The following is a 71,279-nucleotide window of genomic DNA, read 5'->3' on the forward strand; positions in this document are numbered from 1 at the left end:
GGTGCCACACCTGGTGGTTCGAACGCCGGCGGCCACAGAGCGCAACGGAGGAACGCTGGCGACGTCTCCGGTGACTAACTTGACGGCCGTGAGGCTCCACACGATGCGGACGGCGCGGTGCATCTATCTACGGTGTCGATGTGGTCGGGGATGGCCAGGAACTATGGCAACGTCGACGGCCGAGCGGCGACGGGGTCGCGCGCGGGCGAGCGAGCGCGCGTGGGCGCGCGCTTGGTCGAGACTAGGCGAGCAGGGGTGACGGGCAGGGCTCGCTCGTGCGTTGGGCGCGGTCGGCATGAGCACGGGGAAGGCGTGCGCGGCACTACGGCGTCTGAGAAGAGGGGAAATCAGGGGGAAGGGGAATCATAGTGGTTGCTCACATGGAGCGCAGGGGCGAGCTCAGGGCATGTCCGGGAAGCGCTCGGGGAGGCCGGCGGGACCCTGCTGGTGAGGTCCGGTGGCCGGACGGGCCGGCAGACGCGAGGGCGAAGCAGAGGTGCGGAGGAAGTGGATCCGTGATGAGGAGGCCGTGGGGTTAGGCGGCCTTCGGTGTCGATGGTTGGCGGCCTCGACGGAGCGGGGAAGACGGCGACGTTGGTGGGCCGCGCGGGCGCGGCACTCCTTTCCTAGGGGCGGTGCTCGAGGAAGGAAGACGGCGGACGGGGCGGAGGAGACATGACGGTGGAGGGGGGCTCGCGGTGGCGGCGGTGCTCTGCAGCAGGAGAAGCAGAGGGAGACACGGTGGAGGCGTTGTGGTTGGCGAGGGGATCGGGCGCGGGGAGATCCTCTCCCAGGCACGATGTGTGCTTGTGCGTGCGTGCGGCGCGAGGTGGAGGGGAACGAGGGGAGAGATGTGGATCGGGGGAAAGTGGGGGGGTCGTGCGGGAGGAGGCGAGCCACGAGCTAGGGTTAGGGCACGGGTGGGGGCGGCTGGGCCGAGGCCCAGTTGGGCCAAGGGGGGTTCTCTGCCCTGTGTGTGTTGTTTTATTTATTTATTTATTTTTCTTTTCTATTTTCTTTTAGTTTTCTTTTATTTTTGTTTTAGCGAAATACCAAAATGGCACCTAATTTAATGTTACCAAATATGCCACAGCCACACTAACTTGCTACCCAAACTAAATTAGTTTTGTAATTTTTTGAATTTAAAAGTATTTAGATAATAGTTTTCGCTACTGTTTATTCATCTAATAGTATTTAAATATTTTATAAAGGTGTCGTTTCTCCACCATTATTAGCTAGGGATTATTTGTCACAAATAGAACATTTTAGTTTTAATGTTTCAAAACTTTTGCCGTTTGACTTGATTTTGAATTTTGAGTTCGAACGGGATTGAATCATCGGGAGATTAACGACAGTAACCGAGATGACGTGACATCATTAACAGAGGTTCACTGTAGTTTAATTATTCAGGCGTCACAGGGGCCATTGCCCCCACCCCCGGCCGTCTCATCCACACACAAATAACAACTTTGCAAAAGAATTGAGAAAGAAAACAATCTTGGATGGGGATTTTTATTGTATTTGCCTCCCCCCACCCCTCGGATCTCCAGATTTTGTCTCCAGCCCCTGAAAAGTACGCATCACATGCAACTCTATCACGATGTTGGATCGGAGGTACAATTGACTTCATATTTGGTGATGCGACCACAGTGTTCCAGAAGTGCACCATCGTGGCACGTCTGCTGCTCAAAGGATAAGACAATACCACCATGAGTTAGGGAAGACTAATGGTCAACGGTTTTGGTGTCTTCTCGTTCCAATTTAGTAATTTCTTTTTGAAAATTCTCTAACTCACTAAAGCATGAATGGTCGGTTAAAAACATGAGTACTCAGGTACTCACTCCTAGCGAGATACATTTTCAGACTGGACTAATGTAGTGGACCATTTTTACTTTGACCACTCCATTTTCTTTCTTCCATCAGGCCTCGCCGAAATCTAGGCCGGCAACACAGTGAATGACAACTCTCAAGTCATTGGAAAAAGACTAAAGTGCCTCTTTCCCGATCGAGTCCTCTTGCCCAACCTTGTGCTAGTCCAGACGCCTTGCATTGCTCGTTCTTCAACGACATCGCCTTCTTTAACTGGCATGTGGCTTGTGCCTCCTCCCTCCTACAACCTTCCTCCACACCACCCTCTTTGTGGGTCGAACCCGCAACCCCTCTTCATCAATGGTTGACCACAATAATGGCGGTCCACTATCCTGGGTGTGTGGCACATACTACCTCCCTATCGACCAGTGAGGGGGATGTCAAGGGTGCCAACCTCTCCTTCAATCGATGGCGATGAGGTGTCGTGAACGTACGGGAGAGGAGAGCTCCATGAGCAACATGTTGTCTTCATAATATGTCTCTTCTGTCCAATATGCCGCCTTTCCCAACCCCATTCTCCCGACCTCACTCCAGCGGGCGATGGCCTCTGCCGGAGTGTGTACTCAGGACACCAGGGATCAAAGATACCACGTATTTACGAGTTCAACCAGGGGTTAAAACACTTTGTCAATCCACGATCAAAAGATCACAAAAGGACACATGGATTTTATATAGGTTCAAGCCGCCATGCTAGCGTAAAACCCTACTTCCTGTTGGTATTGATATGGAATGGAGGAGTACACGTGATTGAGGTGTTACAATACGGTGGTCGGGTTGAGACCAGTGGTGGTCGGGGGCAAATCTAGAGTGCCCGAGCACTCCTAAATCTATTCTTCTCCCCTTCTCTAGATGATGCTACTACTTGATGCTTGTCTTGGGATTGGTGGGTGTATGCTAGTGAGCTCAATGCGGGTTGTGCTATGTGTTTCTCGTTGTCCTCTAAGTGACCTCGGTCCTCCCCTTATATAGGCCTGGGGGTACCACAGTGGTCGTCTAATCTCATGTGAACGGGTATACATAGTTGTAGGCGTTGCGTGGAACTTTTCCTCGGCGTTGTAAAGTAGATGACCTGGCACTGCAAAGTGTCAAGTGCTCTAGTGCTTCTTCATGATGTGACGCATCGCACCGTCCTCCTTTGGTTCAAAGAACGAGCCAGGGTTGGGTCAAATCAATCTGACCGACGAGATCCAACCCTGACCGGCTCGAGACGATGGCCTTGGTCTTTGTCATGATGGCCTACTTTTGTAGGCCTGCGACAGGCTACGATACATAGCCTGGGTGGGCATTAAATGCCCGGTCGGTGGAGTGTTCTGCAAGGTCATCCGACCTTCGCATCAAGTACGGGGGATGCTCGAGGCTCTGCTGGCTTGGTATCGTCAGGGATGACTTCTCCCTCCTCTCGGATGATATTTTGCGCCCAGCGGTTAAATCCTCGGCAGGTGATCGAATCCAAGAACTTTTATTAGCGATATTGTTCTCAATTATCAGGTAAGGAAGATGGGAGCCAGATATCTCCAAAGAGCATAGTACCCCGGTTTCCATTACCCCGACAGCCTCACTAGTTTCTACGCCGTTGTACCGAGCACACCAGTCTCTTCAAATGCAGCACATGGCACCCCCGCAGAACAAACGACATATTTGGTTTGAGCCTCTTTGATTCAAAAGATTTCTAAAGGAATTTTGCAGGATTCTAATCCTTAAGATCTTTTTCTCTACGTGAGCTGTTTGATTCATAGGAGTATTATAGAACCTATAGGCATTTTCTTCTTATGATAGTTTTCACAAATTTCGTCCACTTCAACCTCATGTGAAGAATTCTATGTTTTTCCCACGCACAATCAAACACTCATTTTAATTTTGTAATATGGCATGTAACTCCATACCCTATGTTTTTTCTATTCATGCGTTTACAAATTCCGTGAATTCAAAAGGATACCAGAAGTTTTCTCGCAAAAAAAAGGATACTAGAGTTGGTAAAAAGCCATTTGTATAGCTGGAAAAAAAAGGACAACCACTCAAACCAAGACCAAAGTTTTGGTTATGACTAAAAAATTGGTAAGGTGCACATTGGCTACAAATCGAACATACCCGAAATGTTGGTCATCCAGTTTTCCAAATTGAGATGTTTTTTGAGCTAGCTGGATTGAGTTTGGGTGTGTTCGGTTGATGACTAGACCAGCCCTACCTAATGTCGGCCAGAGTTGGCTTGCCAATTTGTTGCGAGCGAATCACTCGCCCTGATTTGATCAATTTTTTTAGAAAAATATCTGCGAGTTGAAAGGATGGCCAAAATTTGGTAGGGCAGCCAAACTTTTGGCCGGTGTGGGCACAGCACATCCAAGACCAAGTTACCGGGCCTGCGTCTCTTGTATGACTGACTGCGGGTCCCACCAAGCGCCGGGTCCCGACGAAGCTGCGCCGTACTCACTCCCCTCCCTCCCGTCGGCCTCCAAGGTCCACCGCGCACGCCGACCCCGCCGCCCGCGTCCGGACACCGCCAGCGCTCCCGTGTGTCGGCCGCTTTCTCCCGCGCGCTCTGCTCCACCCAAACCTCCGCCACCTCGGCGCTTCCACCAAACCGGTGACGGGGACGCGTCTCTCCCTCCCTCTCACACACATCCCGCTTCTTGAACCTTCAGCTTGGCCGACCTGGGCAGGGTAGAGCAGAGCAGAGCACAGCTTCCGCCGGCCCCGTTTCTCACCAGATCCGGGTGAATAACCGCTGCTCTCCTTGGATCTGCGAGGAGGGGGAGAGGGGTGGACACGGCCGAGGCGGCGGTTCGCGCGCTGAGCGGGCGCGTGAGCTGCAGGAGGCAGCGTCGGCCGTCGGCTCCCCTGGGAGGAGCTCGACCCCAGCGGCGGTGCAAGGCCACCGCCCACACGGAGGTAAATACGCCACCTCGCTGCCCCTGTTGCCATTCGCCAACAAGTAGTTTTATGCCCATGCCTGCAAACTCGGTTAGCTTCCATGGTTGGTCTGCAGGATGTATACAGATTTTATTTCGTTTCTCTTACCGATGTCATTAGAGGGGAAGGAATTGTGTCGTCTTTTTCATCTGCTTACATATCTGGACTGGATGATAACTGCTAATTAGACAACCTGGTAATATCACCTACATAATCTGCTTGCTAGTTGCAAAAGCATGGTGACTGGCTGACTGCTAAGGAACAATCAGGTAATAACACCTAGACAACCTGGTAGTTATCTTCTACAGTCTGATAGCAACAATATGGTAAATCCTGACAGACGGCCTCGTAATGCCACTCAGCTAATCTGGTAGTTACATGAGCAACATATGGTGGTCATTGTTTGCTAAAAAAACTTGTAAGTGGGCACAAGACCTTTTAGTATTGGCACCTGATAGCGCTTTGATAATAATCTGATGGCTGACATAGTAGAACAGGATAACCATAATTCCATATTTTTCATGCCGAAAGAGGTCATGTTGAAGGTCGAATGGATCACGAATAACCTTTTATCTAAAATGATAGTTTCAGATCAGCTCTATCATTTTAATTATTTGTGGCACACCAAAAAATATTCCACACATTGTAGTACTCATGTGTTATTGTTGTGAAAAGTCCAGAAAATTGCATCTCTAAACAATATCTCAGCGCAACTATTTTCCGCACAGGAAAATTATCTGTTCTGCTTAGTTGAACAAGTACGCGCCGGCCGGACAAGTAAATGGGAGTTCAAGCAGATCGAAGACCTCCTGGGGGTCTGGATGGCCTCTATGGGGTACAACTTGCGGGCCGGTCACCGTACAGTGATGATGAAGCTATCAAAACAAGCATTATGGATTCGTCAGCTATGGAGCAGCAGGGGGGTGTCGGCATGACTCGAAGTTTGAAGATCAAGTAAGCTTTCGGGTTTTCGGTCCCATCATTATGGACACCATCCAGACAATTGTTAGAATGGTGTCTAGTATGAAATAGTTGCGCATCACCTAATGCTTTGTCTTGTAATTGCAGGCAACTCTGGCGACAGAGACCCCCATGCCTGAAGCCTATTCACTGTAGTCTCTCATGTATGGTCAAGTAATCACACAATTCAGACAATCAACATAGTATCTCGTTTGGTAACTTAATTCCTAAAAATAAAATTTTGTTTCAGGTGATAAAAATGTAGCTGAAACTGTTGCTAATGTCGTCACATCACTTCCTTTCATCTTTCTTGGACTGCAGACACCAAGGCAAGTGCATCTACGAACAACTAGATTGCTTCTTCAAAGGTTGCCTCCTTATTGCATTTTCGATGCATAGCCATTTTTCAACTAACGGTCATGTGCCAGTTCTGCAGAAAGACCTTGAATACTACACTTTATGCTAACTCACTAATTGGAGTTGGAGTTGCATCTAGCTTGTATCATACTTCACGAGGAGAAATCAGAAAATACATGCGGTGGGCAGACTACACAATGATCGCCACTACAACACTGGTAAGTAAGATATGTTTATAGGGTAATGGGTACATCGTAATATATGTTACCTTCATAGATGCATATTAAGCAAGAAGAGCCGCTATTCAATGTAACCAAACTTGATGTGTTCATTCTGCTTAATAAGCTATCAGGCTATCAGCAGCATCCCAGTGTCTTGTAAAATTGTAATCAAATGAACTACTACTTGAATATTACGAGATCTGCATGTGATAACCTTCTTTATGTTTGTATGTTTGCTACATCAGCACTTGTGGCAGCCTGATTTATAGCTTGTACCTTGCTTTTTTTTAGCATTATATTATGACTGCAACTTCTGTCTGAAGTATTCGATCTTCTTCACACAGTGCCTAACAAGAGCGCTTCGGGATGAACATCCAAGATTACTAATGGCAGCATCAACGTTGCTCCTACCATTCCAGCCCTTGATGGTCACAGCCCTCCACACTGGGATGATGGAGGCAAGTATTTTTTCCAAGCTCTCCAGCCATGTTACTTTCAGAATAATAGACCATCCTAGGGAGGATTTATTTCTTTGGTTCTTAACATATTCATCTATGAGTCTTTCCCTCGAAATGACACACAAGAGTTCTCTTCTGCCCCAGGTTTCATTTGCGAAACGAGCATCCACAGAGCCAGAGCTCAAGACGGCACATAACCTGCACAGGATGTCGTCTCTGCTGGGTGGTGCGCTGTTCATCGCCGATGATGTTTTCCCGCAGACCCCTTACATCCACGCTGCATGGCATCTAGCTGCAGCGTTAGGCGTCTGCACATGCAACAAGCTTCTTGAATGACGGGATACTAAGGCAGCCATGTTCATGCCTCCCAGCTGTTCTGTTATCAACAAACTGTTGATAGTGATTCATCGACCTGTCAGACATTGATCACTGCACATTGCATAGGTGGTCGGTTTACATTGAGCCGAAAAGCATTGGAGGGTTAGTACACAGGGTATATTGCTCTCTCAGAATGAGACGATCTAGGAACCGGTTTGTGCCTGTATTTGTTGTATATGATATATTGTATATTGTAATTCTTTTCCCACAAATACTGTGATTAGATTTAAAGGTATTCTGTACTTATGTTTTTTGTTGTTGTGTATTTTAGTAGAATGGAGAGAATTTGGTTATTGACAATTTCCTTTCTGCTCATTACCTTAAGTTGATATTTCTCTTCTGTTGCTAACAAGAAAAGAACATATTAGACTAGTAAAAAAACATCTCGTTGAAGACCACCCTGTCTGTCAGTTAGCAACTATACTGCTTCCAAGACCAAATTAAGGTTTGCTTCATTCTGTGTTCTTTTCTTGACAATCTGTAATTTCCCTGGCATAAAAATGAAGCAAATGTGATAATATTCGCAGACAATGCACCCGATGTCCATAACCTGCTTTAGAACCAGTCATGAAGGCTTTCCTTAACAAGGAGAACGGCTAAAGAAACATACCAAAAAGAAAGCTAGTTTCTCAAGAAAATAAACTGTAACTAATGGTAATGCAACTAGGAATGTTATGACGAGTTCGACCATGCAACTAGGAACGTACGTGATGTTTTCATTCGTGTTGTCCCAGCGCAACGAACATGGCATGCTGGAACTTTCGTCTTTCTTCCTCGCCGTCCCAAGACGGCGGCGGCGCGGCCAAGGTAAGAGGCGAGAGCAGGCTGGGGCGATAACCCCCGATAATGTTCCACTTGCAGTTCCATGGCGTTGGCGGCAGCCGGAGTCGAAGGGCACATCGAGGACAATCAGCCTCTGGAGACCGCTCCGGCGAGCGCCCTCTCGTGCCGTGCCTGAACAAGGCGTCCCCGTGCTTGAACCAGGTACAGACTCCCATCAACAAGCACCGGCGGCAAGGTGCGCATCAGGTTGGATTGGGAGTAGAAAGATCGACGACGCCACCGGCCGCCATCGCCGCCGCCTAAGGTGCACACGCTCTGGTCGATCTTGTTCCCGAGGGGGGAATTGGATGGCGGGAAGGAGAACCGGAACAACTTGTGCTCCTTGGTGGAAGGGCTGAACCCCAAGGCGTAGTGATGGTACACAGTGCCTTCCGGGAGCCTCCTCCCCACGGGCGTGGGAACCGTTGCCGTCTCGCCGGTGACGGGGCTGCAGATGAACGCCGGCGCCTCGGCGCTGTCGAACGCGAAGCAGAGGAGGCCGTTGCAGACGTTGGAGAGGCTGTAGCCGCCGGGGATTGTGATGCAGTGCGGCATGGGCTTGGGCGTCGACGAGGAGACGATGGAGAAGCTGGCCTCTTCGGGCCTGCCGTGCTCCCGGGTCTCCGTGACGAGCAGGGCCTCTGTCGCGGCGGAGACGTGGTTGCCATTTGTCTCGGCCTCGGCGTGGAGGCTGCTGAAAGTGGGCTCGGCGACGACGCCGCGCCATAGCCTGCAGACGCAGCGGCACCGGGCCACGTCCGTGGTCGGCAGCTTGAGCAGGATCTCCCGGACCATCTCTGCTGATTCCGGCGGCGGAGCAGGTCCCCTCATCGTCGCAAGATCGAAACCCAGATCGACCGGCTGCTACCTGCTAATGGTTTACGTAACCAAGATCGATCGAAACCAAGATTTCCTCACGGTGTGATTTACGGAGCGACTTGGGCTCTACGTCGGCGCGAGTGAATTGCAAAAAACATCGACATTGAAGGCTAGGGTTGCAGAAACCACGGTTCTACAATTTTGTGCCAAAAATCACTAATTCTGAGGCTAATTTTTTGCAAAAAACACTAGTCATCGGTTTAGGACATTTTGAGCACTATTATGATAGGTGGGTCCCACGGGATAGAGTGACGTGGCAAAGGAAAAGGCAAATTACACCCTGATACATTTATGATTTGCAAAAAGACCCCTGAAAAGAAAGCAATCGGGTCCTCCGTGACGTTCGCCTCGCACCGGTCCGGTGGTGGACGCCGGCGGCCACTCCCTCTCCGGGCAGCTACAGTTGAGAGCCGGGGGGAAGGTGGCGTAAGGCCGCCCCTGTCGAAAGAGCAAGAAGGGGCGGATCCTACCGGATCTAGTGCCTGGCGGGGACGAGGCGGCTGTCGGGTTCGCTGGCGGCCAGCCCCCAACATTGAAGGTCAACGGGCAGCGGCGGCTCGATTCCCGGCAGAATCCCGCCGGTTCCGGTGCAGCACCGACGTCGTGGGTATTCGCGACCGTGCAGAGCAGCACCCGGCGTGTGGGGAGGAGGTTGAGGCCGGCCCTTAATTCGAACTACAGGCCTTGGGGAACTCGCGAGCGAGGTGGCCGGCCGCGGTTTCTCGCGGCTGGGGGCGGAGCTCCGGAGGCGACCCGAGGAGTTGGCCGTGAGCGACACAGGCGGGGGCGAGCAGCTCGTGGAGAGAGAGAGAGAGGAGAAGGGATGTAGGGGAGGCGGGGTGGGGCGTCCGCCGGACGGCGGGCTCGCCGGCGGACTTGGGCATCCATGGCTAGGCGGTGGAGTGAGCTCGCCGGCTGGGCAGCGGGAGGTTGAGGCATGACCTTGTCCTCTTTTTTTCACAGCACCAACATTATCCTCTTAGTTCCTTTTTACAGTTTGGTCCATGCAATTTTGTCTATTTGTGATCTGTTATATCGTGTCAACGCCACCTTGTTAAGTGGGACCCATCTGTCATAATCGGACTTAAAACGAGCAAACCGGACGACTAGTGTTTTTTGCAAAAAAATAGCCTCGGAATTAGTGATTTTTGGCACAAAACTGTAGAAGTGTGGTTTCTGCAACCCTAGCCTTCAATGTCGATGTTTTCTGCAATTCACTCACGTCGGCGCTGTACCACGAGGAGAAATCAGGCCGGAGAGCGACCGGAAGAAAATAGCTGGGCTGTCTACTAAACTGGGCCGCGTAAGTGGATGCAGCCCGCACGAGGCTGGTGCTGGGGCACGGGGCGGGGAGCAACAGATCGGCTGATATTTAGTACCACATCGGCTAGCGAGAAGATTAGCATGGCCCCTGCGCAAGGATGACACGCACAAATCGAGAAATGGTCCAAATTTGTTTGAGATTTCGCGCGCAGGTCCTTTTTCTTCTCAATCGTGCCCCTGGAGACTTACTTGCGCACCCTTGTTTCTTTGCGGACGCTTGCAACTAGGTCCCTACTCTATTTATTTATAACCCTATGGTCGTTTTTCACGTACCAAAGCACCAAGTCATGTTGCAGCTTGACTTACGAACTGGCCCTCAAACTTCTCTTTAAATGCAATACAGTCTTCCTCTTGCAACTCCTTTGAATCATTATGTTCCCGTAAATTAGAACTAAAACTAAAGAAAAAAGCATGGATGTGACAATATTCTCTGGTGTAGTTTGTATGTAGGCCTAGAAAGCGTAGACCGTAGTTTATTTCAAAACTAACTTGCACCTCCATTATGCAACTCGTCGCAGGTGTTCTAAAACCGTTTCTAAACACCCTGAGTTTTTTTAAATACCCTAGCAACCTTTAATATGAAATTCACAAAAAAAAAACTTTTATAACATATATAACAAAGCATATGTATGGATCACTTTTATGCTGCTAACTTTGATTTTCTGATCATTGATGTTAGTTATTTTTTTAAAAAGTTATCATTCATGTTAGTTGATTGGATTAAGACCATATACAAAAAATGGGCATCAAACTAAAAAACAGTAATGATCAAGCCTAGTTTTCCCATGTTATTACGTGTGAGACGCATACACGACCCTTGCAATCTCCACTTATTCCTTCAAAATCATGATGCTCGCAAAAGAACACCTTTTACCAAAAAGTGTTTCCCCCGCTTTGTATTCCAAAGCAACCAACACCGATACAAGAATCGCTGGGTGAACAGCACATCAAACCCAAAAGAAAAAGAAGAAGAAATAAATGCCAACAACGGCAGCTCGACAAAGCGCGGATGACCCGCCACCGCTACGCCCACCAGAAACAAACCACCACAACCCGAGGCTCCGAACCACCGCGTACAAAGCAGCACCTCCAAGAAGGAAAGCGACGCCGACGACGCTGCTGCTCGGACATGTCCTAGGGTTTCCCCGGCACGCGGAATGAGGTGGGGGATGGATATCACCGACACCCTCCAGGAAGGAATGGTGGCACCCACAAGTCTCACCGCATCGTAGCCGAAGACCGGCAAGGATTACTCCCGCACTCCAACCCCACCGCCCAACGGATCGGAGCCGACCAGCCAGACCGCCGTCCACCACCATGCGCCATCGCGGTTGCGCCGCCACCCACGCCGCCTCACTGCGAACACCAACACGAGGCCAAGAGGACCGGGGAGAAGCGCCCCACGGAGGGAGAAGCAGCACCAAAGCCGAACGGGAGGGAACCACCTCCACCGCCGTCGTGCGGGAGGCCAGAGCCTCTGGCATCGTCGCGGTAGCCGTCCGGACGCGGCAGCAGGGCATGCCAGGCCACCCCTGGCCCGGCCAGGCCCGAAACGGGCCCGCTAAGCCCCGCCGCCACGCTGCAGCAAGCCGGCGATGGCGCCACCAGCACCCTGCCGCTCATCGCCTCTCCCCCGTCTCCTGGAAGCCACGAAGCAGACCCACCCCGCCGCCGGCCTGCCCAGGCCCAGATGGGGCCCGAAGGGCCCAGATCTGGGCCGAGCGGGCGCCGCCAGACCGTGCCGCCGCGTCGCCCCTCCGCCAACGGCGACGCCGCCGCCCAGAAGTCCGCCCCCGCTCGCGCCAGGAGCCCCCGCCGCCTAGAAACACCGCCCGGGGTCGCCCCGTCCCGTGCCGGTGGACACCCGAGAGGGGAAGGGCCTGGGGGCCGCCGCCACTAGCGTCCCCCGGGCCAGGCCCGCAGCGGGCGCCGACGACGGCGGCAGGGAGGGAGGGGGAGGGAGAGGTGCACGGGGGAGGAGGATGGTCGCGACCGGCCGCCCGCGGGGGCGACGTGGTCGCGGGAGGGGAGAGGGGGGGGGAGTTCCAAAAAATTCACAACCTGGAAATATCACCATACATATATCTGATACAGCGTGTATGTACTATATGTATCGATCGGGAAACAAAAAATATAAATCTCGTGAGATAGTATAGTGGGAGGAATTCGCGTTTCCAATTTAAGTTTGCACTTCTGACATTTCCATCGTATACCTAACAAACATCATTGTCTTAGATGGAACTAAAAACCATTCTCATTGTTCGTCCGACGATTCATCGAGCCATAAATTCACCACATAATTGTGCTAAGAGCACTTACTAGGATGCTCCAACTTGGCTAGGTTATAATGTATTTATCTTAAACGTTCGTTGCTGAACTTAGCTAGGTAAGAGAGTAAGCAGGTCGGCCGTTTGTTCCACAGACGCCGTTTGTTACAGGCGTAGTCAAGGTCAGACAACATCCGTACGGGGCTCTGGCGTCTTTGTCAATCAGATGAAATGTGTGACTCTTCCAAAAAAAGTGGGACATGGTGTCGTCCAGAGGTCTGGTTGCTCCTCCGATCTAGGTTGGAGTCTTCGAGGCATTTCCATAGCCCGGTGTCGCGCGAGAGAAGAAGGTGTCGATCAACATGAGAAGGAGACATGGGACAAACTGCTGCTTGAGCTGATCTAACGCCATCTCGTGTTGATTTTCGTAGGCCTCATAGTTTTCCCAAACTAAATAGGAGTTTTTTTTCTTCCGAAAAGATGCTAAATAGGAGGATGAAACAATGTTGTAACTACAAGAAACATTGAGAAAACTATGAGGCCGGGGAACAATTTGCCCCCGCCATTTGTCGGCATAGTAGAGCCTCTTGCTGGGGAACAATTTGCAGGAGTCTTTGCCCCCACCATGTGTGATTGGCTGGCCGGACAGAGTAGCTGCGTTACCTGCGTACGTATGTGGAACAACCGGCCGGCCTGCATAGCAAAATCATTAGCGTTCAGTCAATTATCCGGTATTCCTGGTCTTCATAGCACGACTACTTTGATTGAATTTACATGTCCATACTCTATTCAGCAAGTATCTTATCGAGATCTGTACTCACCTTTAAGCATATTGTATTGCACATGAAGAACCGGCTGACAAAGGCGTGGTTTAAGTTGGCCATCCGTTAGTCCTTGGATCGAACCTCACATGCATAATGTATGTCTCTATCCAACAGGTCAAGAGTCAATAGTCAAAACTACAAGTTCCTTTAAGATAATCATACTTCACGCGATCGTTCTGCTGGCAACAAATGTCAGGCTGCGGCAAGCACCGACGAGCAAAAGTGTTACAGCAACAGGACAGAAACCATACGTACTTCTACACCTACCAAACACGGCCCTCTAATTAAACTTCACTAAAACAGATCAAGAGAACAACCCTCCAAAATATATTACTGTTGCCCCGTTGAGCTAGCTCTAAGAAATCAGCTCATGAGGCCATATGGGTGTGAAGCATGTTTCTGAAGATTATAAAGCTCCACAAATTTCGTCTTGCGTTACTACGAGAATGGATTGGATACAAACATAAATTAAGTGCTTGATAATGTTTTTTAATACAATACAGATACAGACGCTCATACACTCACCCCCTACTCACGCACGCACACTGGGAACATTTTCGTAGTTGACGGGACATCTCCTCCCACCAAATGTATATCACCTGAAGTCCTGAAATAAATCCAGAAAAATGCGAGCACCAGTGTCCAATATAGGACTTGAACCCTGGGAATACCATTGTCCTCCTAATAATCATCTAATCATAGATTGGTTCGCAACATTTGATAATGTTTGTCATATTTTGTTGGATACCAAACTTTCACTTTCCAAGCAGTGTACAACAAAAGCAACTATACACGTTGTGGATATGATTTTCTATATTCCAATCGATGATGCTGGCCATTTGATCTGATATATATATTCTTTCATACATATGACTCATGACATAAACTTATACATAACAAATACTCAAGCTTCTTAAATTAAGCAAAATCACATCAACACTAAATGCAACAAGTGAATTTTCATTTTTACTGTATGCTCCTTAGCATTTCTTCATGGACCAGAGGCACCGCTTGTCGCGATGTAGACAGAGTGTTGGAGTTGAAATGACGCATGTCCTTTGGTGGCGCTTGTCATACTCTTGTCGAGGTCACTCACCATTGATGTACCCGCGCTATCATCATCCGAGGCCGTGGAATGTCCCTCTTCTCGTGGTGGACACACAAATCTAGGCTTTTGAGGAGGCACCTGCGGTGGCGGTGCCGACTTGGCGATGACGCGCACCACATCGGGCATGGTTGGTCTGTCCGACGGATTTGGGTTGCTGCAGGCCAGGCCCAGGAGGAGCAGGCGTTCCACATCACCAATAGTATCTAGATGATCCTCGTCGTCTGGAGTAGAACCATTGGTCAACATGGCATCCACACACTCCGGTAACCTCCCCTCACGGTGAAGACGCCACACCCTGTCGGTGATATGCATGTCGTCATCATCCACCACCTCGTGATCAGCCAATGCCCGCAATCCTGTGACAACCTCGAGGATGAGCACCCCAAGCGCGTAGATGTCGGTCTGCCGTGTCGCCTTGCGACAAACCGGGTACTCTGGCGCGATGTAGCCCCAGGTACCACCCACACCGGTGACAGAGTTCCTATCGACAGCGACAGTGCATGCCAAGCCAAAGTCGCCGAGGCGGGCCTGGAAGCTCGAGTCCAACATGATGTTGCTCGCCTTGATGTCGCGATGGAGCACCATGGGCTCGTACTCGTGGTGGACGTAGTGCAAGCCAGTGGCTATGCCCCTGATGATCTCGTAGCGGGTTGCCCATTGCCGGATGGCGCCATCGGTATTTCGCTGTCTGGTGCCGCTGCCAGCTTTGTGGAAGAGATGTTGGTCTACTACCGTTTGTCATGAACTCGAACACAAGCAGCGGTACTCCTTTGTTGTATGACCACCCTGAAATTAGTTTACGTGTGCAGAGTTATGAATATTAGTGGTTATGTATTTGTACAAATGTATTGCTAGAATTTAGAATGGATCTGAAGGATGGACCCCCGTTGATAATTAAGCCAGCAGCATTTGACGCGTCTAACCACAGTTAATTACCCTCAACCCCATAAAGGACCCCACAGCCAATATAGGACCATATATGTCCTTCAGTGCAATAATACATGACTTCTTCATATAGGACCCTACCATAGGAAATTATCTGAAAAAATTTAGGTGATGTACAACATGCATGTATCCACCAGTACAAATATTTAAATACAAATCAAAACAGAGCATAATAAACGAGCTAAATTCACAGCCCAACTTAGATTAAATGTACTACTTGGATGATGCTCACCGATGAGGGGGACGATGTTCTTGTGACGCAACCGGTTGATGATGCTGACCTCGGCGAGGAAGTCGTCGTAGCGGTGGTTCTGCACATCGCGCGTAAACCTCTTGATGGCCACGTCCATCGGTCGCTCCATCTTGGAAGCGGCGGCGGGGAGCGTGCACCTGTACACAGTACCAAAACCGCCTCGGCCGAGCTTCATGTCCTCATGGAATTTGCGGGTGGCCTTGTTGATGTCAGCGAAGTCGACCTTCAATGGGACCCCTGGGAGGCGCTCCATAGACTTGGCCAGCTGGTCCAGGTCCTTGTGCCACTGCCGGTACCTCGAGTTCAAGTAGCACGCAACGGCGGCGGCCATCGCGGCGGCGGCAGCTACGGACCCGAGGACGGATGACATGATGGTTACCTTCCTTGTGAGGAAGCTGCCTTTGTCCGGGTAGACAAAGAAGTCCTCGACCGTTGCGCTCCATTTGATCTGCCCGGCGCGAAGCAGCTGCTCGGTCGTGGAGAGGAGGCCAAAATAGAAGGATGTGGGATCGAGGCTGCTGATGTTTTGCATCTCAACTATGGTTTTGTCAGGCTTGGGCTTGCCTTCAAAGTCCACGTAGACCGACAGGCTACGCCCCACACGATCGTAGTCGATCCACACTGAATAGTTAGAGATGGAAGCTCCCACCTGATCGATATTCATATCGACAACCATGACACTATTACCGTACCTAGTCCTAACGTCTGTGAGGTTACCCAGCGCACCAATCCTGGCGGAGGCGGAGACAGAGCTGCCGGAGACGGGAGCACTTCCAGATGTAGGTTTCAAAAGGTCGAGCGAGCCAACATCACTAGCCACCAGTGCCACCGACAAGGGAGATATATTCGGAGAGTAAGGGAGGATAAGGAAGGCGAGGCCACTACGGCTCTGGTCCGGCGGCGGCTGATAGAGGATGGTGAGGCTGAACGACCCCAGCTGGTCCTGGCGAACTCGCGAGGGAGGTATCCTGAATTCGAAGGTGGACAGCAGTACGGTGTTGTTCACATCGGAGTCAGACAGGTTACCGAGGAAGCTGGTATCAACCGTGTAGTCGGAGAGGTTACGGCTGAAGGTGAAGACTCGGCCGGATGATTTGTTGATCAGATAAAATGCCAAATAGGCGTCCTCCATGGTGTAGTTGCTCATCCGATACTGGTCGGAATCGGGGCTTTTGCACTGCTGCGCCTTCGCCTGTGACAAGCAGGACGACATGGTTAATAGGAGGAGAAGACATGGGACAAGCTGCTTGGGCTGATCTAACGCCATTGCATGCTTCACCCAGTTTTGCGAGCTATCCCTCTGCCTCACCTTAGTCAGTAATAGCTTGCTTTATATACTAGTAATCCAGTGAGTGAGCTTACGTATGCAAATTCCACAATCAATCAATATCGATGCGCCCTATACATTCAAACGGATTGTATATAGATATATTTTAGAGTGCAGATGAACTAATTTTACTCCGTATGTAGTTTGTATTGAAATCTCTAAAAGGTCTTATATTTAGTACTTGTCTGACCATTTATCAGTTCCAGCTGAATCTTATGTCCAAACTTCACATCACATGCGTCATGCATGTCTCTGTCCGATAGGTGAATCCAGTCAGCACCATGCTCGAGACAAGAGTCAAGAGAGTCCCCTTTAGATAATCGAGAGTCCCCTTTAGATAATCGTACGGTAGTTCACCTGGCAACAAATGTCAGATTGTACCCCGCCAAACCGTCTAACACTTAACGCAACGCACAACATCGTCCTAACAACACTAAAACGGATGAAGAACTAGCTCTTCATTTTCTCTAAAAGAACTAGCTCTTCAAAATGCCAACACGTTTTCACACGTCCTCACGAAGACTCGAGTGAACTGTAACTCTCTTCACTGCCATATGTGCGCTAGCTAGGAGAGCCGAGATCATTTTCTCCCTGGTAGATTTTATCCAAGTTCTCCTCCCCTCCGTCATCTTCGCCGGCCTCTCACCTTATATGCTTGCCAGCTTCAACAGTCACTTTCTTATATGCACCTTTCTATAATGTTGTTTCTGAACATTCAAAAGATACGCAAGTTTTAGTCTCGCAGGGTTAATTAAGGCAAAAAGACAGGGAGTCTAGAGACGCGTAATCATCAGAGCTCTAAATGTCCAATGGAACGCACCAAACATGTCATAGGAGGCATGACTAAACACACTAACCCGAACATTCACTTTAGTTTTGTTCAAAAGTGCATAAATTAAACATTTTGATTTGCTAGTTAATTTGGTTTTCTTGAGCACTGAAAAGGATTTCGTACTGCGGTTATTAGTTCTGATTTACTGTTGATTTAGCTGTTTCGAGCATGTCCAAACCATATACTCCATTCGTCCCGTATTATAAAAGCGTTTTTGACACCACTCTTATAATATGGGACCAAAGGAGTACTAATTACCACAGAATCATTGGTCATTTCCTTCTTCCTTTGGGAATGTGTATGGAGGTGTTGAGAAATTTAAATTATGTTGACTTTTCTTCTTGGCACGCACCATAGAGGAAAGAAGTTTTTACCAATGCGCTGGTAATTGAGGGAATCGTTTCCTTTCCCCGTCTCGTCCCTTCCGTGGCGACCTGGGGGCCTCAAACTTAGCGCCGCCAGGGACTTCTCCACAACTGCTTCGCCGGGGCAGTGGCGACGGGCCACGTTCCTCGAAGGGAGGGGCACCGTCTGATGCGACGGGCGCGGCGGAGCATGGACGCCGGGGGCAGTGGCCCCAAACCTCTTCACGATGATGGCAACTCATGCGGCTGCTTGGGGGACACGGTGGTTTGGCCTGGAGGCATTGCTCCATGTTGCTTTAGCTGTCCTATATGGAGGTGTCCATGGCGCAAGTGTGCGGTGGATCTCGGTGACATGCTGTGTTTTTCGATCTGCTCGGCGGTGCTCGGCTGGGTAGTGCGAGTGGCGGGGAGGCTGCAGCTGCAACGGTGGGTGGCAGGCACAGATCTGGTCGGGAGTGACTAGGGCTAGCTCGCTGGTGTGGTTCGTTGCTAGCTCTTGTCCTCTGCATGGCGTGGTTGGCTGCGGCACTGCCGCTTGCGCCCATGTCTACAACTGTACATGTCTGGTTTGAGGTGGCGGCGGTTGCTGGGAAAGACGTCTTTGGACCTGGTGGTTGATGTGTAGGGGAGGGTGTGAGAGGAGTTGGGGAAACCCTGTCTCGGGATTATTTAACCAAAAACTACCACATTTTACGAAAACGTGACAGAAAACTACCACTTTACGATTTTGTGCAGAAAACTATCACTTTTGTCCTAATCCATGACAAAAAACTACCAAGTCTCGAAACCGGTCGCTTCGCCCGCGCTAAGCACCAAACTGACCAGCCGGTCCCACGTTTCAGGTGCCACGGTGGCCAACCGACGCCCGCCGCGCGTTAACAGTGCGTCTGCGGTCGGAAACGGCGGCTGTCAGTTTGCGTTCAATGCACCAAAACGTGGACCGGCCATTTGATGTTGATCCTCTGACGACGCCGTTTTTGACCGCGGATGCGCCGTTAACGCGCGGCGGGCGTCGGTTGGCCACCGTGGCACCTGAAACGTGGGACCGGCTGGTTAGTTTGGTGCTTAGCGCAAGCGAAGCGACCGGTTTCAAGACTTAATAGTTTTTTGCCACGGATTAGGACAAAAGTGGTAGTTTTTCGCAAAAAATTGTAAAGTGGTACTCCCTCCGTTCGGAATTACTTGTCTCGAAAATGGACGTATCTAGAACTAAAATACGTCTAGATACATCCATTTCCGCGACAAGTAATTCCGAACGGAGGAAGTAGTTTTCTGTCACGTTTCCATGAAATGTAGTAGTTTTTGGTTAAATACTCCTGTCTCGGCTTCGTGCCATGAGCAGGGGCGACGACACCTCTGGGCGTTGTAATCCTTGTCGGAGGAGCTGCATCATTGCTCCTCTCCTCCGCTCATGGTCTTTGCTTTGGGGTAAGCCCGTGCTCCCCTTTTGGGACAGAAAATGGCTGCGATTTCTTCGCCGTTGACCTTCATGGAGACATTGTCCTGGAGCGAACTCGATCATCAGAGCCAGGGTAGCTTGTTTAGTGTTGCTTCGGAGTGAGGCCTATGGATAGCAGCTTGAGGCAAAAGGGCATGGATCTGCAACGGCGATAGTGATTTTTCTGGCTGGGCCGCAGTCTCCGTGTGAGACGCCGGTGGCCATGATCCCATATGAAAGTACATGGGCGACAGTGTCTGCCTACTACATCTTGGTATGGAGGTTCTCCGCTCGGGCGCATGGGTGAGGGCAAGGTCTTACTCTGCTAGGTGATTACTTAGACCAGACAGGGAATCTTGGATCTTTAGATCCAGCGGCAATGACAAGTTTTTCGCTGCTTGATTCTACCACCACAGACAAGAACGCCGGAGCATGAGGACGGTATAAGACTGTTGGAGCATCCCAAATTGGGATTTGCCAGTGTTGGTAACCTTCCACCTTTGATCTTCGTTGCGAAGTGTAGCGACAACCTTTTGCCGTTCAGAGTTGTTGGTGGAAACTAGCTCTTGGTGCGGCTTGACTGTCCACTTGTGCGAGGATGGTCTTCTTGCATGGCACCTCAAGTCAAGACCGTGATATGTATGTAGCTGTTGGGATCACGAAAGGTGGTGGCGACATCACAACTGATATCAAGAAATGGTTGGTGTGGATACAATTGATGTTGTAGATTATTGATCATTATTTGATCGCTTCGGAGTTTTTTCTTCCTTTTACTGCACTAAGGCATAACTTCGGTCATGTTTGATTTTGCTAGTTGTTGGTGTAATTTTTGTGTGTACGTACGTTGGTGTTGGCTGCATGGATCATATCTACGCAGAGGCCGGATTTATGCTTATTGTGCTTGTATCCCCTTAATCCTTCATTTTAAGTTAATAAAATCCACCCTTTTTGAAAATCTAAGTTTTTACTGTCGTGAGAACCTTTCACAAGGAAAGTGATATATAAGTTTTGAACGACATAACTGTATAAGCTTCTGTTAGAATGTCAAACCATCTACAGAAAAAGGCTTTCACCTTGTTTTATATATAAAGCAACGATCACCATACAACATCACATCACACCACACACACCCAAGACAAGATATATAGGTGTTGAGACTCAGCAACACCACCCCATACATCTCCAAGTGAAACAAAATATGGACAATAAGCATGACTGGAGACAACGGAGGTCTCAACCGGTAACAAGCACGACAAAGAGACAAATCTAAGTGCCGACGTACAATGAGCTCCAAGATAATGCCTTCAGGAATGGCACAACATCAGAGCGTCGTCACCGCCCGATCCAAAGGATCAAGATTTTCACCTAGAGCAACATGAAGGACAAAGCAATCACGACGAAGCCTTGAAGAAGGGGGCGCCGCCCAAGGACACCGCCATCGTCAGCCTGGCCAGAGCCAGACAAGGTTTTCACCCGGCAAGCGCACTCCTCATCTGACCAGGGTGCGGCAAGCAACATGACACCTGCCACACCACCGATATAGAACGCCGATCACCAGTCACCACACCGCCCACATGACCATGGCAACCGACCAGCATCGGAGCAGCGAGCTCCGCCCACCAGCACCGCGGCTCCCACATGGCCGTCGTCCTGCCACCAGGCACCCTGGATCCCATCCAAGAGCCCGGGCCTTGGACCGACCGGCAATACCCAACCACCGACGGAGCCGACAATGTCTGCCTAGACCAAAGTCAATCTAGCACCAAGAGCCACTAGGATGGGGAAGGGGAGGAGAAGGAGCGGACCATGTCCACAGTGCGTCGGCAACGGGTGGCCCGGCTAACTCAGCGCCACCCTCCCACAGGCCTCCCCACACACCACCCCGGGATGCCCCACTACGGCGCTCCCAGCCCAGATCCGCGAGAGGCCAAACCCAGCCGCCCGCCCATCGACGAGGGGCGCCGGACCGACCGCAACCAACCGACCAAGAGAGCCTCGAGGAGCAGCACCACAAGCCACCCGCAGACGAGCTGATACTGGAACCGTGACCAACCGTCGTCACGCCCAGTCCTGCCCCACACTGCGAATTTGATGCACCACCGCCAAGAGCCCACATCGCCGCGAGAGCCGCCACCGCAGACCATCTGAAGCCAACACTACAACCATTCATTTGACTAAACTAGTAAGTATGCACGTGCACGCACGTATGATCGTAGAAAAGAATAATCTAACTAAAATCTTAATTTGAGGTCAACTGGATAGAACAAAAATCTCAAAACATAACAAAAGTAAGTGTGTAGACATGAAAAAATGCTTTGCTCCAAACATGTGTGATTGAATTACATGTTCTGACTTCAGAGTAGGTTACACATTCCAAGCAATAAAACTCCAGGTTCCTACTTGGTTCCAAGGAAACAAATATGTGTACAGTTCATACTATACTAACTAATATGAAATAACAACAGTGTCGGGTTGTAGCACCATTATGCACGACAGGTACAGACGTAACTCGTCTGTATATATCTGAGGAAAGTCTATATATATCCTAACTCTTAAGAAACTGCGGCAACATTTACACATGTGAAACACTGCATACCTCGACAAAAGATGATGTTTCATAGAAGCCACCCGGTGAATCCCAAAACTATAAAGCTCACATAAAACAAGATTATGTGCCAAGCACCATAGCTACGACTTTCTCCAAGAGAAAATTGTTACAATTCTATGCATATTCTGCTACAAACAAGCCTATAAACATGTTATTGACTATTGCATCTCTCAACTCAATGTCTAGAAGACGGGATTTAATGAACATTAACTTACTTTGCAGTCATTCATCGCTACAGTTGTAGGTCTTCTTTGCCAAATCCTCTGCAGTGAAGTCAAATTAGAAAACTTGACTTGCAAATTTTCAATTCAAGAAGCTTACACATATGGGGTTTTGTTGATTACCTTCTCGTTGTGTTTCTATGCTTATGTGGGGATAGATTGACAGTTGTAACTGGATTAATCCAAAAAAATCGCTCAAATGAATAACAAAAGTTAAAAGAGAACATGACAAAGGGAAGATTAACAGCTGACATCATGGATTAACATTGTTTTGGAATCAATATGTAATATGGAAAACCATCACCTCAAATTCATATATCAGGATTCAGAAGTAAGCAAGTATTAACAAAGGCCAGCAGCCAAAACAACAAGGATTTTGTTTATACAAAAAATAAAAGGCAGAAAACATCTCTTAGCTCCATATGAAACATGATGTATGGATGGGGAATAAGGACCTGATTCATACCTACTGCACGTGAGCATGCATAGCCGCTTCCGGATGCCGTCCTTGTCAAATGTTGCAACCCGATGCTATACTGCTACCTGATCCTTGACCGCCATGGGGAGGGCTCGCGTGTGCCCCTTTGGGTGGGCCTGGTGCTGGGCAAAGTTTGGCATCACTGCAAATAATTCCAAGAAGGACAGACATGGTCAAGTGGTTGCAAAGCAACTATACATATGAACACTTGAAACCTAAGAAGCACGGCTAGAAGAGAATATACTTGCAGTCAGCAGAAAAAATAATTAATCTTGTGTACATGTTTAACTGCAATCAATGTGTAATGACAATGTAGGCATCAACACAGGGATGATGGGTTGGGGCCTGGTTCTGTGACTGGAATGGTGTCTTTCAATCATGCAGGATTGAGGATTATCATCAGGAAACTAAAGATAGTGATGAGACGACTGACTGAATAACACATGATTCAACCAAGAAGGTATAATTTTGACTATATAAACAGAAAAGTAACAACCAAGAAGTGAGAACAGGGCTCGTCTTTATTTACCAGCCATGAATGAAGTGTCATTGTTGAGGATCTTGGGTCACAAACCGCTGCAGGAGGCCAATCTTCTCCAAGACCTCCGACGTGTAGGTGCGGTCGGACAACATGGTCAGGATACACTTGCGGAGGGGCATGCAGAAAACGAATCAGTCTAAGCAGACCCGGGCGATGCAATTAAGGATTCCCCAAATGAACAATTTAAGAGAAGAGAAAATTCTCAGACCTCGCCTCGAGCGCATGTTGGTGGCGTCGACCCTTCAATTCATCTCTGCGAAGGAAGACGGCCTGGACCCTGGCGCTCTTCTCCCACTGCGCCCCAACCCGCTCACCATACCCCCATGGCCATGTGCGCTGCCATCGGTTCCCCTTGCAGCCGTCCGCACTGCACCACGGCAACCACCACCGGCTACTCTGCGCGCCACACTCGCGGACGAGCTCTGCCGCACCACCTCACCCTGCTGCCTCCTTCCGACCAGAATCACCACCAGCACCTGCTTCGCGCCGCTGCTCGTCCGTCGTTGCCCTGCAGCCAATGCGCCGCTGCTCCCCACAGCCGTCGCCTCTCCGGCCGACCCCACAACTACCACCAAAGGAGTTTGGAGTCAACGGCATCCCCCTCGAAGATCTTTGATGGCGAAAACGAATCAGGTGAGGAGGGGGAGGAGGCGCACAGCATCGGGAGATCTTGCAGCAGATTTGATGCGAGAGTAGCCGGTTTGCATGGATCACATACGTCGGGTTGCAAGCATTACTATAATGTCATCCCTATTAATTAGGGATTGATTGTTGATTTCTTTATCTATTTATTATTATTATTAGGAGAGAGAAGAGGTCTGCCGGTGGAGTGGTGGTCAGTCTATTATAATTGCTAATTGCACCCTGATAACTCATCAGATCAATCTAATCCGTTAGATTTCATTGATTTAGATAATCAGACGATGCTAATTAACCGGTGTACACTTAACGGGGTGCACGAAAAAAAAGTTCTTGTTTAATTGTTTAATAGTAGTGGAGATCAATAAAAATTCCATAAGGCCTGGACATAGCATGCTCGATTTCGATGATGATTTATAACATGGTTTGCCTACTGTTAGGACCAGTTTTTATGTTATTTATTATTTGAGATGTGCTCCTCAATAAATCTTAAAACTATAATATTGTCCATATTTCAACCCACCTGCGGCCCATGTGCACATATATGGCACAACTAAATTTTGAAAACTCCAATTAGTCTGAATTTGCTAAGGCGAACATAGTGGAGCTCGATCTAGCTATGTTCGAAACTCCTATAGATTTTTTTTGCAGGGATCGAAACTCCTGTAGATGCATAGCAGGGGAGAGACTTTGGCTACATATACACGCGTGTACATGTATTTGAGTATTTTCACGTGAATATCCGTGTGATTTGTGTGTGAAAAAAAAGGAGAAAGAGTCGGCTCGGTTCAGGAGTACAATTTTCTTTTTGCTAAAATAGTGTCATTATCGACCTTGGCTATATGATTTAACTTGATTGATTAAGGCCTAGACATAATATGCTCGATTTCGCTGATATTTTATAGCATGGTTTGCCTATTATTATGACTAGTTTTTACGTTATTAATTAATTTGAATTGTGTTCCTTAATAAGTCTTAAAACTAAAATATTGTCCATATTTTTCCAACAACTTCTTCTCATTATGCACGACATCGACCCTCTAATCGACTATACTACATACAATCTTCCGATATAACCAATCTATTTATAAGTTATATATAAGAAATTTTATGAGAAATTTGAACTAATGATATTATTCAGTACAGTACTCCTATATGCCAAAACACTACATATGTGGTGATCTCTTTTACTAGTCTTGGCATCACCACCGACGTTAGATCCAAAATCTACGGTGGAGATTGCACCCTAGGACCGACCCCAGGGTGTTGGACTAGCCAAGAACCCTAACCCCAAAAAATTCCCCACCTTCTTCCCCTCCAAATCTCCCAATCCGCTGCCCCTTCCAGAAATTCTGCCCGAGATTCCGCACGAGCACCGCCGGTTCCCTCCAGGGAGGGGAGGGATCCGACCCATCTCGGCGGCGGCGGCGGCGGCGAGTCGGGGAAGATGAATCCCCTGACGCAGGTGAAGCGGACGCAGGTGATAAACCAGAAGGAGGCGGCGCTGGGCCTCAGCGAGGACGCCTCGTGGCACGCCAAGTTCAGGGGCTCTGCCTACGTCTTCGTCGGCGGCGTCCCCTTCGACCTCACCGAGGGCGACCTCCTCGCCGTCTTCGCGCAGTGAGTAGTAGACCACAGCAGCCCCAACCTAGCTTTTCCGCCCGTTCCCCCCTCCCGACGGATTTGGCACTGAGCGGTGTTCGATCTCTTTTCTCAGGTATGGCGAGGTGGTCGACGTGAACCTCGTGCGCGACAAGGCCACCGGCAAATCCAAGGGCTTCGCGTTCGTCGCGTATGAGGATCAGAGGAGCACGGTTCTTGCCGTAGGTGAGGCCCTTTTCCCCTTTCCTACTAGGTCGCTTCTGTCTGTAGTTCCAGTTGGTCCTTTTGCTGAAGTGCTAATATTTGTTTTGCTTCGTCTTCGTGTGGCCGCGTAGATAACTTGAATGGGGCTAAGGTTCTTGGGAGGATCATCAGGGTTGACCATGTGGAGAAGTACAAGAAGAAGGAGGAGGAGGACGAGGAGGAGCTGCAGAAGAAGAGGGAGGAGCGCGGCGTGTGCTATGCTTTCCAGAAAGGCGAGTGCAACCGCGGCGATGCGTGCAAATATTCCCATGATGAACAGGTATCTATCCTGCTTCTGAAATTTTCAAATTGGTATTCAATTTTTTTGCTAGGAATACACACAACCTATTCACCATTGTGCTCGTAGTGATTTGGACTAGTGATGTTTTCTAACTATAGCATGAACGAGGAGGATATTGCAAAATCATTAGGTAGAAAAATAGTTTCTTGCCATTTGATTATTTGTAGGAATGCAAACAAGCAATTAACTACCTGGCATATAGCAATATTTCACTGCATTGGTCCAACCGTCCAAGTCTTTTTTTTTTTTGACTGAACACTGAGGCAAAAAGCCCCACAGCCATTTATTAGAAAAACAGAGCACCAAGGTCTTACAGAAATAAAACACTAACTAGACTATCTAGACTAACTAGGCTATCTAGAATAATTACAAGGACAACAGAGTCTGTTACCTAATTGCAGCAGGACTATATACAAATAAATACAACCAGGGTTCATGGCAGGGTACTGATCCAATGTAAAAGCAAGGGCTTTACTGCTTATTCGTTAGGAATGCACACAAGTGATTTACAACCTGCCTCATAGTAATTTGCACAAGTGAAGTTCTTTCACGATAGTGTCAAAAACGTCTTATATCAAGTTACGGAGGGAGTAGAAAATTAGTTCCTGACATTTCACTCCAATGGTCTGTGAAATAACGCTCTGTGGTAATAATTTACACCTGCATTTCTCAAGATAAAGATATGTTGGAAACTTATACTTGTACAGTAAGGCCTTTACATTTGTTGTGGTCATCATTTTACTTCAGTCAAATGACCTTATAACCTTCCAAAGCATATGTTGCAGAATTCAATGAAAGAATGGGGTGAACGACCAGTAGTCGTTGCAAGTACATGCTCCATTTATGCCATTGTTAACTTGTTCTAGGTTTGGTTACATGCTATAGATTATTTACTTTGGGACAATTTTATTGTTATTTCCGCAATATTTATCTGCTTCTCCAAATGCACAAATCAATCACTAATATTGGATTACAAATGTGTTATTATAATGTTACTTGGCTGGAAACATTTGCCCTTTGTACTAGGCCCTATAGTTTATCGGTAACCTTCGTAAGTACTTCCACTGAACCGTCATGATTGCCAACTTATTCTGGTGTTCATGGTTATATTTCAGAGAAATGCAAACACTGGTTGGGGTTCTAAGGAGGATGACCCAAAATGGGAGCATGACAGGCACCGTGGTCCACAAAATAAGGGGGAATCCCGTGGCATCTGCTATGCTTTCCAGAAAGGCGAATGCAGTCGGGGAGATTCCTGCAGATTTTCGCATGATGAGCAGGTAGCTGTCCAGGGCCGTGGCGTCTGCTACGCTTTCCAGAAAGGCGAGTGCAGTCGCGGAGCTTCCTGCAGATTTTCACATGATGAGCAGGTAACTGTCCTGCTTGTGCATCTACCAAGTAGTTATATAGGAGAGCACACATGGCAACAGACTACATAGTTTGTGTTAATTTCCACGAGAAGTTTTCTCGCAATATGAACGTGTTATATTGCCAGTTTAGTTATTAATAGAAAATGAGTTGCTTGTCATTTCGCCACGACGTCCGTTTAGAGTATTTATATTGATATTTTATCAAGGGAACATGCTGAAAACTTGTGCTTATAACAGTTAGGCCTTTAGTGTTTGTACTTCAGTTGGATGAGCCATTACCTGCAAAAGATATTTCATGAAGTCCGTAGCAGATATGTCGTTTCGGAGAACATTCCCACATTGCCAGAGGTTTTACCATTTGTTGTTGGAAACACAAGCACCATTTTTTTATTGCATTGCGCTAGATATGGCTGTATGCTAGAGATTGTCGCTTTCGACATGATTTATGATATTTTTGCAGCATGCTACATGCTTCACTGAATGCACTGTAATAATAACTCACCAATTTATGGTTATGGGTGCGCATTTTCTATTGTTGCCTGGCTGGAAATTATGTGTCCTCTACTTGGCCGTATAGTTCATCAGTAACGTTGTTCAGTAGTTCCAGTAAAAAGCCATTGCTTGGCAACTAATTCTGATGTTTGTGAATTATATTTTCAGAGGAATGCAAACACTGATCGAGGTTCTAGGGAGGACAGCAGTGCAAGACGGCAGCATGACCATGATCCACCAAAGAGGCACAAAAATTTCCCTGACAGGAATAAAGAAGAGGCGAGATCAGGAGACAGGGATGGTCAAACCTCAAGATCAGAGTTGTGCAGGGACCGAGATTCTAGGTCAAGGCATGGTGATAGAGACACAAAAGAGAGTGACAGGAACAGGCACGAGAAATCCCCCGAGAGATCAAGAGGCGACAGGCAGAGGGGTGATGACAGGGGAAGAGAAGAAAGATCAGACACAAGAGATAGGGACAGGGACAGGCGGGAGAAATCCCCTGAGAGATCAAGAGGCGATAGGCAGAGAGGCGATGACAGGGGAATAGAAGAAAGATCAGAGAGCAAGCGGTCTAGGCACGATAGAGATTCTGGTGGCCGTTACGAAAGAAGGTCTGATGAAGAGGAAGAACGGTACAGGAAATCCCGGAGATGAATGTCGGTTTATTAGGGCATTCACTGCCGTTGCGGTTCTAGTAAGGTTGATGTTTGTACTTGTACAAGGTGAACAATTTTGTTAGTTGTTTGATGTTTGGCGCTAGATGTCCAGGTGTAACCTGGTTGTTCTTTCCCTTTTACAAAGTTTTTCAACATACTAGCCCATGGATGATTTTGCAGGGTATTAACTCAATCCATTGGTTTACACTGTTCATTATTGTTATAACACTTATCTGGTGAATTGTATCACTTCGGAAAATCTTACTAGCTGCACATTCTTAGCACCTCCATTCTGCTATAATTTACCAGAAAATTGACACTATTAGAGCAATATATAATTACTGAAAATTCAGTTAAATAATACTCTCTCTGTTCCTAAATACTCCCTCCTTCCCAAAATAAGTGCCTTAACCTTAGTATAATTTTATACTAAAGTTAGTACAAAGTTGAGACACTTATTTTGGAACGGAGGGAGTATATGACATTACCCAAACGTCATATATTTGGGAATTAATGAAATGGCAGAAAAGCAAATGTCCAGTCTGCTGTACATTTTATTGACTGAACTTATTACACTAAGCTACAACTGTTTATTCGGTGCAGCAAAGAACCCACATCAAACACGCTCCGAAGGTTTCTGCTAGACTTCAAAATAGAAAAAGTGAACGCCCATCTGGTCCTATGCGTCGGAGAAGTCCACGAACGTCGACTCGGCGAGATCGATGGCGCGAGCGAGGCCGGCGGCCTTGTTCTGGCACTCCTGCTGCTCGTCGTCCGGCTTACTGTCGGCGACAATCCCGGCGCCGGTCTGGAGGTGCGCCACCCACTCCTGGCGCGCGTTGCTGCTGTCTGCGGCGTATGAGTACATGGTGTCGAACCGGGATGCCGTTGGGAAGACGATGGTGCGCAGGGCGAGGGCGATGTCCATGTCACCGCGGAAGGAGATCTGGCCGAAGCCGCCGCTGTATGGCCCGCGCATCGTCACTTCCATCTCATCGATCAGCTCCATCGCTCTCACCTGGTGAGTTTCAGAAGGAAGCATATGGGAGCTTGCTCAGTGAATTCAGGGTTAAATCATGGAGGCACTGAATTTGAACAACAGCTTTCTGGAACTCAATAGAAATATGATTGATTTGACACTTATCTATACTCCGTTTGGCATCGCCATTGGTTTTTCCAAAACAGTTATTCAGTTTCAATGCATCTAGGTGATGATGCGATAGCAGCAAGCATGCACTTACCTTGGGAGCACCACTGACGGTTCCAACAGGCAATGCAGCTCGCAGGGCATCCCAACATGTAAGTTCGTCACGCAGCTCCCCAGTAACCTACAGAAGTAGACCCACACATTATGAGAATTGTTAACACAATTTCAGCAAAAACAGATGGATGTCGTTAGATTTACTTGCTCCAAGAAAATAGAGAAAACCATATACAATGTTGATTGTGCATATTATGACATTGCATCAAATGACTATTTGAAGTTTGTCTGAAGAATTAGACTGACTTACCGTCGAGCTAATGTGCATGACATGTGAATATCGCTCAATATTCATCAATTTCTCCACCTTTACTGTTCCTGGTTTCGACACCTGGAAAAAATGGCGAAGTTGAACACAACTCAATCTAGATGAAGTCAAAAGTGTACCAAAACAGCTAAGCGGTTTTGATCAAACAAGATTGCTTGAAATTAGGATAAAATTCCACTGGATCTAACTAAGTAGAGATTTTATTATCACTAATGCGCCACTAACAAAACGGAAATGGATGTCAATAGTTGCCAGCCGGAATAAATGGTGGCCAGGAGGAACTTGATGGCACATGGGTACCTTACCAATCTTTATTTGGCAAATTGTGAAATGTATTAGAGATTGAATTGAATGGAAACTATAAAACAAATGGGTGACAGACAAACCTTTCCAACATCATTCCGACCTAGATCTACCAACATAATGTGCTCAGCACGCTGTTTTTCGTCACTCAACAAGAGCTGTTCTAGAACCTTGTCTTCAGCTTTTGTTTTTCCTCTCCTGATTGTTCCAGCAAGAGGCCGATTGACAACTGTCCTCTGAGAAAAGGAAAAATAACAGGTCATGTTATTCATTTGGCACCTACAACTTTTCTAGAAGATTGTGGACGTGCAAATATCAAAGAGTTTCTGCAATAACTTTCTTGAATTATTAGCACACGACAACAAAATGATAACTATATAAAATTGTCTCCATCTTGTAAAGCAAATAGATAGCACCTACGATACGAAAAGTTAACTTCCACTACATATTGCAGTTACAAACAAGGTTTGGAAGCAAGCCCATAACTAAAGATGCAAAAGATAGAACTCCCTATTTTGGCTTACCTTTGCGACCCGAGTAAGAATCTCAGGACTTGATGCTACGAGAATACAACCTCGTGCCTGCAATAATGTTACAGGAGATTAACCTTACTGATTATTATGTGTCACGATCATGACTTTTCCTGCTTAGAATACTGCAAATATTCAGATTACCTGTAAATAGGCCATATAAGGGCTAGGATTGACAATACGCAATGCACGATACACCTCAAAAGGGTCGGCGAATGTACGTCTCTCAAAACGTTGACTTAGTACTACTTGAAAAATATCACCTGCTAGAATGTGTTCTTTTGCTTGCACAACAGACTTCTTGTAATCCTCGCTAGACATTGTTGATTTCTGTAGTGCTGAGCCGAATTGCCCAACGTTAAGCTTAATAGAACCAGCAGAAAGGGTTGGGCTACATCAATATTTCATTGAACTAGATCAGTGGGAAATAGAAAATTAGAAGAATAAAACTAAGGCATGCAAAAGAGAGTTGGCCAAACTTTAAAACTCACACATTACTGCTATGCAATCTTGATAACAAAGCTTCCAGCCGATTTTTCCCATCTTCATATGCTTCATCAATTGAGTTATAGCAGTCCAATCTCACCCAATGAATAACATGTGTTTTCTGCATCGAACAAAACACATCATATGAGGCATGCCTTCAAATATCTGAATAAATTAGCTGATTTGAGATATACTTCAAATGAGTTCATTTGTATAGACAACAAACGATATACGGACGTCTGAATTAGAGAAAATGCATACAAGTGTTCCATAATTATCCATACCTTTTCAACATGATCAAACACAACGACGTCATTGTAGAGGCCTAAATGAATGTCAGGAAGGTTCCTATCATCCTCTGGCGCCTTAGAAAATGGAAGCTTCTTTGTCTCAACATAACGCACCGTATCATATGAGAAGAATCCAACCCATCCTCCTACATAGTTTTCAAATACAATCAACATTCTTCACAAAAGAAACATAACCAACTCTCAACAAAGGATGAAGATCACACTCTCTGTAGATAGAAAAGGGCATCCACAATGGACCCGTTCAGCCCAACGTGGCATGGCCAAAAAAGGACCATGGTATATGCTTAATTAGCAAGTACTAACTGCATGCCCCACTACATCACAACATTTGTAGAGCATTAAGGTAATGAAAGTGACACACATATATAAGTCTTACCACAAAAGGCATCAGGCAGGCCATCAACTGTAATCTGCGGATTCCACTGCGCCATGATGTCCCTTGGGACGGTCATGGGGTCAGCCGCGTACTGCTCCTCCTTGGTCCTCATCTCGTGGTCCATGACCGTCACCTGGTTGGCCTTGGCCACGATCTCCATGGCCGGCTGCGCCCCCACCACGCTGTACCTCCCCTGCAGTGTGCAGATTGCAGATTGCAGACCAACCAACAACCCGGCACGCGACAGATTCAAACGATTCTGATTTTGTCTTGGGGAGGATACGAATGGATAATGAAGCAGTTAATCGTGAGGCTGTGTGGGCAAAGGCAGGGACGAACCACATTGGTGCCCTCGGAGGCCTGCTCCACGGACTCGAAGAGGAAGCTGGGCGCCTCGCGGTCGTCCTCCCGGACCAGGCAGCGGTAGGCGAGCACCGGAGTGAGGTGGTCGGAGAAGATGCAGCGCTGGAGGGGCAGCAGCGTGTGCCCCGCCGCCGCCCCCGACCTGAACGCCTCCTCCTCCTCCCGCACCGCTGCACGCGCGCGACACACAACGCCACATTCAGTCAGTCGGTCGGTCAGTCGCGCAGAGCCACAGATAATCAGCGCCGCGAGGTTCCGGGGAGGGCAGAATGTGCTGGGCGCGCGCAGCACGGGTCGGGCGGGAGTGGGGAGGAGACTCACCGACGGCGTCGAGCTTCTGGAAGGCGGTGGCGGCGCGGCACGCGACGGCGGGGCGCGCGAGAGGCGCCAGCGGCGGCGAGGCAAGCGCGCTCGCGCGGAAGCCGACGGCGAGGCGCCCCTGCTGGGGCGGCAGAGGCGGCAGCGACGGCGGGAGAGTCCCCCTCGGCACGCGCGTCGACGGCTGCGCGGGGCGCAGCGAGAGCGCGAGGCCGGCCGCCGCCATCTGATTTGTTTGACTATCTGTGGCGAGAGAGACTGGGCCTCACGGAGGGAGGGTACGGCGTGCGGAATCGGGGAGGCGGGTAGGGAGGGAGTGGACGGGGTCTCTGTCTCCGATATGTAGGCCACACATAAGATGGGGACTGACTGCACAAATCAAATCAAAACAATGGGGATTTGATTTATGCTATGTATTGAGATTCTATGGATTAGAAAACTGATAAATGGATGATATAAAGCTCGCTCCAAACATAGCCATATGTGTGTCAGATAATCATGTTGCGCAAGATAACACAACATGCATGAGCTGTCAAAGTGTCTCTGGTTCCCACGTCATCGCAGCTCCACGAGCAATACTCCAACAAGCTTGGAGCACTCCAAATGCCCTTTCCACATCCTTCCTAGCCGCCTCTTGCATGGTTGCAAAGCGGGTTTGTTTGTTGCCTTGGGGATCAGATATGGACTTCACAAAACGCCGCCCTGTGAGGATAGATACCATCGGCAAGGTAGTACCCTATGGTGTAGTTGTGTCTGTTGACGGTATAGTTGTACGGTGGAGCTTCCCCGTTGCAGAGCCTCTTGAACAAAGTTTGATCACATTGATGTCATATAAAAGCATGCCAAATCCACAAGTCCTGCGGTGCCATTGTTTCAAGTATGATGGTGGCTTCTTTGACGTGACTTGGTATTACCCACACAAACCTTTTGGGCAATTCTTCCACTGGCAGTGCATGCAATCAACTGAACCTAGTATACATGGGAATTCTCTTGCTGCTCCAATTGCCAACAATTTTTTTGTGTCCTCCATAGTTGCCTCTCTCATGTACTCTGGTACGAACACCTTTCACCACAGTGCATCTAAGTTGCACCGTGGTGTTCAGGACCGTGGTCACTCCAATCCGAATTTCTGCATCAATTGCATATGTTGCTTTACCATAAACAAACATCCTGAGAGCAGCCGTGCATTTCTGCAAAGAAGAGAAGAAAAATTTTCTGAAACAGTCCTTCCTCAGCACGAAGTTGTCATCGGCCTTCTCCATGCCTTGCACAACCCGCAAGAACAAGTTTTTGCTCGTCCGGTAGCGATAACGAAACAAAGTTTCATGGGATGTTGTGACAAATGTGAAGTAGTACATGTATAGAAGCCGTGCACTGGTAATCCCATCACGGGGAATCACTCTTCGGCCCTTGATGGAACCACGAAGTTTAGGGCGTGTTCATCATCATCATCATCATCATCATCATCATTTTGGCATCCTCTCGATTGAATCTAACGACGTGATGAACTCGCCGAATATGAATTCCTCAAGATCATCGTTTTCATAGCCATCATTCCACGCCGAATCCATTGGTGACCTAGAAGTAATGACCGAAAGAATTAAAAACCGGCTCGGACATTTCATCGAACACGTAGAGCACGGGCTGAAAATATGGGAGTTTGATGTACCAGGGCGGCGTCTGGTGGCGGCCTGGTCTGCGACGGTGTGCGTTGGGGCGTCCGGTGGTGAAGCCTTGAGTTGAGGATGACAACGGGGCATTGATAGTGGCAAAAGTTCAATGGCAGATGTGCGGAGGAGGGCGAACACAGAAGAGAAGAGGGTTGCTCAAGCAAGGAGCGGGGATGCGGATATGAGCGAATTGGCATGACCCCTAGTTGTTAGTCCAACGTGGCGAGCGGGTCCGGGCGCCCCATATCCACCCCAAATTTGGGCCGGATATGGGGAGTGTCGGTCAATCCGAGCATTTGGGCCAGTTATGGGGAGACCAATTGGGTGACGTTTTTCCGTCCGGGCACTAACCAGACAACCCATCCGGGCGTTTGGGACGGGTATGGAGGATCCGGTTGTAGATACTCTAAGTCGCAGCGTGATTCAATTTCCACCCATATATATGAATGGAATCTAGTACTTCGCTTGTATGTTGAATCTATTTTAGTGAGGGCAAATTTGCCTATAAATTTCTGCGTGTCGTCTATAGGGTGGGGAACTAGGGAAGAAATAGTTGGCCAATGAGATACTGATCCCACGCACCGAAGAATTTTGGAGGCTTTATCAAAGCGATTCTGAGTTTGTGCATGGGCTCTCAAGTTATTTATAACGACGACTTCAATAACGATTTTGGCGATAAAAAATTATGGCACATCTGCCATAGTTGCTCTTATTATTTTTAACATAGTATAATTGTAGACACTCACATACACATATAATCACCTCTATGAATGTACACCCTATCCATATGAGCACCTACAGAATATTGAGCCGGCACAACATTTTAAGTTTGACGAACTCACTATAGACGCCTCGTAGTTGACAATAATGTCGCCTCCCACTGAACGAACATTATCGAGAAGATTGGTGCCGGGGGAAACCCTAGAACTTGTTCAGGCAACAATGGCGACGCCGTCCCATCCCTTCTTGAAGGTGTTACTTGGTGCACGACGCTTCGGAATGCTGGGAGCGTGGTGGTACTTCTTTAGAGGGTGCAGGGGTTGCCGGGCTTCCTTTCTCCGTTGATCTGCCGGTGTCGGCATTTATTTCTCTGTTTTTCTTCTTGTCTTTCATTTTGGGCTTTTCTGTGCTGTGGCCCCAGCATGCTGGATGTATCGGACGTTTGCTTTACATATAAAGCGTGGGGAAACTCTCTATCATCATTATTGAGAAAATTGAAATAAATTCAGAAAAATGCAAACACCAGCATCAAATCTAAGCTTGAATCCTGGTGTGCTGGTTCCACCACAAGGAACCTAATCATTTGGGCTAGACTCGGTTTATAGTTGCTCTTAGTTGGCCATATTCTTTGCGATGGAATCTGCTTACCACATTCATAGGGAAAATATGTGCATTTGTGCGTTCATAAGATGGGGTGTATATACGTGTGCATGAGGGTGTGCCACTGTGCCATTGCAAAAGGAAAAAAGAATCATATCGATCCATCATGTAATCATTCGCAAAAAGGAGAAAACATCCATCCATCATTTGTGATTTACCGTGTTAAAAAAATTCAATCAATCCATCCATCCATGATCCATCCCGTAATCATCATTGGCTAAAAAGAGGAGAAAACGCCCATCCACCCCGTAACGCGATGTCGTGAACCACGTGTGCGTCGTCCCGTTTCCGTTTGTCGCCGGTTTTTGGCCCGGCCCTGCCCGGAGACAAGACGTGCGCGATCGGAAGGGAAAGATTGTTGGTACGTGCAAGATTCTCGCGGGCCGGCGGCGACGGCGTGCCGGACGAGTTAGCGCACTGTTAGCGCATGCTGGGAAATTATTAGCTGGCGATGAATTTCGGCATGGGACAGAAGAATCTGACTGTGCATGCACCACCTTCGTCCATCCGGTCACTTCGAGGCTAGTAAAGTGAAATTTTAGTAGGATGCCTTAGCAAACCGAAGAGGTAACATGTGCAAGTTAGAGAGATGCATGCGGCAGGCATGTGAGATAATCAATCAGCTGCTGCATGCAGGATAATGATCAAGCTGGTGCGTGTTGTGTTGGTAACACTCACTAACAGAGAGCAGTGTGTAGAAGCAAGGTTAAAGTCTATCATTGGTGTAAAGTGTCACGAGAGCTGCTCCTGTGCACATACATGCGCAGCGCAGGTCAGGTGTATGTAACGGAAGACACTCCTCTGCTCTTGCTCTGTTACCACGCGTCAGTCAGAGCAAGCAAACACACGATGGAAAGCAGAGCGCCCGGCGGGCAGGTCGGCCGGGAGTAAGGATGGCAATTTTACCCACGGGTACGGGTACCCGCGGGTACCGTACCCGCATGGGCAGGGTATGGGCACACTTTTATACCCATGGATAGTACCCATACCCTACCCGTTAAGTCATGGGCAGGGTACGGGTATAATCGTGTACCCGCGGGTATACCCATACCCTGCCCGCTTGTGAACTAATATTATGTTGTGGTCAAATATTGACATGAACCACAATTCATATAGATGAATGAAATAATTTTTATAAAATAGACACGCCGCAATAGTTCACATTCAAAATCATGTGCAATATCAAAAGGTAGCAAGCTTGTCCCTACGAATACGCAATTAAACAAAATAAAACGTGAGCCACAACCGGCCATGATAAAAATTAAGCAACATCATTGTCGCCAAGATCGTTGCCACCACCATCGGCCATAGCACCACGATCACCATCTTCAACAACATGGCCCGCTGGAGGGGGTGGAGGAGGAGCCCGACCTCGCGTCGCAGCCGCCTTCTTGCTCGTCGGGCCCTTCGCTTGGGACTTTGGCCGACGGACGGAGGGGGTGGAGGAGGCGGCCGTACTCGAGCCGCCGACCGCGATGGGAGTGAGGACGGCCACAGCAGAAGAAGTTGGCGCGGCAGCGGACACGGCTCCATGGAACAATCAAAAAGTATAGATATGTTTGAGGAGTACCAGTCGCCGTCCCTTGCAGCACCAATAGGGCAGCCTGCCGCAGCGGAAGAAGTTGGCACGGCAGCGGACACGGCTCCATGGAACAATCAAAAAGTATAGATATGTTTGAGGAGTACCAGTCGCCGTCCCTTGCAGCACCAATAGGGCAGCCTGCCGCAGCGGAAGAAGTTGGCACGGCAGCGGACACGGCTCCATGGAACAATCAAAAAGTATAGATATGTTTGAGGAGTACCAGTCGCCGTCCCTTGCAGCACCAATAGGGCAGCCTGCTGCAGCGGAAGAAGTTGGCGCGGCAGCAGGCACGACTCAATGGAACAATCAAAAAGTATAGATATGTTTGAGGAGTACCAGTCGCCGTCGCTTGCAGCACCAATAGGGCAGCCTGCCACACCAGGGGTGATACTCGTTCGCACCAGCAATGACTTCCCAACAATAGCATCACGGCCCTTGGAGCACCGACCCGCCCTATACCACTAGGGCACTCTCTTGATCTCTTCCCCGTCTAGTATCAAGCCATGTATAAAATAGGACCAACCATCACCGCTTCAAGATGAGTCGACTACTACAACGACGGTCGCTCTACTGTAATCTGGAGCCTAGTGTCGCGGACATTCGCCGACAGTGGATACCAGTGCAGCGGAGCCTCTATCGCAGTGTTGATGGCTAAGAGCCAAGATCCGATGCTCGTCTTGCAAGAGCCCCGCTACGGACGCGCCCTGCCGCAGGCCTGTCGGCGCCAATTGCCGCAAAGCAAGCACAATACTCGCTAGAGTTCGTTGCCCTAGACTATTTCTCCCCTGTGCGCGCACGGTAGTGGGAGGACGATGGCTGAAATGTCTGGTGGCTTGGGGGTCATAGATAGGAGCAGACCGGATGGCTTATGGGGTGATTGATTTCCCCCCAAAATTATAAGGTTGACGCTTAGCACGCTCCTTTCGTTATTTTATTTTGCTACTAACTTTTTATTTATTAATTTTTTCTAGGCTTATCTTGTTTTTTTACATTTTTATGTTTTGTTTTCTTTTTATGTCTTCCTTTTTTATACATAATTTTTTAAAGATGTGATGATCTTTTTTCATTTTTACAATGTGTCAACATTTTTACAAATACATGATGAATATTTTCTTAGATATGTGATGCACATTTTCAACATTTTTGATATATGATGAACAATTCTTAGATATACGATGAATATTATTTTTAATACGCAACAACCATTTTACAAATATGTGATTAAATTTTTTAGATATGTGCGCAATGAAGTTTTTAAAAATATGTTAAAATGTGTATAAATACACAATAAACAACATTAAATATGCCATATACATTTTAGACCACCATGATGATATTTTCATAAATATGCACACATTCTTTTTTTAAAGATGGTTGATATTTTCCCTTTTTAAAATATGTGAAATTAAGAAATTCTTCAAGAAAATAGAAAACCGGCTCATGGCCGGACATGGGCCGGGCCCAGGCGTGCGCCCGCGTGGGCGTTTCCATGTCTATTCGTCGCACTGTGCAGGGAGTGGGGGGACTCACGCAGCCTGTCGTGCCTGGAGACAAAATGTGAAACCAGCAACACATAGAGCCACTGTGTATATGGAAATGACATCGCACACGTATTTTTTATTTGATGAAAGACATCTCACACGTTGGACAACAAATGGCAATTCCATTTCATGCGATCGATCGAGCAAATAAATGGAAATCAACCACCAGCTAGCTACGTAGCTACGTAGATTACATCAGAGGATTCGGCGCCGGCAAGCTAGCAATCGCATATGCCAATTGGGACAGCCAGTCGGCGTAGATGTTCTCCTTGCCCAATGGATTCTTGTTCGCGCTCCCCTCGAACAAGAGCAGGTCGCACCTGTCGGGATCTTGGTTGGCCTCCAGCAGTTTGCCGGACGCCGCTTCGACGCGCCCGGCACGGAGGTCACCCAGCGCGGCGTCCAGGGTCCTCTTCATCTCCCTGTAGTAGCGGAGGCAGCCGCCGAGGTTCTTGACGAGGTCCTCGACGGCGAGCACCGTCGACGTGACGTTGGCCACGGTGAGGCTGGTGGCCACGACGGCGAGCTCACGTGCGTCCTTGGCGGACGCGGCCGCCGGGTCGGACGAGAGCGCGCCCACGCAGGAGTCGTACTCGTAACCCAGTTGCCCACCGGGTCGGCCGACGGCGGCGCATGTCCTTGTGATGATCGCGGACGGAGTGCCGACGGCGAGGATGCCGTCTCCGGTAGCCAGGAGGAGGATGAGGGTGAGGAGTAAAGCAACCTGAGGATGCATCGCCATCGTCGGTCCTACCCACCTCGCCGTGACTATCACCAGTCGGCGGCGTGTATTTATGCACGCAACGAATAGAACAGATTAAGTAACGGTAGGAATGAAATTAATACATCAATATTATGCTTTTGCAATCTTTACCAAATCAATCAGATCTAGCTAGCTTTAGAGTCTTTAACGACGGAAGACAAAATCCTGTATTTATTGAGAGAAATCGGTTACTAGATCATGCGTTAATGACTCCCATTTGTCGATCATAAATTGGAAAGTTTGGAGGTAATCATACATGGATTATTTTCACTTATTTTCGCCTCACCTCCCACCACCACCTCTCAACTCCGATTTTTCGTGGTAAGTGCTGATTCAATTAAATCACGTAAATATTAGGTAATCAGGAATTTAAAAATCACACCATATATGTGCAACCACTTTTCTAAAAGATAAGCATGAGATTTTTTTTCTTAATAACCTTTCAAAATGAAATCAAATATTTCTCAATAACAAATTGCTAATCCCGTGCAATATATCGTTTATTATCTATCTATTATTAACTCTACTATTGAATCACAGTCACAATTTTTCCTAATACAAAAATAAAATCTTATATCTTGCAAATCTTTAACATTATAAAAAGGGAATCCCCCAGGTTACCTTGGTCGAGCTCCTCCCTCCCATCAAACGACCCCACCTCCCCATTATCCATGTTAAAATTCCATCCCAAAAAAAATAAGAAGAAAAACCCAGTCCCACCCGCGGCTCCCTTCCTCGTTTCTGTTTCAGGGCACTAAAACCGCAAGTACCAAAATCCGGTCCACAATCCATCGTAGACGCACGTGCACACGTGTCCGTGTACGGTTACCTGCCAACACATAAAAATTCGATTCCACAACCGGATACTCAATTTTCAAATCATCAAATCCATATTACATGCAACATGAAACCTAATCTAAGTGGAGCTCGTCTGGCTCCGCCGTGACCATGTCCGGCGGTCGGCTGCACCCCTCGAAGTGTTGCTCCGGTCGCCGACGAGGTATACTAGGACATGGGACATGTACCGGCTAACAGGACTCGAGTCGTCGCCGTCTCCCATGCCCTACTTTTCCTCGTCGGAGCCCGTCGCCTACACGTCTTCGGTGGACGTGGGATCGATGATGGATTCGTCGTGGTCGGAACCAGCTACGTGCACCACGACCGGTTGCGGCTCCCGGGGTGGCCGTGCACCATACATAGCGCCGGAGAGTGCGACCGCCTCGCCAACATCCGCCGCGATGGCTGTTGCCATCTCTCGCGCCCGCTGTCTTGCACAACTGTCTTGCATAGTGGGCACGCTGCGCCATACTTGCGTCGGACGACGGCCATGCGTTCACCTCCGCCTCAGCGCGCCAACGAAGCGGTTGCGCATCCACCGTCGCGTTCGGACACCACATGGACCGCACTGCCTCCAATGAGTATCAGTCCCCATCCCTTGCAGCACCAACAAGGCGTCCTGCCGCACCAGGGGCGATACTCGTTTGCACCAGCAATGACTTCCCAACAATACAATCACGGGCCTTGGAGCACCGACCTGACCTATATCACTAGGGCACTCTCTTCCCCGTCTAGTATCAATCCATGTCCAAAATGGGACCGACCATCGCCACTTGAAGATGAGTCGATTGCTACAACGATGGTCGCTCTACTGTAATCTAGAGCCTAGTGTCGAGGACATTCACCGACAGTGGATACCAGTGCAGTGGAGCCTTTATCGCAGCGTCGACCGCCGTGAGCCTAAGATACTATGCTTGTCTTGCAGGAGACCCGCTACGGACGTGCCTTGCTGCAGGCCCATCGCCGCCTATTGCCGCAAAGCAAGCGCAACACTCGCTAGTGTTCGCTGCCCTAGACTATTTCTCTCCTCTGCGCACGGTGGTGGGAGGACGATGGCTGAAACGTCTGGTGGCGTGGGGATTATAGATAGGAGCATATCAGATGGCTTCTGTTGCGATCGATTTTCCCCCAAATTATAAGGTTGACACTTAGCACACCCCTTTCGTTATTTTATTTTGCTACTAACTTTTATTTATTCGTTTTTTTAGTCTAATTTTTTTTACATTTTTGAATGTTTTTCTTTTCTTTTGAGTTTTTTATTTGTATACCATCTTCTTTTTTCTTATGTCTTCCTTTTTCATACATAATTTAAAAAAATATGATGATCATTTTTACAATGTGTGAACATTTTTACAAATACATGATGAATATTTTCTTAGATATGTAATGCAAAGTTTCAACATTTTTGGTATATGATGAACATTTCTTAGATACACGAAGAATATTGTTTTTAATACGCAACAACCATTTTACAAATATGTGATGAATTGTTTTAGATACGTGTGCGATGAATATTTAAAAACATGTGACAAAATGTGTATAAATGACAATGAACAACACTAAATATGATATAAGTATTTTAGACCATCATGATGATTTTTTCATTAATATGTGAATTAAAAAATTCCTGAAAGAAAATAAAAAGCCGGCTCATAGCCAGACATGGGCCTGGCCCATGCGTGCTCCCACGTGGGCGTTTCCACACCTATTCGTCGCACTGTGCAGGGAGTAGGGGGACTCATGCAGCCTGTCTTGCCTGGAGACAAAAATGTGAAACCAGCAACAATTCCTGGATGTTATCTGTCACGTAGGGCCATTCTGTATATGGAAATTCGAATTAAAGCATCACGTTGAACAACAAATGGCAATTTCATTTTATGCGATCGATCGAGCAAATGGAAATCAAATCAACCACCAGCTAGCTGCGTAGCTAGATTAATAAGCCGCATGAGACCAAGAATTAAACTTGACGTCGGTGCCGGGGATTCAGCGCCTGCGAGCTAGCAATCGCATATGCCAGTCGGGACAGCCAAGCGGCGTGGGTGTTCTCCTTGCTCATCGGGTTCTTCTCCGCTCTCCCCTCGAACAAGAGGATGTCGCAGTCGCTGGGCGCGTGGGAGGCATCCAACAGTTTGTCCGACGCCGCTTCGAGGCGCCCAGCACGTAGGTCACCGAGCGCGCCCTTCAGAGTCTTGTTCATGTCCCTGTAGTAGCGGAGGCAGGCCCTGAGGTTCTTGACAAGGTCGTCGAGGACGAGCACCGTCGACGTGACGTTAGCCACGGTGAGGTTGGTGGCGACGACGGCGAGCTGACGTGCGTCCTTGGCGGCCGCGGCCGCCGGGTCGGCCGAGAGCGCGCCCGCGCAGGAGTCGTAACCCACTTGCCCACCGACAGCGGCGCATGTCCTTGTGATGATCGCGGACGGAGTGCCGACGGCGAGGCTGCCGTCTCCGGTAGCCAGGAGGAGGATGAGGGCGAGGAGTAAAGCAACCTGACGATGCATCGCCATATGACTGTTGTCGTATCGTACTCACTTCACCCGCTCACCGTGACGGTGTGACTATCATATTGTGAATGATTTATACACCGGAACGGAGGTAGTAGTAGCTAGCGCTTAGGTACCAGATCGTATGTTAATGACTGCCATTCGTTGATCATAAATCGAGGGCAGTAGGTTTCTGTTATATTTTTTTTTCGAGGGGGTAGGTTTCTGTTATAAGATGGATGGTTGGGACATACAAACCACGGGGACGACCGGTTCAACCAATCAAAATTCAAAATTCAAGCAATCTTTCCTCCTAACAGGGAAGTTCGTAGGGTGGCATCACATTGCTTGTTTATTTTCGCCTCACCTTCTACTACCACTCCTCCACTCTATTTTTTTGTGGCAGGTGCCGATTCAATTAAATCACATAAATATCAAGTAAAAAAAGAATTCAAAAATCACACCATATACGTCTGATCTTCTTCCTAAAAGACAGACATACGATTTTTCTCAATAACCTTCCAAAATAAAATCAAATATTCCTGAATAACAAATTGCTAATCCACATAATATACCATTTATTATCTATCATTAACTCTACTATTGAATCATAATCACACTTTTTCCTAATACAAAAATAAAATCTTTTATCTTGCCAAATCTCTAACATTAAAAGGGAATCCCCAGATTACATTCGTCAATCTCCCCCCTCCCACCCAACGAAGCCCACCTCCCTGCTATCCATGTTAAAATCCCGTGCCAAAAAACAAGAAAAAAAATAAGTCCCACCTGTGGCTCCGGTCCTCATTCCCCCTTCAGAGCATCAACAACCGCAAGTACCAAAATCCGGTCCGAAAACACCCGTGGACGCGCTCACGCGCATCCGCATACGGTGACCGGACAACACACAAAAATTCGATTCCACAATCGTATACCCCATTTTCAAATCATCAAATCCATATTACATGCAACGTGAAACCTAGTCTAAGCAAAGCTCGTCCGGCTCCACTGCTCCCATGTCCGGCGGCCGACTGCTACTCACACAGGAGTTGCCCGCAAAAAAAACCTCCCGCGGGAGTTGTTGGATTCCCAGAAAAGAAAAGGTGATGTAGCACAACAGCAGCAAGTATTTCCCTCAGTTAAGAACCAAGATTTATCGAACCAGTAGGAGTCACCATGCTAACAATGTTGGGGAACGTAGCATGCAATTTCAAAAAATTTCCTACGATCACGCAAGATCTATCTAGGAGATGCATAGCAACGAGAGGGGGAGAGTGTGTCCACGTACCCTCGTAGACCGAAAGCGGAAGCGTTAGGTTAACACGGTTGATGTATTCGAACATCTTCATGATCCAACCGATCTTAGTACCGAACGTACGGCACCTCCGTGTTCAGCACACGTTCAGCTCGATGACGTCCCTCGAACTCTTGATCCAACAGAGGGTCGAGGGAGAGTTCAGTCAGCACGACGGTGTGCTGACGGTGATGGTGATGCGATCCGCGCAGGGCTTCGCCTAAGCACTACGACGCTATGACCGGAGGCGTAAAATGTGGAGGGGGGCACCGGACACGGCTAAGAGAATAACTGATGTGCCTTTGGGGTGCCCCCGCCCCCGTATATAAAGGAGGGGAGGAGGAGGCCGGCGGCCAAGAGGGGCGTGCCATGGTGGGAGTCCTACTTGGACTCCCAGTCCAAGTAGGATCCCCCCTTTCCTTTCACCACCGGAGGGAAAAGGAAGGAGAGGGAGAAGGGAAGGGAAAGGGGGGCCGCGCTCCCTCCTCCTTGTCCTATTTAGACTCCCTAGGAGGGGGGCGCGCGCCACCCCCCCCGCGGGCTTCCCTCTCTCTCCCTTAGTCCCATGTAGGCCCAACACTTCCCCTGGGGGGTTTCGGTAACCCCTCGGTACTCCGGTAAAATACCCGAATCACTCGGAACCATTCTGATGTCCGAATATAACCTTCCAATATATGAATCTTTACCTCTCGACCATTTAGAGACTCCTCGTCATGTCCGTGATCTCATTCGGGACTCCGAACAAACTTCGGTCACCAAAACACATAACTCATAATACAAATCGTCATTGAACGTTAAGCGTGTGGACCCTACGGGTTCGAGAACTATGTAGACATGACCGAGACACATCTCCGGTCAATAAGCAATAGCGGAAACTGGATGCTCATATTGGCTCCTACATATTCTGCGAAGATCTTTATCGGTCAAACCGCATAACAACATACGTCATTCCCTTTGTCATCGGTATGTTCCTTGCTTGAGATTCGATCGTCGGTATCATCATACCTAGTTCAATCTCGTTACCGGAAAGTCTCTTTACTCGTTCCGTAATGCATCATCCCGCAACTAACTCATTAGTCACATTGCTTGCAAGGCTTATAGTGATGTGCATTATCGAGAGGGCCCAGAGATACCTCTCCGATACACGGAGTGACAAATCCTAATCTTGATCTATGCCAACCCAACAAACACCTTCGGAGACACCTGTAGAGCATCTTTATAATCACCCAGTTACGTTGTGACATTTGATAGCACACAAGGTGTTCCTCTGGTATTCGGGAGTTGCATAATCTCATAGTCAGAGGAATATGTATAAGTCATGAAGAAAGCAATAGCAATAAAACTAAACGATCATAATGCTAAGCTAACGTATGTGTCTTGTCCATCACATCATTCTCTAATGATGTGATCCCGTTCATCAAATGACAACACATGTCTATGGTCAGGAAACATAACCATCTTTGATCAACGAGCTAGTCAAGTAGAGGCATACTAGGGACACTCTGTTTTGTCTATGTATTCACACATGTACTAAGTTTCCAGTTAATACAATTCTAGCATGAATAATAAACATTTATCATGATGTAAGGAAATATAAATAACAACTTTATTATTGCCTCTAGGGCATATTTCCTTCAGTCTCCCACTTGCACTAGAGTCAATAATCTAGATTACATAGTAATGATTCTAACACCCATGTAGTCTTGGTGCTGATCATGTTTTGCTCGTGGAAGAGGCTTAGTCAATGGGTCTGCAACATTCAGATCTGTTTGTATTTTGCAAATCTCGGTGTCTCCCTCCTTGACTTGATCATGGATGGAATTGAAGCGTCTCTTGATGTGTTTGGTTCTCTTGTGAAATCTGGATTCCTTCGCCAAGGTAATTGCTCCAGTATTGTCACAAAAGATTTTCATTGGACCCGATGCACCAGGTATTACACCTAGATCGGATATGAAATCCTTCATCCAGACTCCTTCATTTGCTGCTTCCGAAGCAGCTATGTACTCCGCTTCACACGTAGATCCCACCACGACGCTCTGCTTGGAACTGCACCAAGTTACAGCTCCACCATTCGTATCCGGTTTGCGACTTAGAGTCATTCGGATCAGTGTCAAACCTTGCATCAACGTAACCATTTACGACAAGCTCTTTGTCACCTCCATAAACGAGAAACATATCTTAGTCCTTTTCAGGTATTTCAGGATGTTCTTGACCGCTGTCCAGTGATCCACTGCTGGATTACTTTGATACCTCCCTGCTAAACTTATAGCAAGACACACATCAGGCCTGGTACACATCATTGCATACATGATAGAACCTATGGCTGAGGCATAGGGAATGACTTTCATTTTCTCTCTATCTTCTGCAGTGGTCGGGCATTGAGTCTGACTCAATTTCACACCTTGTAACACAGGCAAGAACCCTTTCTTTGACTGATCCATTTTCAACTTCTTCAAAACTTTATCAAGGTATGTGCTTTGTGAAAGTCCAATTAAGCGTCTTGATCTATCTCTATAGATCTTGATGCCCAATATATAAGCAGCTTCACCGAGGTCTTTCATTGAAAAATTCTTAGTCAAGTATCCTTTTATGCTATCCAGAAATTCTGTATTATCTCCAATCAACAATATGTCATCCACATATAATATTAGAAATGCTATAGAGCTCCCACTCACTTTCTTGTAAATACAGACTTCTCCAAAAGTTTGTATAAAACCATATGCTTTGATCACACTATCAAAGTGTATATTCCAACTCCGAGATGCTTGCACCAGTACATAAATGGATCACTGGAGCTTGCACACTTTTGTAGCACCTTTTGGATCGACAAAACCTTCTGGTCGCATCATATACAACTCTTCTTTAAGAAAAATCCATTAAGGAATGCAGTTTTGACATCCATTTGCCAAATTTCATAATCATAAAATGCGTCAATTGCTAACATGATTCGGACAGACTTAAGCATCGCTACGGGTGAGAAGGTCTCATCGTAGTCAACTCCTTGAACTTGTCGAAAACCTTTCGCAACAAGTCGAGCTTTGTAAACAGTAACATTACCGCCAGCGTCAGTCTTCTTCTTGAAGATCCATTTATTCTCTATGGCTTGCCGATCATCGGGCAAGTCAACCAAAGTCCACACTTTGTTCTCATACATGGATCCCATCTCAGATTTCCTGGCCTCAAGCCGGGTTTATTACTCCACACATCGACCGCTATCCAGCATGCATCTAGAGTATTAAGTTCATAAGAACAGAGTAACGCATTAAGCAAGATTACATGATGTAGAGGGATAAACTCAAGCAATATGATATAAACCCCATCTTTTCTCCTCGATGGCAACAATACAATACGTGCCTTGCTGCCCCTGCTGTCACTGGGAAAGGACACCGCAAGATTGAACCCAAAGCTAAGCACTTCTCCCATTGCAAGAAAGATCAATCTAGTAGGCCAAACCAAACTGATAATTCGAAGAGACTTGCAAAGATATCAAATCATGCATATAAGAATTCAGAGAAGAATCAAATATTGTTCATAGATAATCTTGATCATAAACCCACAATTCATCGGATCTCGACAAACACACCGCAAAAAGTATTACATCGAATAGATCTCCTAGAAGATCGAGGAGAACTTTGTATTGAGATCCAAAGAGAGAGAAGAAGCCATCTAGCTAATAACTATGGGCCCGAAGGTCTGTGGTAAACTACTCACACATCATCGGAGAGGCTATGGTGTTGATACAGAAGCCCTCCGTGATCGATTCCCCCTCCGGCAGAGCGCCGGAAAAGGCCCCAAGATGGGATCTCACGGGTACAGAAGGTTGCGGTGGTGGAAATAGGGTTTCGTGGTGCTCCTGGATGTTTTCAGGGTATATGAGTATATATAGGTGAAAGAAGTAGGTCGGTGGAGCTACGAGGGGCCCATGAGGGTGGGGGGCGCGCCTACCCCCCTGGGCGCGCCCTCCTGCCTCATGGCCGCCTCGTTGTTTCCTTGACGTCCACTCCAAGTCTCCTGGATTGCGTTTGTTCCAAAAACGACCCTCGCGAAGGTTTCATTCCGTTTGGATTCCGTTTGATATTCCTTTTCTGCGAAACACTGAAATAGGCAAAAAAACAGCAATTTGCGCTGGGCCTTTGGTTAGTAGGTTAGTCCTAAAAATAATATAAAAGTGCATACTAAAGCCCATTAAACATCCAAAATAGATAATATAATAGCATGGAACAATAAAAAATTATAGATACGTTGGAGACGTATCACGGACCGTACTCTGGTTGACCTACGAGGTTGGGTAGTAACTTGATCTGAAGTTTCATGATCATCATCATTAGCTTCCTCACTAATTGGTGTAGGAATCACTAGAACTGATTTCTATGATGAACTACTTTCCAATTCGGGAGAAGGTACAATTACCTCATCAAGTTCTACTTTCCTCCCACTCACTTCTTTCGAGAGAAACTCCTTCTCTAGAAAGGATCCATTCTTAGCAACGAATATCTTGCCTTCGGATCTGTGATAGAAAGTGTACCCAACCGTTCCCTTTGGGTATCCTACAAAGACGCATTTCTCCGATTTGGGTTCGAGCTTATCAGGTTGAAGCTTTTTCACATAAGCATCGCTGCCCCAAACTTTAAGAAACGACAGCTTATATGGTGTCGTCTCAACGGATTTAGATGGTGCCCTATTTAACGTGAATGCAGCTGTCTCTAAAGCATAACCCCAAAACGATAGCGGTAAATCAGTAAGAGACATCATAGATCGCACCATATCTAATAAACTACGATTACGACGTTCGGACACACCATTACGCTGTGGTGTTCCAGGTGGCGTGTTGCGAAACTATTCCACATTGTTTCAAATGAAGACCAAACTCATAACTCAAATATTCACCTCCACGATCATATCGTAGAAACTTTATTCTCTTGTTACGATGATTTTCCACTTCACCCTGAAATTCTTTGAACTTTTGAAATATTTCAAACTTATGTTTCATTAAGTAGATATACCATATCTGCTCAAATCATCTGTGAAGGTCAGAAAATAACGATACCCGACGCGAGCCTCAACACTCATCGGACCGCATACATCAGTATGTATTATTTCTAATAAGTCAGTTGCTCGGTCCATTGTTCCGGAGAACGGAGTCTTAGTCATCTTGCCCATGAGGCATGGTTCACAAGCATCAAGTGATTCCAAAAGTACATCAGCATGGAGTTTCTTCATGCGCTTTACACCAATATGACCTAAACGGCAGTGCCACAAATAAGTTGCACTATCATTATTAACTTTGCATCTTTTGGCTTCAATATTATGAATATGTGTATCACTACAATCGAGATTCAATAAAAATAGACCACTCATCAAGGGTGCATGACCATAAAAGATACTAGATGATACCCCGCGCGTTGCTGCGAAAATAGTAGTATGAAAAAGGGATAGATTAGAGAAATGAAATATAAATAATATGAATATACTTGTTAACCATGTGATCTCTCAACTAAAGTAAATAATTTGATGAGATTAAACAATGCACAACTAACTAGAAAAATAGAAATGTTTTCCCTTTTCCTTCTAAAAATATAAATCTTAAATAAACACAAAACACAAATAAAATAATGCAAGTGCTTAGTAATGAGCCTTCATTGTTCTAATCTTCACACCGACAAAAGAACAATTCACAAAGATGGAGCACACATAAATGGTGGTTCACATTATTAACCAACTAACCTGCACACTCGCGCATATATTTCACGCATTATTGAAGAGCAATGAACAATAATTCTCTGAACATAATTGCCACCATCTTACAATCGTCAGGGAAATCCTCTTGATGCAGGGTTAAGCAACTAACATCATAAATCCATCCCCTTATCAGAAAGGCATCACCACCTGAGACTCACGTCATAGAACAAATTACTCAAACCAGCAAGGAATAAGAAAATAACAAAAACACAACTAAAGAAAGAAACTTATTATCACGTGAGTATAAGGACATAGTAAGATATCATCATTTGTGTATATGCATTTGATCGAGAGATGGTACCTCTTGGAATATAGCAAGACGACTAAAATGTATCTCGTCCTGCTGTAACCACATCAGAATTTTCCAAGTTTCTGACATATTGGAAGGTCCTAACTTATTATCCCATCCAATTACGCAAATATAGATTTGTATGCTTGGTAAATAAGAAGACCGGAGAAGAAAATATATCACTAAAAATTCTAGATGTATAAAAACAGAGTAGCTCGGTGTTCAGAAACCTATGTTAGAATCGCATCTTCCAACATATCATTGTAGGCTCATGAATCATATGGTATGGTCCCATAATGGCGGCATAAATTATGCCCTTGGGGGTATAATGTTTTCAATAATAAAATGTCATTTCTGGGCAACACATTTTTCCTAATTTTAGTTACATGATGTCATGTCAAGATGGAATGCACACTACACTGATTCAGTTCAGCAACTTATGCTTGAAGTTGTCATACCAGAACCACTGCACATGGGAGAAACATACCCCAATGGACTAAATAGCCAAAGGAAGGATACTGAAATAACTAAATTGCATAGACTTAGATCTGACCTCTCAGGCTAGGAAGCAATGGCACGCATCTATGGCTGACCTAACTGCCACCCTCTGGCAGATTCAACCATCATGCAGTATCAGTCATGGCCAAAATTGAAACAGTGTCCGACTATAATTGTTGAACAACACAAAAGGAGATGTGTAGACATGGAAAATAAGATGTATCTCCGTAACGTGGCTGGCAGGTTAGAATTGTCCATCGTTGATAAGAGCATTAACAACAAAAATAACCTGCATGTTCGATTATGGAAGTCATACTATCAACAGATATTTTTGCATTTGTGCCAAGTAATTTCTTCAGATGTCTTCTTTAGCAATGCATGACAATACAATCTATGCAAAATTAGTACATCAGAAAATAAGATGTATTAGTGCATGATAATACAATCCTTCTAAGAAAATGGAGGCACAGTACTTACCTTCAGTGGATGGTAGCATTGTCTTCCTCAAAGGGATTTTGACGCAACCTGCTAGAGTAAATCAAAACAGTAAGAGGTAAATTTGCTACTTTAAGTTATTTTTGTGATCTAGGGTTTACCTTGTAATACTCTTTGACTGGCAGTATCTCTTCTCGTCGCAGCAGATCATGGAGCAGTTGTCGAAAACCACACGACGCTTTCCTTGTCCTGGCTGATGCGTGTGGTGGTCAATTAAGTTGAAGGTGATGGTAGGACGGGGGAGCGAAGGCCACGAAAACCTATAGCCGAGGAGAAGAAGAGGATGGATCGGGTGATATTCTGTAGCCGGGGAGAAGAAGAGGACGCATCTATGGTAGGACGGGGAGGATATTAATTGTCAGAAAAAATGGTGGGTAAGGCAGACATGGGAGAGGAGGAGGCAAATTAAGGTGCCGATGCATTCTCTCCATTAATGAAGAATTGGACAAGGTGAAGAGGAAGAGGGGCAGTTGTGGAGAAGAAAGGACGCAGAGGAGGCGCTGCAAAAGCAAGCGATGCGATGCGGTACGGGCTTCCAACATTGAAAGGCCGAACAACCCATACAGGCTTCCAAACATTGAAAGGCCGAGAAGCCGCTTCGTACAGCCCAACCGCTAGTACAGAGGTAGGGGAGACATGCAAAAAAAAGTCCGGCATCGAGGGATAACGTGCGGGATGGCACCAGGAAAAGAGGATGATGTGGTCTTGCGAGAGAGCAGAAATATAACATAGTAAATGACATGGCACATTGCTGATGTAGACAGTGTGCATGATGAGAGAATAGAAATTAGTGGGGAGCAACTTCTTAAGAATGGTAGATTACTCATATAAATAGAACAACCATTATTCTTTGATTTAAATGAATAACCGTCTCGCATCAAACAAGATCGAGATATAATGTTCATGCTCAACGCTGGCACCAAATAACAATTATTCAAGTCTAAAACTAATCCCGACAGTACATGCAGAGGTAGCGTGCCGACGGCGATCACATCGACTTTGGAACCATTTCCCACGCGCATCGTCACCTTGTCCTTAGCCAATATTTGTTTAATCCGTAGCCCCTGTTTCGAGTTGCAAATATGAGCAACAGAACCAGTATCAAATACCGAGGTGCTACTGATACGTCTCCAACGTGTCTATAATTTTTGATTGTTCCATGCTGTTATACTATCAACCTTGGATGTTTTATAATCATTTTATATCATTTTTTGGTACCAACCTATTGACATAGTGCCAAGTGCCAGTTGCTGTTTTCTGCATGTTTTTTACATCGCAGGAAATCAATATCAGTCGGAGTCCAAATGCCATGAAACTTTACGGAGATTTTTTATGGACCACGTAATGGGCCCTGGCTGCGCCTGGGGGGTGCTCCGAGGAGAGCACAACCCACCAGGGCGCGCCCTGGTGGGTTGTGCCCACCTCGGGGTGCCCCCAGACCGCCTCTTTGCTCTATAAATACCCCAATATTCCAGAAACCCTAGGGGAGTTGACGAAATATTGATCCAGCCGCCGCAGAGTCCAGAACCACCAGATCCAATCTAGACACCATCTCGGATGGGGTTCACCACCTCCATTGGTGCCTCTCCGATGATGCATGAGTAGTTCTTTGTAGACCTTCGGGCCCGTAGTTATTAGCTAGATGGCTTCCTCTCTCTCGCTGAATTCTCAATACAATGGTCTCTTGGAGATCCATATGATCTAACTCTTTTTGTGGTGTGTTTGTTGGGATCTGATGAACTTTGAGTTTATGATCAGTTATATCTTTTTATATCCATGAAAGTATTTGAGTTTCTTTGATCTCTTTTATGCATGATTGCTTATAGCCTCGTATTTCTTCTCCGATATTTGGGTTCTGTTTGGCCAACTTGATCTATTTATCTTGCAATGGGAAGAGGTGCTTCGTAGTGGGTTCGATCTTACGGTGCTTGATCCCAGTGACAAAAGGGGAACTGACACGTATGTATCGTTGCTACTAAGGATAAAACAATGGGGTCTATCTCTACATAGATAGATCTTGTCTACATCATGTCATCGTTCTTATTGCATTACTCCGTTTTTCCATGAACTTAATACAGTAGATGCATGCTGGATAGCGGTCGATGTGTGGAGTAATAGTAGTAGATGCAGGCAGGAGTCGGTCTACTAATCTTGGACTTGATGCCTATATAATGATCATTGCTTGGATATCGTCATGATTATTTGAAGTTCTATCAATTGCCCAACAGTAATTTGTTCACCCACCGTTTGCTATTTTTTCTCGAGAGAAGCCACTAGTGAAACCTACGGCCCCCGGGTCTCTTTCTCACATATTTGCCTTTGCGATCTACTTTTCCTTTGCATTTATTTTCAGATCTATTAAACTAAAAATACAAAAATACCTTGCTGCAATTTATTCTTATTTATTTTATTTGGCGTTCTATCTATCAATCTACTACAATTTTCTCACATCCGTTTGCCCATCTTGGGGCGCCGCTACCCGAAAGGGATTGACAACCCCTTTTACACGTCGTGTTGCGAGGATTTGTTATCTGTGTGCGGGTGCTGTTTACGTTGTGTTGCTTGGTTCTCCTACTGGTTCGATAACCTTGGTTTCTTCACTGAGGGAAATACCTACCGCCATTGTGCTGCATCATCCTTTCCTCTTTGGGGAAATACCACGTAGCTTCAAGCCGCATCAAAAGGAATTTCTGGCGCCGTTGCCCGAGAGGATCACGCCAAGATAGTCTCCTGTCAACTCGCCAATTTCTGGCGCCGTTGCCGGGGAGGATCTTGAACATATACCAGGTTCCTAATCACAAATCTCATCTCCTCGCAATTTACATTATTTGCCATTTGCCTCTTATTTTCCTCTCCCCCACTTCACAAAAATTTGCCATTTTATTCGCCTCTCTTTTTCCGTTCGCCGTTTTCTCGTCAGATCTATTCTTTGCTTGCAATCATGAGTGATTTCAGTATGGCACCAACAGATGATGGCCTAACTCCTAAGATAGGACATACAGGCAATCTGGATGCTAAAACTTTTATCTTGGGGCAAGGGAACATTATAGGAAAAGAACGTATCCAAGAGTTTTTCAATTGTGTTGGAAATCTGAGTCTGGATGATGCTCCTATACTTAAAACTACTAGATCTTATGCGGATGCTATTTCAGCACTAGTCTTGAAACTTGAAAGTAAATTTATTCGTACTCACCCTACTTTGCAAAGATTGTTTTTTGAGCTTCCCGAAATAAAGAATCCTAGGGCTAAAAAGTTGGCCACTCTCGTTCTTATGAATGAGTTTGACTACATAACACGGGAAGCTAGGGAAATCTTTGATTTTTATGGTACGAATTGTGAAAACCCCGTGATAGACGAAATTCTTTACAATAGTGACTATGCACTAAGGCATTTGCTTGGGGATAATAAAATCTTTGATGATAATCTTAAAAAGGAAGTCCCCGTTCTAGATATAATCCAACAAGTTTCAATAATGTTAATCAACATTACTCTTGGATTGTTGTGGGAAATCAAAGGGGTTATGATGAAAACCAACTTAGGAATGCTGAAGTTTCCATGGATAATATGTTTTATGTTGTGTTTACAAAACTCCATGATGAAAACACTTCAAAGAAAATTAAGAAGAGGGATGACAAAACTTAGATCCTTGCTTTATGCCTAGCTAAGGGCGTAAAACTATAACGCTTGTTTGGAGGTAACCCAATGAATAAAATTTATTTGATTTTTGCTTTCTGTTCTTGGGTGTTTGCACAATTATGCTACTTCTATGATTGTGTTTTTTGTGTTTTAATTAGTGTTTGTGCCAAGTAAAGCCTTTAGGATCTTCTTGGGTGATAGTTGTTTGATCTTGCTGAAAAACAGAAACTTATGCACTCATAAAATAATTTTCATAAATCACAGAAAAGTGCTTTTGCACTGATTCTTTTTGCAGAAGATTAATATACAAATTACCCTGGTCTTCCTAATTTTTTAGAATTTTTGGAGTTACAGAAGTATTCAAAATAGTCATATTTCTATAGACTGTTCTGTTTTGACAGATTCTGTTTTCTTTGCGTTGTGTGCTTGTTTTGATGGCTCTATGGTTTTCTTTGATGAGTTTTTGCCATAGAAAAGTTGGAATACAGTAGATATAATGCAAAAAATAAAATATGAATTGGTTTGATACAATACTTATAGTAGTGGTTTGCTTTCTTATACTAACGGATCTCATGAAGGTTTTGTTGAGTTTTGTGTGATTGAAGTTTTCAAGTTTTGGGTTATCTTATGATGGATGAAGGAAGGATCGAAGAGCCTAAGCTTGGGGACGCCCCGGCATCCCAAGCTATTATCCAAAAATGAGCAACCAACTAAGCTTGGGGATGCCCCGAGTGGCATCCCCTCTTTCTTCTAACGACCATCGGTATTTTACTCGAAGCTATATTTTTATTCGTCACATACTATGTGTTTTGCTTGGAGCGTCTTGTATGATATGCGTCTTTGCTTGTTTTATTTTGTGTTTTAAGTCTTGATCCCTTGCTGGACACACCTATTTGAGAGATCCAAAATTATGTCATGACTTGTTAGAATTGCTCTCTATGCTTCACTTAAATTTTTACGAGCTGTGGACTTGCTCTAGTGCTGCACATATATATTTTTGAGCATGGTGTGCTTTAGTATTTTTGAAGAAATGCTCTCTTGCTTCACTTAGATTTATTTGAGAGTTAGTAAAATTTTCAAGAAATTCTCTCTTGCTTCACTTAAATTATTTTGAGAGAAAGAAAAAAATTATGCTCATGATCTTCACTTATATTTGTTTGAGCTTAAGCAAAGCAACACATGAAAATTAGTCCCAAAGTGATAGATATCCAAGAAGGATATAATAAAAACTTTCATGAAGATCATTGGACAAAATAAACTTGATTCTTAGTAATAGTTTTGAGATATGATGATGTGATATGTGAGTTGTGTTGATGAGTAATTATGCTTTAGTAAGAATATTGGTGTTAAGGTTTGTGATTCCCTTTGCAAGCACGAAAGTCAATAGTCGTGCAATGAAATTATATCCTACTTGTGGTGCATTACTCGGTGTTAATTATGCTTAATGCTTGCTTATGAGATTATTCGTTTCTTGGTTGGCCGCTTCTCAATCTTTTGCTAGCCTTCATTTTGCACTAAGTATGATCTCTACTTGTGCATCCAAAATCCTTTAAACCAGTTTTGCCACATGAGTCCAGCATATCTACCTATATGTGGTATTGTTTTGCCGTTCTAAGAAAATTTGCATGTGCCATCTCTAATTTTCAAAATAAACTTCTCTTTTGTGTGTTTGTTTCGCTCGCGGTGCGGTGAGGGGTGGCTAATATGTTCCATGCTGGATGTGTTATTCTCATGATGAGTGTTTATTGACTTGTCATTGCACGAGAGTAAGGCAAAGGTTTTAGGGATGCCCAGTCCCGAAATGAAAAAAATGAATTTACTTTATGTTGTCAAATAATAAATTCCTTGGAAAGTGTTGGTATGGAGGGCAACCGTGGATACGGCTAGCCATGGAAAGTGAAAGTATGGTGGAAAAAGGAATAAACTTTATTTTCTGTTTGGGAACCGCCTATGATATATCTAGCATGGAAAGTGTTGGGAGCTCTAAGTCGTTTTCGTTGGTGGGATGGATACACCTCCCAAAATGTTTTTATCTCTAAGTTTTTCGCTTTGAGCTCTGGCACCTCTACAAATCCCTACTTCCCTCTGCGAAGGGCCTTTCTTTTACTTTATGCAATTTTTTATTTTGAATTTGAGTCTCCATCTTCTCTTATAAAAGCACTAACTAGGAGGCAATATGATCGTACTTGAGTATTGGGTGTAGCTAATATGCGAGTGTGTTTTATGAATGGATCAATGGTTGAGCATGATGGGCTAGGGATAACTTATTTTAGCGTTGATATTTTGAAAGACATGGTTGCTTGTTGATATGCTTGAGTATTTAAATTATCATGTCAAAACTAGACTATTGCTTTGAATCACATAAAAGTCCAAATGTCCATGCTATAAAGAAAAGAATATGATATGACATGTTAGGCAGCATTCCACATCAAAATTCTGTTTTTATCAGCTACCTACTCGAGGACGAGTAGGAGTTAAGCTTGGGGATGCTGATACGTCTCCAACGTATCTATAATTTTTGATTGTTCCATGCTGTTATACTATCAGTCTTGGATGTTTTACAATAATTTTATAGTCATTTTTTGGTACTAACCTATTGACATAGTACCAAGTGCCAGTTGCTGTTTTCTGCATGTTTTTTACATCGCAGGAAATCAATATCACACGGAGTCCAAATGCCACAAAACTTTACAGAGATTTTTTATGGACCAGAAGACACGTAATGGGCCCTGGCTGTGCCTAGGGGGTGCTCCGAGGAGAGCACAACCCACCAGGGCGCGCCAGGAGGCCCAGGCACGCCCTGGTGGGTTGTGCCCACCTCGGGTGCCCCCCGGACCACCTCTTTGCTCTATAAATACCCCAATATTCCAGAAACCCTAGGGGAGTCAACGAAATATTGATCCAGCCGCCGCAGAGTCCAGAACCACCAGATCCAATCTAGACACCATCTCAGATGGGGTTCACCACCTCCATTGGTGCCTTTCCGATGATGCGTGAGTAGTTCTTTGTAAACCTTCGGGTCCATAGTTAGTAGCTAGATGGCTTCCTCTCTCTTGCTGAATTCTCAATACAATGGTCTCTTGGGGATCCATATGATGTAACTCTTTTTGCGGTGTGTTTGTTGGGATTTGATGAACTTTGAGTTTATGATCAGTTATATCTTTTTATATCCATGAAAGTATTTGAGTTTCTTTGATCTCTTTTATGCATGATTGCTTATAGCCTCGTATTTCTTCTCCGATATTTGGGTTTTGTTTGGCCAACTTGATCTATTTATCTTGCAATGGGAAGAGGTGCTTTGTAGTGGGTTCGATCTTACGGTGCTTGATCCCAGCGACAGAAGGGGAACCGACGCGTATGTATCGTTGCTACTAAGGATAAAACGATGGGGTCTATATCTATATAGATAAATCTTGTCTACACCATGTCATCGTTCTTATTGCATTACTCCGTTTTTCCATGAACTTAATACACTATATGCATGCTGGATAGTGGTCGATGTGTGGAGTAATAGTAGTAGATGCAGGCAGGAGTCGGTCTACTAATCTTGGACGTGATGCCTATATATCATTGCCTGGATATCATCATGATTATTTGAAGTTCTATCAATTTCCCAACAGTAACTTGTTCACCCACTGCTTGCTATTTTTCTCGAGAGAAGCCACTAGTGAAACCTACGGCCCCCGGGTCTCTTTCTCATATATTTGCCTTTGCAATCTACTTTTCCTTTGCATTTATTTTCAGATCTATAAAACTAAAAATACAAAAATACCTTGCTGCAATTTATTCTTATTTATTTTATTTGGCGTTCGATCTATCAATCTACTACAATTTCCTCACGTCCGTTTGCCCATCTTGGGGCGCCGCTACCCGAAAGGGATTGACAACCCCTTTTACATGTTGGGTTTCGAGGATTTGTTATCTTTGTGCAGGGGCTGTTTATGTTGTGTTGCTTGGTTCTCCTACTGGTTCGATAACCTTGGTTACCTACCGCCGCTGTGCTGCATCATCCCTTCCTCTTTGGGGAAATACCGACGTAGCTTCAAGCCGCATCAGCTACTACGAGCATTAGTAAGGTACACATCAATAACATTTATATCAAATATACCTTTCACTTTGCCATCCTTCTTATCCGCCAAATACTTGGGGCAGTTCCGCTTCCAGTGACGAGTCCCTTTGCAGTAGAAGCACTCAGTTTCAGGCTTAGGTCCAGACTTGGGCTTCTTCTCGGGAGTAGCAACTTTCTTGCTATTTCTTGAAGTTCCCCTTCTTCCCTTTACCCTTTTTCTTTAAACTAGTGGTCTTGTTAACAATCAACACTTGATGCTCCTTCTTGATTTCTACCTCCGCAGCCTTTAGCATCGCGAAGAGCTCGGGAATTGTCTTTTCCATCCCTTGCATATTACAATTCATCATGAAGCCTTTATAGCTTGGTGGCAGTGATTCAAGAACTCTGTCAATGACACTATCATCAGGAAGATTAACTCCCAACTGAGTCAAGTGGTTATGGTACCCAGACATTCTGAGTATGTGTTCACTGACATAACTGTTCTCCTCCATTTTGCAGCTATAGAACTTGTTGGAGACTTCATATCTCTCAACTCGGGAATTTGCTTGAAATATTAACTTCAACTCCTGGAACATCTCATATGCTCCATGACGTTCAAAACGTCTTTGAAGTCCCAATTCTAAGCTGTAAAGCATAGTCATCAGCTTTGCTCTGCCAGACATTCATAACGTCCGGAGTTGCTCCTACAGCGGGTCTTGCACCTAGCGGTGCTTCCAGGACGTAATTCTTATGTGCAGCAATGAGGATAATCCTCAAGATACGGACACAGTCCGTGTAGTTGCTACCATCATCTTTCAACTTAGCTTTCTCTAGGAACGCATTAAAATTCAACGGAATGGTAGCACGGCCATTGATCTACAACAACATAGATATGCAAAAACTATCAGGACTAAGTTCATGATAAATTAAAGTTCAATTAATCATATTACTTAAGAACTCCCACTTAGATATACACCCCTCTAGTCATCTAAATGATCATGTGATCCATATCAACTAAACCATGTCCGATCATCATGTGAGATGGAGTAGTTTTCAATGGTGAACATCTCTATGTTGATCATATCTACTATATGATTGACGTTCGACCTTTCGGTCTCAGTGTTCCGAGGCCATATCTTCATATGCTAGGCTCGTCAAGTTTAACCCGAGTATTCTGCACGTGCAAAACTAGCTTGCACCCGTTGTATGTGAACGTAGAGCTTATCACACCCGATCATCACGTGGTGTCTCGGCACGACGAACTGTAGCAACGGTGCATACTGAGGGAGAACAATTATACCTTGAAATTTAGTGAGGGATCATCTTATAATGCTACCGCCATACTAAGCAAAATAAGATGCATAAAAGATAAACATCACATGCAATCAAAATATGTGACATGATATGGCCATCATCATCTTGTGCCTTTGATCTCCATCTCCAAAGCACCGTCATGATCTTCATCGTCACCGGCTTGACACCTTGATATCCATCGCAGCGTCATTGTCGTCTCGCCAACTACTGCTTCTACAACTATCACTGCCGCATAGTGATAAAGTAAAGCAATTACATGGCGATTGCATTTCATATAATAAAGCGACAACCATAAGGCTCCTGCCAGTTGCCGTTAACTTTTACAAAACATGATCATCTCATACAATAACTTATATCACATCATGTCTTGACCATATGCCATCACAACATGACCTGCAAAAACAAGTTAGACGTCCTCTACTTTGTTGTTGCAAGTTTTACGTGGCTGCTACGGGCTTCTAGCAAGACCCGTTCTTACCTACGCATCAAAACCACATCGATTTTTCGTCAAGTGTGCTGTTTTAACCTTCCATAAGGACCGGCCGTAGTCAAACTCGATTCAACTAAAGTTGGAGAAACAGACACCTGCCAGCCACCTGTGTGCAAAGCACGTCGGTGGAACCAGTCTCATGAACGCGGTCATGTAATGTCGGTCCGAGCCGCTTCATCCAACAATACCGCCGAATCAAAGTAAGACGTTGGTGGTAAGCAGTATGACTATTATCGCCCACAAGTCTTTGTGTTCTACTCGTGCATATCATCTACGCATAGACCTGGCTCGGATGCCACTGTTGGGGAAAGTAGCATGCAATTTCAAAAAATTTCCTACGATCACGCTGTTGGGGAACGTAGCAGAAATTCAAAATTTTCTACGCATCACCAAGATCAATCTATGGAGTAATCTAGCAACGAGGGAAAGGGGAGTGCATCTACATACCCTTGTAGATCGCGATGCGAAAGCGTTGCAAGAACGCGGATGAAGGAGTCATACTCGTAGCGATTCAGATCGCGGTTGATTCCGATCTAAGCGCCGAACCACGGCGCCTCCGCGTTCAACACACGTGCAGCCCGGTGACGTCTCCCACGCCTTGATCCAGCAAGGAGAGAGGGAGAGGTTGGGGAAGACTCCATCCAGCAGCAGCACGACGGCGTGGTGGTGATGGAGGAGCGCGGTACTCCAGCAGGGCTTCGCCAAGCACTACGAGAGACGAGGAGGGAGAGGGGTAGGGCTGCGCCAAAGAGAGAAATCATCTCGTGTGTTTGCAGCCCCAAATACCTCAAGTATATATAGGGGAAGGGGAGGGGATGCGCCCCCATCTAGGGTTCCCTCCCCAGGGGTGGCGGCAGCCCCCAAAACCCATCTAGGGTGCGGCCAAGGGGAAAAGAGAGGGGGGCGCCACTAGGGTGGGCCTTAAGGCCCATCTGGACCTAGGGTTTGCCCCCTCCCACTCTCCCTGCGCCTTGGGACTTGGTGGGGGGGCGCACCAGCCCACCTGGAGCTGGTCCCCTCCCACACTTGGCCCACGCAGCCTTCTGGGGCTGGTGGCCCCACCTGGTGGACCCCTGGGACCCTCCCGGTGGTCCCGGTACATTACCGATAGCACCCGAAACTTTTCAGGTGACCAAAACAGGACTTCCCATATATAAATCTTTACCTCCGGACCATTCCGGAACTCCTCTTGACGTCCGGGATCTCATCCGGGACTCCGAACAACATTCGGTAACCACGTATATCTATTCCCTATAACCCTAGCGTCATCGAACCTTAAGTGTGTAGACCCTACGGGTTCGGGAACCATGCAGACATGACCGAGACGTTCTCCGGCCAATAACCAACAGCGGGATCTGGATACCCATGTTGGCTCCCACATGTTCCACGATGATCTCATCGGATGAACCACGAAGTCGGGGATTCAATCAATCCCGTATTCAATTCCCTTTGTCTATCGGTATGCTACTTGCCCGAGATTCGATCGTCGGTATCCCGATACCTTGTTCAATCTCGTTACCGGCAAGTCTCTTTACTCGTTCCGTAACACATCATCCCGTGATCAACTCCTTGGTCACATTGTGCACATTATGATGATGTCCTACCGAGTGGGCCCAGAGATACCTCTCCATTTACACGGAGTGACAAATCCTAGTCTCGATTCGTGCCAACCCAACAGACACTTTCGGAGATACCTGTAGTGCACCTTTATAGCCACCCAGTTACGTTGTGATGTTTGGTACACCCAAAGCATTCCTACGGTATCCGGGAGTTGCACAATCTCATGGTCTAAGGAAACGATACTTGACATTAGAAAAGCTCTTAGCAAACGAACTACACGATCTTGTGCTAGGCTTAGGATTGGGTCTTGTCCATCACATCATTCTCCTAATGATGTGATCCCGTTATCAACGACATCCAATGTCCATGGTCAGGAAACCGTAACCATCTATTGATCAACGAGCTAGTCAACTAGAGGCTTACTAGGGACATGGTGTTGTCTATGTATCCACACATGTATATGAGTTTCCTATCAATACAATTCTAGCATGGATAATAAACGATTATCATGAACAAGGAAATATAATAATAACCAATTTATTATTGCCTCTAGGGCATATTTCCAACAGTCTCCCACTTGCACTAGAGTCAATAATCTAGTTCACATCACCATGTGATTAACACTCACAGGTCACATCACCATGTGACCAACATCCAAAGAGTTTACTAGAGTCAACAATCTAGTTCACATCACTATGTGATTAGCACTCAATGAGTTCTGGTTTGATCATGTTATGCTTGTGAGAGAGGTTATTAGTCAACGGGTCTGAACCTTTCAGATCCGTGTGTGCTTTACGAATATCTATGTCATCTTGTGGATACTACCACGCGCTACTTGGAGCCATTTCAAATAACTGCTCTACTATACGAATCCGGTTTACTACTCAGAGTCATCCGGATTAGTGTCAAAGTTCGCATCGACGTAACCCTTTACGACGAACTCCTTTTCACCTCCATAATCGAGAAAATTCCTTAGTCCACTAGATACTAAGGATAAGTTCGACCGCTGTCATGTGATCCATTCCCGGATCACTATTGTACCCCTTGACCAACTCATGGCAAGGCACACTTCATGTGCGGTACACAGCATAGCATACTGTAGAGCCTACGTCTAAAGCATAGGGGACGACCTTCGTCCTTTCTCTCTCTTCTGCTGTGGTCAGGTCTTGAGTCTTACTCAATACTCACACCTTGTAACACAGCCAAGAACTCCTTCTTTGCTGATCTATTTTGAACTCTTTCAAAATCATGTCAAGGTGTGCGTTCTTTGAAAGTATCATCAGGCGTCTTGATCTATCTCTATAGATCTTGATGCCCAATATGTAAGCAGCTTTATCCAGGTCTTCCTTTGAAAAACTCCTTTCAAACAACCCTTTATGCTTTCCAGAAATTTTACATCATTTCGGATCAACAATATGTCATTCACATATACTTATCAGAAATGTTGTAGCGCTCCCACTCACTTTATTGTAAATACAAGTTTCTAACAAACTTTGTATAAACCCAAAAACTTTGATCACTCCATCAAAGCGTATATTCTGACTCCGAGATGCTTGCTCTAGTCCATGGAAGGATCGCTGGAGCTAGCATACCTTTTAGCATCCTTAGGATCGACAAAACCTTTCTGATTGTATCACATACAACCTTTCCTTACGTAAACTGGTAAGGAAACTTGTTTTGACATCCATCTGCCAGATTTCATAAATGCAGCTAATGCTAACATGATTCCGACGGACTTAAGCATCGCTACGGATGAGAAAATCTCATCGTAGTCAACTCCTTGAACTTGTGAAAATACTCTTTGCCACAAGTCGAGCTTCATAGACGGTAACATTACCGTCCATGTCCGTCTTCTTCTTAAAGATCCATTTATCTCAATGGCTTGCCGATCATCGGGCAAGTTCACCAAAGTCCATGCTTTGTTCTGATACATGGATCCTATCTCGGATTTCATGGCTTCTAACCATTTGTCGGAATATGGGCCCACCATCGCTTCTCCATAGCTCGTATTGTCTAACAACATGATATCTAAGACAGGATTACCGTACCACTCAGGAGTAGTACATATCCTTGTCGACCTACGAGGTTTGGTAGTGACTTGATCCGAAGTTTCATGATCATTATCATAAGCTTCCACTTCAATTGGTGTAGGTGCCACAGGAACAACTTCCTGTGCCCCTGCTACACACTAGTTGAAGTCATGGTTCAATAACCTCATCAAGTCTCCACCATCCTCCCACTCAATTCTTTCGAGAGAAACTTTTCCTCGAGAAAGGACCTGTTTCTAGAAGCAATTACTTTTGCTTCCAGATCTGAAATAGGAGGTATACCCAACTTTTTGGGTATTCTATGAAGATGCATTTATCCGCTTTGGGTTCGAGCTTATTAGCCTGAAACTTTTTCACATAAGCATCGCAGCCCCAAACTTTTAAGAAACGACAACTTAGGTTTCTCTAAACGGTGTCGTCTCAACGGAATTGCGTGGTGCCCCTTTTAAAGTGAATGCGGTTATCTCTAATGCCTAACCCATAAACGATAGTGGTAATTCGATAAGAGACATCATTGTATGCACCATATCCAATAGGGTGCAGTTATGATGTTCGAACACACCATCACACTGTGGTGTTCCAGGCGGTATTAATTGTGAAACACTTTCCACAATGTCTTAATTGTGTGCCAAACTCGTAACTCAGATACTCATCTCTATGATCATATCACAGACATTTTATCCTCTTGTCACGACGATCTTCAACTTCACTCTGAAATTACTTGAACCTTTCACTAATTCAGACTTGTGTTTCATCAAGTAAATATTCTCAGCATCTACTCAAATCATCTGTGAACTAAGAACATATCGATATCCACTGCGTGCCTCAGCATTCATTGGACTGTACACATCAAATGTATTACTTCCAACAAGTTGCTCTCTTGTTCCATCTTACTGAAAACGAGGCCTTTCAGTCATCTTGCCCATGTGGTATGATTTGCATGTCTCAAGTGATTCAAAATCAAGTTAGTCCAAACGATCCATCTGCATGGAGTTTCTTCATGCATATATACCAATAGACATGGTTCGCATGTCTCAATCTTTTCAAAAATGAGTGAGTCCAAAGATCCATCTACATGGAGCTTCTTCATGCGTTTTATCCCAATATGACTCAAATAGCAGTGCCACAAGTATGTGGTACTATCATTACTTCTGGCATGAACATGTGTATCACTACGATCGAGATTCAATAAACCATTTATTTTAGGTGCAAGACCATTGAAGGTATTATTCAAATAAAAAGAGTAACCATTATTCTCCTTAAATGAATGACCGTATTGCGATAAACATAATCCAATCATGTTTATGCTCAACACAAACACCAATCTCGATGGTGGAGGGAGCATGCGATGCCTGATCACATCAACCTTGGAAACACTTCCAACACACATCGTCATCTCACCTTTAGCTAGTCTCCATTTATTCCGCAGCTTTTGTTTCGAGTTACTTACACTTAGCAACCGAACCGGTATCTAATACCCTGGTGCTGCTAGGAGTACTAGTAAAGTACACATGTATATCCAATATACTTCTGTCGACTTTGCCTGCCTTCTCATCTACCAAGTATCTAGGGTAATACTGCTTCAGTGACCGTTCCCCTCATTACAGGAGCACTTAGTCTCGGGTTTGGGTTTAACCTTGGGATTCTTCACTAGAGCAGCAAATGATTTGCTGTTTCATGAAGTATCCCTTTTGCCCTTGCCCTTCTAGAAACTAGTGGTTTTACCAACCATCAACAATTGATGCTCCTCCTTGATTTCTACTTTCGCAGTGTCAAACATCGTGAGTTGCCCAAGGATCATCATATCTATCCCTGATATGTTATATTTCATCACGAAGATCTAATAGCTTGGTGGTAGTGACTATGGAGAACCATCACTATCTCATCTGGAAGATTAACTCCCACTCGATTCAAGCGATTGTGGTACTCAGACAATCTGAGCACATGCTCAACGATTGAGCTTTTCTCCCTTAGTTTGCAGGCTTAAGAAACTTGTCAAAGGTCTCATACCTCTTGACGTGGGCACTAGTCTGAAATCCCAATTTCAGTGTTCGGAACATCCCATATGTTCTGCGACGTTTCAAAACGTCTTTGGTGCCACAATTCTAAACCGTTAGCATTACGCACTGAACTATCACGTAGTCATCAAAGCGTGTATGTCAGATGTTTCACAACATCTACAGACGACGCTGAGGTTCAGCACACCGAGCGGTGCATTAAGGAAATAAGCCTTCTGTGCATCAATGAGGACAATCCTCAGTTTACGGACCCAGTCCGCATAGTTGCTACTATCAACTTTCAACTAAATTTTATCTAGGAACATATCTTAAACAGTAGAACTAAAGCGCAAGCTATGACATAATTTGCAAAGACCTTTTGACTATGTTCATGATAATTAAGTTCATCTGATTAATGAACTCCCACTCAGATAGACATCCCTCTAGTCATCTAAGTGATACATGATCCGAGTCAAACTAGGCCGTGTCCGATCATCACGTGAGACGGACTAGTCATCATCGGTGAACATCTCCATGTTGATCGTATCTACTATACGACTCATGTTCGACCTTTCGGTCTCTTGTGTTCCCTGGCCATGTCTGTACATGCTAGGCTCGTCAAGTCGACCTAAGTGTTTCGCATGTGTTCCGAGGCCATGTCTGTACATGCTAGGCTCGTCAACACCCGTTGTATTCGAACGTTAGAATCTATCACACCCGATCATCACGTGGTGCTTCGAAACAACGAACCTTCGCAACGGTGCACAGTTAGGGGGAACACTTTCTTGAAATTATTATAAGGGATCATCTTACTTACTACCGTCGTTCTAAGCAAATAAGATGAAAAACATGATAAACATCACATGCAATCAAATAGTGACATGATATGGCCAATATCATTTTGCTCCTTTGATCTCCATCTTCGGGGCACCATGATCATCTTCGTCATCGGCATGACACCATGATCTCCATCATCATGATCTCCATCATTGTGTCTTCATGAAGTTGTCACGCCAACGATTACTTCTACTTCTATGGCTAACGCGTTTAGCAATAAAGTAAAGTAATTTACATGGCGTTATTCAATGACACGCAGGTCATACAAAAAATAAAGACAACTCCTATGGCTCCTGCCGGTTGTCATACTCATCGACATGCAAGTCGTGATTCCTATTACAAGAATATGATCAATCTCATACATCACATATATCATTCATCACATCTTCTGGCCATATCACATCACATAACACATGCTGCAAAAACAAGTTAGACGTCCTCTAATTGTTGTTGCAAGTTTTTTACGTCGCTTGTATAGGTTTCTAGCAAGAATGTTTCTTACCTACGTAAAACCACAACGTGATATGCCAATTTCTATTTACCCTTCATAAGGACCCTTTTCATCGAATCCGTTCCGACTAAAGTGGGAGAGACAGACACCCGCTAGCCACCTTATGCAACTAGTGCATGTCAGTCGGTGGAACCTGTCTCACGTAAGTGTACGTGTAAGGTCGGTCCGGGCCGCTTCATCCCACAATACCGCCGAAACAAGATAAGACTAGTAGCGGCAACAAGAATTGGCAACATCTACACCCACAACTACTTTGTGTTCTACTCGTGCATAGTAACTACGGGTAGGCCTGGCTCATGATGCCACTGTTGGGGAACTTAGCAGAAATTCAAAATTTTCTACGCATCACCAAGATCAATCTATGGAGTAATCTAGCAACGAGGGAAAGGGGAGTGCATCTACATACCCTTGTAGATCGCGATGCGGAAGCGTTGCAAGAACGCGGATGAAGGATTCGTACTCGTAGCGATTCAGATCGCGGTTGATTCCGATCTAAGCGCCGAACCACGGCGCCTCCGCGTTCAACACACGTGCAGCCCGGTGACGTCTCCCACGCCTTGATCCAGCAAGGAGAGAGGGAGAGGTTGGGGAAGACTCCGTCCAGCAGCAGCACGACGGCGTGGTGGTGATGGAGGAGCGCGGTACTCCAGCAGGGCTTCGCCAAGCACTACGAGAGGCTAGGAGGGAGAGGGGTAGGGCTGCGCCAAAGAGAGAAATCATCTCGTGTGTTTGCAGCCCCAAATACCTCAAGTATATATAGGGGAAGGGGAGGGGCTGCGCCCCCATCTAGGGTTCCCTCCCCAGGGGTGGCGGCAGCCCCCAAAACCCATCTAGGGTTCGGCCAAGGGGAAAAGAGAGGGGGGCGCCACTAGGGTGGGCCTTAAGGCCCATCTGGACCTAGGGTTTGCCCCCTCCCACTCTCCCTGCGCCTTGGGCCTTGGTGGGGGGGCGCACCAGCCCACCTGGAGCTGGTCCCCTCCCACACTTGGCCCACGCAGCCTTCTGGGGCTGGTGGCCCCACCTGGTGGACCCCCGGGACCTTCCCAGTGGTCCCGGTACATTACCGATAGCACCCGAAACTTTTCCGGTGACCAAAACAGGACTTCCCATATATAAATCTTTACCTCCGGACCATTCCGGAACTCATCGTGACATCCGGGATCTCATCCGGGACTCCGAACAACATTCGGTAACCACGTATATCTATTCCCTATAACCCTAGCGTCATCGAACCTTAAGTGTGTAGACCCTACGGGTTCGGGAACCATGCAGACATGACCGAGACGTTCTCCGGCCAATAACCAACAACGGGATCTGGATACCCATGTTGGCTCCCACATGTTCCACGATGATCTCATCGGATGAACCACGATGTCGGGGATTCAATCAATCCCGTATTCAATTCCCTTTGTCTATCGGTATGCTACTTGCCCGAGATTCGATCGTCGGTATCCCGATACCTTGTTCAATCTCGTTACGGGCAAGTCTCTTTACTCGTTCCGTAACACATCATCCCGTGATCAACTCCTTGGTTACATTGTGCACATTATGATGATGTCCTACCGAGTGGGCCCAGAGATACCTCTCCGTTTACACGGAGTGACAAATCCCAGTCTCGATTCGTGCCAACCCAACAGACACTTTCGGAGATACCTGTAGTGCACCTTTATAGCCACCCAGTTACGTTGTGACGTTTGGTACACCCAAAGCATTCCTATGGTATCTGGGAGTTGCACAGTCTCATGGTCTAAGGAAACGATACTTGACATTAGAAAAGCTCTTAGCAAACGAACTACACGATCTTGTGCTAGGCTTAGGATTGGGTCTTGTCCATCACATCATTCTCCTAATGATGTGATCCCGTTATCAACGACATCCAATGTCCATGGTCAGGAAACCGTAACCATCTATTGATCAACGAGCTAGTCAACTAGAGGCTTACTAGGGACATGGTGTTGTCTATGTATCCACACATGTATCTGAGTTTCCTATCAATACAATTCTAGCATGGATAATAAACGATTATCATGAACAAGGAAATATAATAATAACCAATTTATTATTGCCTCTAGGGCATATTTCCAACACACGCAAGATCTATCTAGGAGATGCATAGCAATGAGAGGGGGAGAGTGTGTCCACGTACCCTCGTAGACCAAAAGCGGAAGTGTTAGGTTAACGCGGTTGATGTAGTCGAACGTCTTCACGATCCAACCGATCTTAGTACCGAACGTACGGCACCTGCGTGTTCAGCACACGTTCAGCTCGATGACGTCCCTCGAACTCTTGATCCAGAAGAGGGTCGAGGGAGAGTTCCATCAGCATGACGGTGTGGTGACGGTGATGGTGATGCGGTCCACGTAGGGCTTTGCTTAAGCACTATGACGCTATGATCGGAGGCGTAAACTGTGGAGGGGGGCACCGCACATGACTAAGAGAATAACTGATGTGCCTTTGGGGTGCCCCCCGCCCCCGTATATAAAGGAGCGGAGGAGGAGGCCGGTGGCCAGGAGGGGCGTGCCATGGGGGGAGTCCTACTTGGACTCCCAGTCCAAGTAGGATTCACCCCCCTTTTCCTTTCTCCACCGGAGGGAAAAGAAGGAGAGGGAGAAGGAAAGGGAAAGGGGGGCCACACCCCCCTCTTTGTCCTATTCGGACTCCCTAGGAGGGGGGAACGCGCCACACACCCCCCCGCGGGCTTCCCTCTCTCTCCCTTAGGCCCATGTAGGCCCAACACTTCTCCCGGGGGGTTTCGGTAACCCCTCGGTACTCCGGTAAAATACCCGAATCACTCGGAGCCATTCTGATGTCCGAATATAACCTTCCAATATATGAATCTTTATCTCTCGACCATTTCGAGACTCCTCATCATGTCCGTGATCTCATCCGGGACTCCGAACAAACTTCGGTCACCAAAACACATAACTCATAATACAAATCGTCATTGAACGTTAAGCGTGCGGACCCTATGGGTTCGAGATCTATGTAGACATGACCGAGACACATCTCCGGTCAATAACCAATAGCGGAACCTGGATGCTCATATTGGCTCCTACATATTCTACGAAGATCTTTATCGGTCAAACCGCATAACAACATACGTCATTCCCTTTGTCATCGGTATGTTACTTGCCTGAGATTCGATCGTCGGTATCATCATACCTAGTTCAATCTCGTTACCATCAAGTCTCTTTACTCATTCCGTAATGCATCATCCCGCAACTAACTCATTAGTCACATTGCTTGCTAGGCTTATAGTGATGTGCATTACCGAGAGGGCCCAGAGATACCTGTCCGATACACGGAGTGACAAATCCTAATCTTGATCTATGCCAACCCAACAAACACCTTCGGAGACACTT

General features: G+C 46.3%; 5 protein-coding genes, 1 long non-coding RNA gene, 1 other non-coding gene and 1 pseudogene across 7 annotated transcripts; 3 read left to right on the forward strand and 5 right to left on the reverse strand.

Annotated features, from left to right (window-relative positions):
- Positions 1-4,268: 4,268 nt before the first annotated feature.
- On the forward strand, positions 4,269-7,450 carry LOC123123565 (uncharacterized). The gene is made up of 7 exons (XM_044544092.1): positions 4,269-4,755; positions 5,505-5,730; positions 5,845-5,900; positions 5,987-6,065; positions 6,173-6,311; positions 6,659-6,772; positions 6,917-7,450. The coding sequence occupies exons 2-7, from the start codon at positions 5,558-5,560 to the stop codon at positions 7,106-7,108; spliced, it is 753 nt and encodes a 250-aa protein (XP_044400027.1). The 5' UTR covers positions 4,269-4,755; positions 5,505-5,557; the 3' UTR covers positions 7,109-7,450.
- A 2,756-nt stretch (positions 7,451-10,206) lies between these two features.
- Positions 10,207-10,308, forward strand: LOC123126900 (U6 spliceosomal RNA). The gene has a single exon (XR_006462107.1). It is a non-coding gene; the product is annotated as a U6 spliceosomal RNA (small nuclear RNA).
- A 3,948-nt stretch (positions 10,309-14,256) lies between these two features.
- LOC123121127 (probable L-type lectin-domain containing receptor kinase S.5) lies at positions 14,257-16,784 on the reverse strand (annotated as a pseudogene).
- Positions 16,785-20,657: 3,873 nt separating this feature from the next.
- LOC123126032 (uncharacterized) lies at positions 20,658-24,106 on the reverse strand. Its single transcript, XR_006461538.1, has 3 exons — positions 23,590-24,106; positions 23,370-23,485; positions 20,658-22,982 (listed from the first exon to the last, which is right to left on the reverse strand). It is a non-coding gene; the product is annotated as an uncharacterized lncRNA (long non-coding RNA).
- A 1,207-nt stretch (positions 24,107-25,313) lies between these two features.
- On the forward strand, positions 25,314-28,971 carry LOC123123569 (zinc finger CCCH domain-containing protein 25). Its single transcript, XM_044544094.1, has 5 exons — positions 25,314-25,640; positions 25,738-25,847; positions 25,958-26,145; positions 27,282-27,536; positions 28,197-28,971. Exons 1-5 carry the CDS (start codon positions 25,468-25,470, stop codon positions 28,683-28,685), a joined length of 1,215 nt encoding a protein of 404 aa, XP_044400029.1. The 5' UTR covers positions 25,314-25,467; the 3' UTR covers positions 28,686-28,971.
- Positions 28,972-29,206: 235 nt separating this feature from the next.
- LOC123123566 (anthranilate synthase alpha subunit 1, chloroplastic) lies at positions 29,207-33,217 on the reverse strand. The gene is made up of 11 exons (XM_044544093.1): positions 32,907-33,217; positions 32,562-32,755; positions 32,223-32,415; positions 31,820-31,971; positions 31,541-31,656; positions 31,194-31,440; positions 31,044-31,100; positions 30,603-30,755; positions 30,199-30,279; positions 29,929-30,015; positions 29,207-29,705 (listed from the first exon to the last, which is right to left on the reverse strand). Exons 1-11 carry the CDS (start codon positions 33,127-33,129, stop codon positions 29,367-29,369), a joined length of 1,842 nt encoding a protein of 613 aa, XP_044400028.1. The 5' UTR covers positions 33,130-33,217; the 3' UTR covers positions 29,207-29,366.
- Positions 33,218-39,144: 5,927 nt separating this feature from the next.
- On the reverse strand, positions 39,145-39,821 carry LOC123126033 (pectinesterase inhibitor 12-like). The gene has a single exon (XM_044546449.1). It carries the CDS (start codon positions 39,816-39,818, stop codon positions 39,267-39,269), a length of 552 nt encoding a protein of 183 aa, XP_044402384.1. The 5' UTR covers positions 39,819-39,821; the 3' UTR covers positions 39,145-39,266.
- A 2,705-nt stretch (positions 39,822-42,526) lies between these two features.
- On the reverse strand, positions 42,527-43,293 carry LOC123126034 (pectinesterase inhibitor 12). Its single transcript, XM_044546450.1, has one exon. It carries the CDS (start codon positions 43,183-43,185, stop codon positions 42,637-42,639), a length of 549 nt encoding a protein of 182 aa, XP_044402385.1. The 5' UTR covers positions 43,186-43,293; the 3' UTR covers positions 42,527-42,636.
- Between the last annotated feature and the right edge of the window lie 27,986 nt (positions 43,294-71,279).

This window comes from Triticum aestivum, chromosome 5D (genome assembly GCF_018294505.1).
Source record: "Triticum aestivum cultivar Chinese Spring chromosome 5D, IWGSC CS RefSeq v2.1, whole genome shotgun sequence".
Lineage (NCBI taxonomy): Eukaryota > Viridiplantae > Streptophyta > Magnoliopsida > Poales > Poaceae > Triticum > Triticum aestivum.

Excerpts from the sequence above, each read along its gene's own strand:
- LOC123123565 (XM_044544092.1), top strand. The coding sequence starts at position 5,558 with ATGGGAGTTCAAGCAGATCGAAGACCTCCTGGGGGTCTGGATGGCCTC. Across the intron at positions 5,901-5,986 it reads TATTCACTGTAGTCTCTCAT|GTGATAAAAATGTAGCTGAA; the intron begins GTATGGTCAAGT and ends ATTTTGTTTCAG. Across the intron at positions 6,773-6,916 it reads TCCACACTGGGATGATGGAG|GTTTCATTTGCGAAACGAGC; the intron begins GCAAGTATTTTT and ends CTTCTGCCCCAG.
- LOC123126034 (XM_044546450.1), bottom strand. The coding sequence starts at position 43,185 with ATGGCGATGCATCGTCAGGTTGCTTTACTCCTCGCCCTCATCCTCCTC.
- LOC123123566 (XM_044544093.1), bottom strand. The coding sequence starts at position 33,129 with ATGGCGGCGGCCGGCCTCGCGCTCTCGCTGCGCCCCGCGCAGCCGTCG. Across the intron at positions 30,756-31,043 it reads TTCTTACTCGGGTCGCAAAG|AGGACAGTTGTCAATCGGCC; the intron begins GTAAGCCAAAAT and ends TCCTTTTCTCAG. Across the intron at positions 30,016-30,198 it reads TCATGCACATTAGCTCGACG|GTTACTGGGGAGCTGCGTGA; the intron begins GTAAGTCAGTCT and ends CTACTTCTGTAG.
- LOC123126033 (XM_044546449.1), bottom strand. The coding sequence starts at position 39,818 with ATGGCGATGCATCCTCAGGTTGCTTTACTCCTCACCCTCATCCTCCTC.
- LOC123123569 (XM_044544094.1), top strand. The coding sequence starts at position 25,468 with ATGAATCCCCTGACGCAGGTGAAGCGGACGCAGGTGATAAACCAGAAG. Across the intron at positions 25,641-25,737 it reads CTCCTCGCCGTCTTCGCGCA|GTATGGCGAGGTGGTCGACG; the intron begins GTGAGTAGTAGA and ends CTCTTTTCTCAG. Across the intron at positions 27,537-28,196 it reads GATTTTCACATGATGAGCAG|AGGAATGCAAACACTGATCG; the intron begins GTAACTGTCCTG and ends TTATATTTTCAG.